This window comes from Rosa rugosa, chromosome 2 (assembly GCF_958449725.1).
Source record: "Rosa rugosa chromosome 2, drRosRugo1.1, whole genome shotgun sequence".
NCBI lineage: Eukaryota > Viridiplantae > Streptophyta > Magnoliopsida > Rosales > Rosaceae > Rosa > Rosa rugosa.
The window spans coordinates 58,216,824-58,288,231 of NC_084821.1; the positions used below are offsets into that span (position 1 = coordinate 58,216,824).

Here is a 71,408-nt window from a genome sequence, read left to right on the forward strand (position 1 = left end):
TCGTATTTATCGAAACAAATTATTTGTTTTAAAATATATGAACTTGATCGACAACGGTTCATGGGTAAGTCAAAACAATGTTTTGATATAAAATGATTTTCGAGAAGTATAATTTATAGAACTATAGTTGGTATTAGTGGTCATTCCTGCGTGAATGACTACGTATATATATATTTACGTGAAATATATATATGGATGGCGTGACATTGTGATGTGCGTATGAACTGTGAATTATTCAGAATGTGGTTTTGTGCGTTTACTCTTTGTGGAAAATTCGTTATATCAGGGGCTTGTTGATTTGTCGTGTTGAAAGAGTAATTGAGTTGGGGTAACATTTTGAGTCATGTGGGATTCTTTGTAAATGTTTTCTGATCTTCGGATCTGGAGTCACAGTGGTGACCGTTTTCTGATCTTCGGATCTGGAGTCACAATGGTGACCGTTTTCTGATCTTCGGATCTGGAGTCACAGTGGTGACTGTTTTCTGATCTTCGGATCTGGTGTTTATTGGGAGTTGATGGGTGATCATCTACTCTAGTCGAAGTTGATGGGTGATCATTAACTTTAGTGTGAGTTGTTTGACTTCTTCATTGATTTTCCTTTTATTTTTAATTGTTGAATTTTAAGTAATCTCCTGAACTAAGTTATATGTAGGGATTACTGCCTTTTGAATTGTTTGTTTTAATTGAATCTCCTGAACTAAGTTATATGCAGGGATTACTGCCTTTTGTATTGTTTGTTTTAATGTAATCTCCTGAACTAAGTTATATGCAGGAGTTGCTATGATTTGAATTGTGTGCTTTTAGTGATCTCCTGAACTAATTGTCTAAGCAGGGAATTACTGGTTTTATTTACTTTAATGATGTGAGTGCAGTTGTGGTTGAGACTCGTAGAGAGTCAAGAAATGTTTTATCACGTCATTGTGGTGATAAATGCTTTATGTTGAGAGGAAAGAAGTGTGATTTCGTGGTTGTGTTTTGTGGAGTTAAATGTTGTTGCTTTAATTTATCTCACGAGTTGAGAAATTATAAGCTTGCGTGACGTGAGTCACTTTAATTGAGTTTACTCATACGAGCTTAAAAAGCTTACCGGGTTTGTTTTGTTCAACCCGGTGCACTATTCTATGGTGTAGGGTTTATTGTGCAGGTTAGAATATCGATTAATCGTCGTCGAAACTGAGGGGTACGTTCGGTAGCGTGGACGTCAAAGGGTAATCTTAGTTTTAAGTCTTCCGCTGTGTAGTGAGTTGTGGTGGGTGTGTTTACTTATTGAATTTTCATTCAGTTTAATTTGTAAACTATTTGTAATGTAATATGTGACTCTAAAGAACGAGTCGGTATTGACATTGTGAGCTCAGTTTGTTTAGTTGCTTAATTTAAATGAAAAATTTTCTAAGTGTTTTTCTTGTGCTTGTTAAGTTATCGCGTTTCGGATTTGAATTTATTTATTCAAAATTCGGGGCGTGACAGGTTATGTGGGCTATTTGGAAAAACCGGAATGCACAATTGTGGGAAGGTAGTAGACAGCATCCACGTGAAGCTTCTATGGTAGCTATGTGTTGGTTTAATGAATTTGCTAAAGCAAATACCTCTGAACTGACTCCAAGGGTGCAACGAAGGGGATGGGAGGCTCCAGAGAATGGTTGGTTGAAGTGTAATAGCGATGGTTCTTATATTGCTGCTGCTAATAGAGGCGGCGTGGGAGCAGTGATTTGTGACCATGATGGTACATTCAAGGCAGCTACAATGAAGCAACTTGATCAAGTGGTTTCCCCTTTTCATGCTGAACTTCTAGCACTATATGAAGGTGTGAAGTTGGCCCAAACTTTGCAACTTGATAAGGTATAATTCGAAACTGATTGTCTACTACTTGTGCATGCCTTGGAGCAAGAAGATACAGATTGTTCAAATTTGGGCTTTATACTTGAAGAAGTGAAGGAGTTAATGCGAGGCATGTGCATTACATGGTCAGATATGTTCCTAGAGATGCTAATATGGTGGCACATAGAATAGCTAGTCATTCTTTGTGTAATAGTGACAGCCAAACATGGCTTATAATTGCTCCCGAGTTTATACGGGATGACATTTTAAACGAGTGTACTCGTTAAGTTTCAGTGAAAGTATTTTGATTCAAAAAAAAAATTATGAATTATTAAATGACATATATAACCTCTTATAAAATGACTATTAAGGACAATAATTATACCAAAAAAATATTATATTTAATTTCTCTAGACTTTCCAATTCAATAATATTATATTGCATTCTTTACTATTTTCCTTATCTATTTTCATTTTCTAATTTCACTACATACTCATTAAAGCATTTATATATTTAATAAGAATTAAAACTATAATCAAGATCATGTGACATAAAAATTCCTATCATCATATATGTTGAATGCATATTGGTGAGGGATAACAAAAGAAATCATTTTATGACCTAAATCCCAGTCTATTCATTATATTTACAAAAAAAAAAAAAAAAAAGAGCTAGCAGTAAAAAAAAAATCTAAAAAACTATTAAATAATTAATCATGAGGTACAGAAAATAGAGAAAATAATTAAACATAAGAAAAATTACTCTTCATTTTTTTTTTGCACATCTACAAGAGAAAAAAAAAAGTAAAAAAAACTTTTTTATTAGAAATTAAGTTTTAAAGCCCAATACCTTGTGTTTGAGTTTCTTAAATAAGAGATTTATGTAATCTGGTTAAGGAATGAATATGTAATTAATAGTTTGTTTGCAAATTATATGAGTGAGGTTATTTCAGGAACTTGAGTGATGTTTAGTGAGTAAATTTATACTAGAAAATTTGATAGGAGGTGTAAAAAGCAATGAGGTCAAGTAAGTAAATTTGGAGGTTCCAATAGAAAATTACTCTTTATTTATAGCTGAAAACATACAAGTGTTTATTTAATGTTGTGCATTTTTTTTTTTTGAAGGAGTTTGAAACCCAACCTACCTGGGAGGCTCAGCCCCATGCACGAAATTATATATTATCTACAATACTAGGGTGGTGCTATTCACACACCATTTTTCTCTATTCACACACCCCCTCTATTTTTCTGTTACTTTAATTTTTTTTTTTTACAAATTACCCTAACTACCCTCCCTTGCAATTAATTTTTTTCTTTTTCTATTTGGCAATTCAATCATCCTCAAATCCCAAACCCTTATTTTCCCTCAGCCACAGAGGACTTCAAAACTCTTTTCGATTCTTTTTTTTTTTCATCAAAAACTTCTCTAGCATAGTCATTCTATCTCTCTAATGTGATGCTTTGAAGTTCAATCAAAGCAGAATAAGCAACTTTAGACCCATCACTGGAGAAAATTTTTACACTTTATTTGCAATGGAGACATGGAAGAAAAATATGAGGTCAGTGATCATTCGAGCCCCTTTGAATCCATCATTCCTGGTAAGATTCTAAGTGAAATTATTTGGTGTATTTGAATCCATTAAGCAACTATAGAACTTTGCAACAGCCTTATGATTATAGACATGGTTTGTTCTACTATATTATGCTAGAATATGAAAGATTTTACCATAGAACAATTATAATATGAAGGGGGTTTCAGAGATAAGGAGTGGTTGTTTGTGGGGGTGGGGGTGGGTTTCAGCAAGGGTTGGTGTTTTTTATTGAGGGTTGATTGGTTTTGATGCTTCTAGTTACTCTTGTTTATTAGCTTTTATTTTTATGAAGCAATGTTGTGGACTGGTACATTGGTTTTTGTTATTTTCTGCCAAATTATTTGGGTAATTCATGCTCCAGTATACATTATTGAAGTATTTGTGTTGACAATTTTATCATTGCTTATAGTTGAAAGGAATTAAATGTGTTGAAATAAGGATAGTTTGCTCTTTACTACTGTAAGATCATGTGCAACTTTTTACCAGTGTTCTAAAACTCGGCCGCCTAGGTGGTGGCTCTCCGACTCGAGGAATGGGAAATCGGCAGGGTTGGACGGGCTAGAGTTGGGTGGCCGCCTGGGCGGCATAGGCGGGCGATTAGGCGCCTGGGCGGCCGAGTAGTTAGGCGCTAGGCGGGCTGTTTAGGCCGTTTATGAAGAACAACAAAAGTCTGAAACTCACTCGCAGATCCAAATTCCCACTGTAAACTAGATTCATCGTCGCAAAACCTGAGAAATTCAACTTTACAGATCAAACCCATGCCATTATGATCATAAAACTGAGGGAGCGATGGACAAAACTATGGCTTTTCAGGCTTGACAAAAAGTGTGAAAGGGGAAGAGAGAGAGGATTGGAGCTTTCCTTGAATAAATTACTCGGTGTTGGTGCACGATGATCGATTGGAGAAGACAAGAGAATAAGAGAGAAGTGGATAGGGAACTAGATTAAGCTGTCAAGTTTAATTGATGATGCTGTAGCTCGCGTGGGTTCTGCAGATGCTGTAGCTCCCGTGGGTTCTCCAGATTTTCTTTTTCTTAACCTGAGTCGTACTTCGTGTTGAGTATTTGAGTTTGTGTTCAACTTGAATAGGAAACCCATCAAGTCATGTGTTTGACCGGCATTGGAAATAGGAATAAAATACATCCTTATAAAATTCTTATTGTTCTTATCTTAAATTATAGTTAAATCTTTATATATCTTCCAAAAGAAAGAGACCCATCTTAAATTAAGTCTATATATATAGTTATATATTCTTTTTATATTTTATTATGCTATAAAAATAAATTAAAGATTTAAAAAACTAAAACCGCCTAGGCGTCTGGGCGCTAGTCCCCTGACCACCGCCCGACTAGCGCCTAGAGATTTTTCAAACCTTGCTTTTTACTCTATGCTTTTGCAGCCCCAACTATGGTTTATGCATTTCATTTTTATATGTGTACCAACTTTTTACCATCTATACATTTCAGTTCAAAAAAAAAAAACCAACCAGTTATTGTATTGGCATTCTCTTCACAATATTGAATTAGGTCCGGTACTTTTTTACCTAACAATCAGAGTGTGGAGAGCAAAACCATATTTATTGCTTAAAATTAGTGTTACTTGGAAGATCTTCGTACCATAATATCATTTTTTTTTTTTTTGAACCAAATCAATCATTTCATTCAACTCAAGCCAAAATGGCACGGATACATACCTTCCCTTGCCATCTCTAGACAAGTTTAGGACGTGGTATGCTAGCACCACCCATTAGACAACCAGTGCTCACTTATTCAAAAGCGAGCCTAACAACTATGAAAACTAAACATAGTAATTAGGCAAAGTTTAGAAAGAAAAACAAAATTAGATTCCTCCTTTCCCATAACAGTTAGGGCTGGGAGGCCTGGAAAACTCCATTGCTGCATGCTGCAGGAAAAAACACTGCTATGGATCAAACCACCAGGATCCTAGATACGAAACCCTAGAGAATTAGGATCCCTCATTTCGGTCCACAAATGGGTCATAATCCAAGAAACATTTCCAAATATTTGGGACACCCAATACTCCCAATCTGATTTGGGCCATCCACCTGACCTGGGCCACAGAAGTGATTTGGGCCTCCAATTAGTGGGTCTCCCAATTGATCTGGGCACCCCCTCTTCTGCACCAAACCCCGTCATGGCTACTGCCTCCGCCGCCGCTTGTACACTGTCATCAATTATGCAGGCACCCCGGCACATACAACCAGCTGGACCTTCACCTTCCTGCAATGAGCATGGGAAGTGCATCCAGGCCTGGAGCAAAGCTATCCAGCGGCCATACTGCCTGCCTCCACTCCTGCAGACCGGACCACCACAGCGCGTGCAGATCGGATCCAACCCACATCAGTAGATGTTGTTCTTCGTGATCGCGCCATTCCCACCAAGGTAGCCACCCCAATGCCAGTCCGCCTTCTCTGCCAAATTGGAAATCTTCTCCAAACAGCCATCTCAGCAACTCGGAGCCGACCCCACCTCGTCGCCTTGCTCTGAGTACAAAGGAATTGTCCCTGCCATGGCTGGAACAACCCACCAGATCTGGACATCCCCTGCAACTCTAGCCCTGCATCCTTTAGCCTCGCTCGACTCGGTCGGATCCGACCCGAAGTAACCCGCCCTGCAAACAGGCGCTGGACGGCCTCAACGCCCCAACACTGGAGGCCAGATCTCCTTCGAGAATCCCCATGAGAAGGTTCATGGTCGAGAGATCCATTCTGATAAAAAGGTTTCTTTGGAGGGGTGTTCGCCGAAGACAATTAACCAGTGTTGCAGGGTTGAAGAGAAGCCACAAAGTGTGGAGAGGAAGGTTCCACTTAGGGGCGAGGCCGGAGTTGGCCGCCATTGGAAAACCCCGAAACCGGGGCGATTAGGGTTTAGGGCTGCCATTGTCCGTACCATAATATCTTAGTAGCAAAAAAATTGATTTATTGTATAATGATGTTTGATTCATGATTGACTTGCTAAATATAAAAAAGAAAAAAAAACATAATTGCAAGGGAGGGTAGTTAGGGTAATTTGTAAAAAAAAATTGAATTAAAGTAATAGAAAAATAGAGGAGGTGTGTGAATAGAGAAAATATGTGTGTGAATAGCACCACCCTAATACTATTATTAAGAAGAGGTTTTGTTAGCCAAAACTGAAATTTTTTACTTTTATACACTCATAATATTAAATAATTTTATATATCTATCTAATTGTTAGGGATAAAAAGTCAAAATTTCAATAAATAATTTAAAAAATATATATTATTTTTCAGAAATTAGCTATCCACTTCTAGATTGGTAACCACCCACTTCTGCACACCGATCGGATGTGAGCAGATTCTAATACACACACACGCATGAAAAGAGACTGAGGGTATTGTAGCTTATGAACAGTAATTCTCTTATGAATAGTGAGCTTCCCATTTTGCCCCTTACCACGAGTTGGATGCCTCTGACGCTGAGTTGCTATGCGTATTGGCTTGACTCTGTTTGTTTACTCCAGATAAGGACACATTCTCTCTTCTAAACCCCTATGCTTTCTCTATGGCGCTATCTATGGTTGTTCTTTGATTGCCACCGTTTCCATCTGCTTGTTTAGAGCGATAGCGAAAGGTTTTGATCGCCCCTTTTATCCACGCCAACAATTCACTGCTCTAATCCCTCAATTTTTTGCTTTATCTTCTTCGCTACGATCTTTGGTAGATTGTACTTTTCTGCTTCTGCGGATTTCAACTGGGAGTTTTGGATTGTTTCTCCGATTTGTCTTGAACAAAGGGGTTAAATTATTTTGTTCGACGAATTGGTTTAGGATAAAGGCGTCTAGATATTGATCGATCCAAAGGCTCTCATGCATGTTATTGGAACCTCCTCTCAGGTTGGTCTCCTCTCACAATTCATTTGGGGTTAACTGAATTTATGGGTCTTTAAGGGTCATTTATTATTCAAAACTGAACATTATCTTCAAATTTTGCAGGTATGACAAATCAGCAACTTATTGATCATGGACACCAAATGATGGATGAGACTGATCAAGCCATTGATAGAGCACAAAGGTCGTTGGTTCATCTTCAATATCTGATTTCATCACTAGACAAACATCTGTTCCTGCTCCCAAGCGTTGTCATAATTTTAAGTCATTTTTAAGTTGAACTTTTCTTTGTCTTTCTCTTTATAATAGGTTATTCATCAAACTATCAACGGAGGACTATGACTCTGACAATGCTTTTAGGGTTCTCTGTAGTATATGCAAGTTTAAAGTTGACTTTTAGTGAAGATACTACTAAGGTAAAGACATACTAATTTCTCTATCTACATCTCTCTTTTTTTCCCCCCTAAGTCCTTTCGAATTTTGATTTTTTGTTAGCTGATTTCGATATTTTTTGTTATTAGTACGTATATGCAGCTTTCTCAACTGTTTTTTTAGATTTCTTCAGGAGTTTCTTCTTATATGTACTTTTCTATGTTCAAACCCTTTAGGCAGTGCTGATTTGATTTGACAAAAATTCAATTTTATTATAGGATTTTTGTGTAAAGATTATAAATACTATAATAAAATGTCAAACAAATATACAAAACATTGAATTACAAACATTTATATAAATACTGTGAAAAAAATCCAAAAATGTACTTATGCACACCTTCTTTCGCGGTTTGGCAGTTTTGAAAGTTCCTTACAAAATCTGCATACTCTATCTTTCATATTTATGCTTCTCTACTTTGTTGTTTGGTTAGTTTGATTTAATAGAGGGGGGTTTTTGTCCTTTTTCACTAATTCTAGAAATTTTTTTCCCCCATAAAAACTCTTATAACTTATTCCCTAGTACGGTCTGAAATGCAGTAATCAACAAGGCAGAGTTGCTTTCTATATCTACTTCCAACCAACCTTGGTGAATACGCGCGGCGGAAGACCAGCTCTACACACCTTAGCTTCCAATGGGTGTAGAGTTTATCCAAAGGATTGAGTAGAGTTTCTTTTTTACAAGAAGCGATAATTTCATTAATGTTGCAATATTACGAAATAACCCGTCATACTTGGCCGGACAAAAGTGAATTCTACGTATAGAATATTGTAGTTGCATACACTTAACACCTAAGGCTCACATATATAAACCACAGTACAAGTGACACCACACCCTATGCGGCTCTGGCCGCCCTCCCGCTATTGGTGTTTCTCACTGATCTACCATGGACGCCATCAATGATCTATTCGACGCTTGACCGCAATCTTTAGGACCCTTGTTGTTCTTTTGATATTTTTGACTTCCTTTTCTTCGAGGTTCGCTGTGTGGAAGGTATGGCTTAACCGTCAGGCTTGGCTAACCTTCGATGGCGGTGTTGCTTCTATGCATGGCTGATGTTGATGGCGAGATCTAGCAACAGATCAGTTGTCCAGCTTCTGTCGGTGGCAGCGATGTTGCCTGGCTGGTCCCGACCCCGATGTTTACAATGGTCAGGGTTGTAGTGGACGTCGATGATGGTATTGGCCAAGCACTGAGTTTGGGTGCCCTGATCTTGGGTGTCCATATCAGTGTGGTTGGTGTTTTGTTTGGGTTGGTTTTGAGCCCAATTAAGGGGCTTGAAGTGGTGCATTTCACAGACCTTTGGAAGATTTGGGTTTGGACCCAGGTTTTACTATCTGAATTTTTGCTACGTCGGATTTTGGTGGTGTCTCCGCCACTGGGAGAGTAGTCTCCTGTCATATTCAAGGGCAATTGGGTCGTTAGGCCTTAGTTCAAATGTGGTGGGTTATCCAAGTGCAGGCTCAAGACAGTGGACCGGTGGCTTGGGCTTGTTTTTGGCTTATTGCAGTTCATAACCTTATGGATCTTACATTCATGGGAGGCTCTTTGCAATTTACTAATAGTATTTTCGTACACCAATTGAGGTCTCTAGGCAAACTTACTTGTTTAGTTGTTTCGAGTCATGTATCATTCACTAGGTTACGATCTTCTCTTGTTTGTCCCTTGTTTAGAATAGGTGAGCTCATTTTGTTTGCAATGAGGATTACTTGTCAATTTGTTTGGCGGCTTATGCCTTAACATATTCTGGAACAAGACAATAATTGATGTACGTACTTTCTGGTCATAGATAAGTAATGAAATTATCTATTCTTTCAAAAAAAAAAAATCACCTAAGGCTCACCTAAATATTATAGAGAATACAGATCATCAAATAAAAATTAATCTCCGTACTCAGGTTTAAACTCTTTAGTCACCAAAATGATAATCCAAAGGGCGAGTACGAAGAGGTATGCTCATCTTCCTTATTTATTGAAAACAAAAATGAAAATGCCCACAGAGGAGTAAGGAGCGGGGTTAACATCCTTACTCCTCCAAAAAACACAACTCTTTTTTCTTTTTTATTTGTCAAAGCTTACTACTCAAGTCCACTAGACCACATTCTTAAAAAAAAAAAAAAAAAAAAAAAAAATCCATTAGGCCAAAATATTTTTTTTTTTTGACTTTGTCAAGGGGAACCCAAAGGCTTCCTAGGCTCAAGATAAACCCCTTCGGGGCATGTGAAATGCTCCAACTGTGCATTGCAGCACAGTGCCTGGCCACTTTGACAGCTTCGGGGTTCGAACCTAGGTTGGGGAGCACACCCAACTAGGCAAGAACCACTAGGCCACTTGCAGTGGTTCCATTAGGCCAAAATATAAACAAAGTACATCAAATATTACACATTACAAGATAGCGAAAGGAAAATTATAACATAGCTAAGTTTAACACTAATTTACTTATTTTCTTTCTTTCAATCAAATTTTCCTTTGGAAATAAGCCATTTTCAATGCAACTGACACCGCTACCTTATCGTAGATGCTATCAAAGAATTGAAAGTAGGCATACCTCCACGACTTCTTTATGAGTAATGTGCCACAAACACCCCAAAAGCCTATGATAAAGCCAAGCACTGCGCTGACGTAAAAACCAAACTTTTTATCATCTTCATGTCTTTTCCCCCGAGGAAAAGTGGGTTGTGGAGGTGTGTCATCTCCTGAGCACCTATTTAAAAGGGGAACCCCACAAAGTGATGGGTTGCCCCCATAAATATTGGTTGAATCATCAAGTGCTTGAAGTTGGTTGCCCAAAGGAATTCTTCCGCTCAATTCGTTGTAAGACAAATTCAAGTGAGACAAATAGGTTAAAGATGAAATACTTTGAGGAATTCGTCCCGAAAGGTGGTTGACTGAGAGATCAAGGAATTCGAGCGACCGCAAGTTTCCAATTTTCGAGGGAATATTTCCACTTAGATGATTCATCGACAAGTTCAAGATAACCAATGCGAAGAGACTGCATATTTTTTCAGGGATTTCACCTTCCAAACTATTTGAGGAAAGATCTATGCTTTTTACCCACCTCAGAGTCTTGTTATATTGGAATTCTCTTCCTTTGGTCACCATTATTTGTTGTTCATACGCATGATATAAGGCATAAGCATTGAACTTGACATCTGTTAGAGCAGTCATATTATTCAAACACTTTGGTATAGTACCTGAGAGGTGGTTATGACCAAGATCTAGGAGGTGAAGGTAGCCAAGATTGCACAATTGCTGGGGAATATGTCCACTTAGATAATTGGATGGCAGTCGTAAGATGAACACCTTGGATACATTTGTTCCTATCCATGAAGGTAGGTTTCCAGTAAATCTATTACCACCAAGATCAATACTCCTCAGGTTGGTGCAATTTCCCAAGGCCATCGGGATTTCACCATCGAATTTGTTGTTCTTCATCGACAACATGTAAAGTGAACTTGGGATACCCATTGAACTGGGAATATTTCCTGAGAGATGATTGTCTCCAACATCTACAGTGTATATGTCACCCCACATACTCCATGCTTGAGGAAATTCTCCAGAAATGTTGTTGCTTCTTAGAGAAAAGATTAACAACTTCTGCATATTGCAAACAGAGGATGGAATCGTGCCATTCAAATAATTTTCATAGAGATGCAGTTGTTGCAATTTTGGAAAATGTTGGTCAAAAGTTAACGGAATTGGCCCGGAAAATGAATTGCTAACAAGATTTAGGTAGGAAGCCTCCTTACACAACCAAAGCGGGAGTGAGCCGTGGAATTGATTATGTCTCAAATCTAGAGTCACTAAATTTGGAACTATCAGTTGGACTGGAAGCTTTCCACGAATTTGGTTGTAACCTAAATCCAAATATTGGAGTTGGGAAGATATTTTCACGAACCATTCCTCTGGTATGGAATCCGAGATGCCTGTATTGCTTAGAGTGACATATACTAGTTCAGTTTGAGATAGAAGCCATAGTGAAAAGGCAGGACCTACTTGACAGTTCGTGATGGCAATGGTGTCAAGCTTGAAAGGAGGAACCCACTCATAAGCCACATTGAAAATGATGAAAGGTAGAAGGTTGGGGGTACTGATATTGCCCAGCGCAATGTATTTTAACTTCGCAAGATCTATGAAATGGGCTTCAGTTAAAAAGCCTACCAATGAGTTGCCCGACAGGTCTAGATGAACTAGCTCAGAGAGTCGTCCCAAACTTTCCGGGATGGATCCATTCAAATGATTGTCGAAGAGGTTAAGGTACTGCAAATGGGGGAGCATCCCTAAGGAGGCAGGCAATTCGCCTACCAGCTTATTACTAGACAAGTCTAGTGACTCCAACTTATTATTTGCACAACCTGATAAACCATCCAAAAACTCTGGAATACCCTGATCAAATGCGTTTCCCGCAAGAATTAAGGTCTTTAGGTTGCAGAGATTTCCAAAGAATTTGGGAATTCGACCGTGAAGGCCATTAAGAGATAAATCAAGTTCTTCCAATGATTTCAGGTTAACGAAATCATTGGGAAAGGGACCGCTGAAAGAATTCTTGGCCAAGTGAAGTTCTCTGAGGCTAGTTAGATTAAAGACCCACTTTGGAAATGGAGACTTAAAATCATTGAATGACATATCAAGGATCAAAAGTGATGTGAGGTTCATGGTGTGAAGTGAAAGTGGAAGGCTTTCAATGTTGCATCTAGACAAGTGTAACTCTAGCATGGAAGGAAGCATGTTAACAACATGTAGCCAACTGGCTCCTGCATTGCTAAGGTCCACTAATTCATTCAAACTGAGGTATTTTAGAGAGGAGAGATGAGAAAGCCAATTCAAATTTATGGAAGAAATTTTCAATAAATAGTTACCGCTAAGGTCAAGATAGTTCAAGTATGATAGGTTACCAAGATGAGGTGGAATCTGTCCCTCAAAAGATGAAGATGAGACATTGAGATACTTCAGACTTTTAAGCTGACCAAAGAACTTAGGAATTTGAAGCCCTTGAAAGTCATTCGAGCTCAAGTCTAAGTAACTCATATATTTCAAGCTAAGCAAAGAAGGATTTATCTTACCCCCCAAAAAGGACTCATAATAAGCCTCCAACTCCCGGTCTTCAGCATCAATAGATGGAGCTGGACTTGTATTGCAGAGGTCCATCTTTTCAACATGACCGGTGCGGTTGTTGCATGAAATCCCTTTCCATTGACAACAATTTTGACCCTCCCAAGAGGAAAGCCTACCCGAAGCATCGATAAGATCTGCCTTAAAGATGAGAAGCGCGCTTCTCTCTTTGTCGATGCATTTCACAACTGGAAGGCCATCTCCCAAGCAGAGTTTACTAGTGTTTAGGCATGAAGAGGCTAAAAACAAAAGGAGGAAACAGAGAGCAACATTGAGATGATAGACAGGGTTGGGAGAGTTTGCAGAACTATCCATAATTTAGGTTTGCTTTGTTGTGGATGGCTATTATTGAACACATCTGATGCAATTTATAGAAGGCTACGAGCAAGTAAAATTCAATATTAAAATATAATTCAATTTGTTTTCCACATTAGTCCTCTGCCCATTTCACAAGTTTGCACGTCTTTTCAAGTTCATAACAAAATTGGTTAATTAATAGGAATACATTAGACTAAACCGATGTTTTGACTTCATGGTGGATTTTGGCATTTTGCAAACCCTACTTACCCTAGACAGGACTAAAATAATATGTGTGAGGAATTGAGGTTGTATAAGTAATAGTGTAGTACCACCAAATTCTAATGAAGATGGTAATTATATATTAGGAAAAAAAATATCATTTTGGTCATTCAATTTTGATCTGTTTGACACTTTGGTCATTGACTTTTAAAAAATATCACTTTGATCACTCGACTTTAACACCGTTTGACATTTTAGTCACTGCTGTTCTTCACAAACCGTTAAAATTGAGGACGTTTTGGTCAAATCATTAAAAGATAAATCTGAAAAAATTAAAATTAATTTGAGCCTTCTTGAATTTATTTTCTTGCAAATTGCAATCGCATAAATGAAGGTTTTCGATCAGTTGGCCTCCACAACCAAACACAGTAGTCTCTCCCTCTAGTCTTATTAATCCATTACATGCAAGTTGAAAGCTCAAACCTTGTAAAAGATCATTATTCTCTCACAGAGAGACTCATAATTAGATCATTAACCAAACTTAGACTAGACATTCTCAACTTCATCGCAGACTAGGACCAAGTCCTCAAGATTAAGAAAGAGCTATCAAGGCCATCAACGCCTTGGCTTCTCTGTGCAAAGATAAGGAGCAGCTCTTCATCTGGGCTGATTAGGGATTGAGTCATTTTGTGCAGGGAAATTAAAGATTGAATCTTTTTGATTAGGAGGATTTAGTTGTGTAATTCTTCATAATTTTTTGCTAAATTGAATTTGGAAGCTTCTCTAGTACTCATGGAAATGGTAATTGTCATTCTTTATTTTTCTGGGTTTTGTTGTTCACTTCTACAGTGAGATAGATGTTTTTAATTTGCTAGCTGCAACGATATGATATTTTGATAAAGCTCTCCTTATATGTTTTATGAACTCCTCTGGTGTGCAATTTTGTGAACACAATTATGGGTTATAATTGCATATGCGATCAATAATGCACTAATGCAAGGTCTGGGAGATGTAGTGTCTTTTTTTCTTTTTTTTCTTGGTTTCTATGAGATGTAGGTTAATTATGTATGGAAATAATAATTTTTTTAATATTTATTTATGTTTATAAAAATATTTTTATGATATGATGAAAATATCTTGAAAATGTATAATATTTAAAAAAAATTAACGGTGGAGTTAACAGTAATACCAAAGATTTAGCTGATGTCGAACTTAAGTGACTAAATTGATATTTTTCAAAGTTAAATGACTGAAGTGTCAAATAAAGAAAAGTTGAGTGACCAAAGTTGTTATTTTTCCTATATATTATCACCTAAATAGATAAAAACTGATTGAGCTTCATTATATGCAACAGGCCAACAATATAGTTTGATCTCATGATGTTTCATTGTTGTGGATCAGATGAAAGTGATGAAACTGTGCGGTTGTATAATTGTAGTTGTGCGGTTGTGCCTGATCAAAGTGGTCTAAGTCAAGTATGACTTGGTCTATGTATGGAATCTATTGCGAAATTTCTTTGATGTTGAAATATCCATTTACATCTCAAATCACCGTCCTAGTATGAAGTATATATTCCTAGTCAAACCAAAATCATCGTTAAATGTAGCTAACATCCCGTTTAATAAGAATCAAATCCTAGCCAAAGATGAGAATCTAATTTCCTATATACGAAAATAAGGCTTTCTCGGCTGGTAATGTGTAAGTAGGAACACGCCGAATGATAACTCTCAACACTATCTGAACCTGGCACTAAGTGAGGAACTCCAACAGATTTTCTATATTTTGATTTTTCTCTATTTTAGGGAAAAATGAGTCTCTTTTGCTCCTACAGATTCCTTATAACTTTTCCCATTTTAGGGATAGTGAGGAAATAAAAAATCAAATTCCCTGAATTTACAGCAATCTCTAAAATTTTAAGGAAGAATTATGGAGCTTTTAGAGATTGCTGTAAAATAGGGAATCTGTTGGAGTTGGAGAAGAAAAAGAGGCTAAAGCTTTGACTTTTGCTTTTCTATAATACAGAAATTATAGGGAAGCTGTTGGAGTTGCTCTTAGGATGTTACTTGACAAGAAGCCCGAGTATATAAGAACAATATATAAACTGTTTAAGTTAGCCACTGACTTGATGACTAGATTTTGACTCCAATATATACCTCAGTTTCGACGCAACAAACCCATTTACTGGTAATGAAGAACCTGTCTAGCTACTTCTCTCATCAACTGTCACCTAGATTTTTTTTTTTTTTTGGGTAAAGGAATTGCATTATATTAAGCAATTGGAATGTTTACATCAGATATATATCAGTACATTGAATAGCCAAGAAGACCCATCCTCTACCCAAGCTTGAAATGCAAGAAACAAAAACGCATGCCTAGCTAACAAATGCTTTGCCTGATTACATTTCGTGAGATATATGTACAAATAACTGAACTAAAGAAATGGAAAAGGATCTTGTTGGAGTAGCTCGAAAGTTAGCAAGGAAAGCCCAGACTTGGGAGAATTATATACGAGGACATGTATACTTATGCTGGAAGATCTTCTCCTTCCTAGCATGCCAGATGTGTCTACAAACCATCACAATAAGATTAAGAGCATCCAAAGAAAGTACAGAAATAGCATGCCTACAAATCCAAAAAAGAGCTTTCTCTGCAACCACCAACAACACTTTTGAAGGGAGTAATGCGCCAAACAGCTTTGGCCTTGGAGCAATACCACAAAGCATGTAATGTAGTCTCAGCTGCCATGTTGCAGCGTGCGCATATATGAGAATGTAGCAAGTGTCTTCGATGGAGATTAAAAGAAGAGGAAAGAACATCATGTAAAGCTCTCCATAGAAACACCCTTGCAGCAGATGGAACCTTCAAACGCTAAAAGATTTTCCAAACTGGATCATCTTGATTGTGTGAACTTCCTTCAGCTCCGGAGGCACGTGTGTTCGAATTCCTTGCACCACATGAAACTCCACCTAGATTGATCACTATAGTTGTGTGTATAAAAACACTCCACTGGGAAGCAGCTCGCTCCCGATATCGATCACCTGAATTCAAGACTTTGATTAATTAAGAAATGAGCTTTTCATTAAAATGAGACATTCAGTATATCTTAACCAAATCATGCAAAGTAAATGTAATTTCTTGTTGGAATTGAAGTATATATATGAAAAGTAATATAGAAATTTCTGACAAAAATAAGGTCAAGTCAATTAGCACTGCAATTCCTTCATTAATTTATTTCATAGACTAGCATTTTGTACGTAACTACAATGCACTTTACTTTCCAAATAAAATATTAGCATAATAATTGCCAAAATACCCCTAAATTTGGCAATAATTATCGATTTACACCCCTAACTTGCAATTGCGAAAATTAACACTGTAAACTTAGTGAAAATTGCCGATTTGCACCTCTTCCGTCAAATTCAACGTTTTTCATCCAAATATGAGAGGTAATATGGTCATTTTTATATTTATTTTCTTTGAATAATAGAAATAAATGAAAAAAGTTTAGAGGGAGAGTCATGCCCCTCCGTCTACTTTTTTTTTTTTTTTTTTTTAATACAATTCCATCTACTTATTCACTCGTTCATTCATAACTTTTCTTTTTGCAAAATTATGCCTATATTTTCTTATTTCAATAAGAAAAATTAAGTGGAGAAAGAGAAATTTAACACTGAACCGAATCGATGATTTTTTTTTTTTTTTTTGCACTTATAATAGACAATTTTTATCAATCAATTCGGTTTATAAAGATTGTCTATTTGGGATAAACTTTTTACGCTAAGAAAGCATCAATTTTCTTTTCAACAGAATGAAAATATATAATAGTAGTTTGGGACTTTGGGTGGTGCACAATGAAAGTCTCTTGGCATCAAGTATTTGATCTTCAGAGGTAGTCCAAATCTAATCTAAGCAGCGGTGACTTAGAAGGGCCTCAACTGAAAGACTTGGAAGTCTTCTTTGCTGTTACAGGAGTTTGTGGTTGCAAAATGTTGACTTGGAAGTCATGGAATTATGTCTTGGTGCTCAAATTCCACGCTTGCCAACATCTTAAACGCTCACATAGTCACATTTATATTTCGGGCCATCAATCTTCAAGAAGTAATAATTATATTTGCTAGGATAGTAATAGAAAAATAAACGAGAAAGAACTTTGTCATTTGAGGAAAACTGCAGAAGCAACTTTGTACAATATATTAGAATGAAACGTAACATATAACATAACATCCAGAATGTATATGACTAAACAAATATACCGAAGCTGACATTTTTAAATCCTTGGATACTAACGAGCCACTGTGAAGGAAGTTGCCAATGCTACTTTATCTTTCATTTTATCAAAGAATTGAAAATAAGCATACACAAGCAATTAATGTGCCGCAAACATTCCATAAGCTTATGATAAAGCCAAGTAAGATACCAACATACACACCAAGCTTTCCATTGTCATCTTCATTTTTGTCCCCTTCTCCATTAAATCGAAAATAGATATTACCTCTATGATTTCTTCAAAACTAATGTTGTATGGACACATCTATAGCTGAGTGACGCTGACATAGAAACCAAGCCGTTTTGTTCACTTGTTGTCGTCTTCATCATTATCGTTGTGGGTGGTGTTCATTACATGGGCATTTAGTTACATTGACGAACCTGAAGACCATGCTTTGGACGACGACGTCGGAGAAGGTGCCGCTGCTCGGGTAGTTGTCTCAGTGCTCGCAGGGCTCAATCGTAATTTTCTTTTGGTTCCGATTTTGAGGAGTATAAGTAGGGCTTCTGTTCATGAATTCTTGACAACCAATGTGCCACAAACACCCCAAAAGCCTATGATAAAGCCGAGTACGATGCTACCATAGAAACCAAGCTTTTCATTGTCATCTTCATCTTTGTTGTCTTTCCCATCCAGAGCAGCAGGTGTGCTATCTCCCAAGCACTTGGTTGCAAGAGGAACCCCACACAATAATGGATTGGCTTCGTATATTGATGAATCATCAAGTGTAGTAAGTTGTGTGTTCGAGGGAATTCTTCCGGCCAAGTTGTTATAGGACAAATTCAAGTGAGACAAGGAGATTAAAGAAGACAAACTTTGAGGAATCGGTCCCGAGAGTTGATTATGTGAGAGATCAAGAGTTTCCAACCATCGCAAATTTCCAATCTTCGAGGGAATCTGTCCGCTTAAATGATTTCTTGACAAGTTCAAGGTACCCAATTCAACGAGGCTACTTACTTCTTCAGGGATTTTGCCTTCTAAATTGTTTGACGAAAGATCAATGATGTTGACGAAAAATAGAGTCGTGTTGTATATCAGTTCTGTTCCTTTTGACATCGATGTGATTTGCTCAACGTAACTATCATAGTGACTCACATTGGAAAAACTTTCAACCAAGGAATACATTCCATTAAAACACTTGGGAATAGTCCCTGAAAAGTTGTTGTCACCAAGGTCTAAGACATGAAGAATGGGAAGAAGGCACAACCCATGGGGTATATGCCCACTGAAATAGTTGGATCGTAGCCGTAGGATTAACAATTCATCAGAAATTTTTGAAGGTAGGTTTCCAGTGAATCGGTTGCTTCCAAGATCGATACTCTTCAATCCTGGGCAATTCTCATATCAAAGAAGGGAGTTTACCCCCAAAGTTGTTGCTCAGCTTCAGTATAGCAAGAGAGCTTGGAACACCCATTGAGCTGGGAATATCACCAGAGAGATTATTGTATCCGACATCTACTACCAGTATATTGCTCCACAGACTCCATGCTTGAGGGAATTCTCCAGACAACTGATTTCTCCTCAATGTAAGAATTGCCTAGTTTGTCATGTTGCACAGAGTGGCTGGAACAGTACCATTCAATTTATTCTCAGAGAGATACAATTCTCTCAAGTTAGGCATCAACTGGTCCAAACTCGAGGGAATTGGCCCCAAAAGTAAATTGCCTTCGAGATTGAGCATGGAGACATTAGGGGGAAAAAATGTAAATGGACCTTCAAATTGGTTATGACTTATTGTTAGAAGTTATACTATAATTTGCATGTTAGTATTGCTGTATAACAGTCGTATCATAATTTAGGACTGAAACAGTATATCTATCCTAATGTCTGCAAATTTACATGAACAAGATCAACTATGACAAATATAGGACTGATATGTTATTCTGATCCTAAGTCAGGATGCGTAAATCACTGCAATCCTATAACACAATAAGCACATATATATGGCAGTATACGATATGAATTGAAATAAAAGACAAAGGGTGTGTAGAGATACTAACTAGTTCCACTGCCTCCTTCCATTGTTCTTCTCCTAGATCCACCCTTGATCTCATATTGTTAATGGGACAATTTGATTGAGGTTTGGTGTTCTAGCAGGGATCAATGCAGGCGTTGTTTATCCTTTATATCAGACAAAACAGTTATGCAGTTCCATCCATTAAGGAACTGCTGCATAACTTCCTTATCCTGCTTGTCGATCAGATTGGATTGATATTGATAACCACACCATTTGAAATTCAAATTCAAACAGATTTCAATATATATAAAACTATTTTCGATTACTAGTTTATAGATACAACGTATTAGTATTTATTTGAACTCTAAACTTCTCAAAAATATCAGCTTAACTAGACAATGCTGATGTCTAGTTCTAATGAGGCTTTACACTCATGACTCAAATCTATATGCTTTAGATTTGGACATTTCAGTAGCAATGGAAGCTTTGCAGCGATTTGGTTGTATGATAAATCCAAATATTCGATTTGGGGAAACTTCAAGAATCATTCCTTTGATATGGGACCCGAGATGTTAGTACTTGAAAGGGTAGCGAACTAGCGATGGGCAATTCAGTTTGAGATTGAAGCCATACAAGAAAGGACGGATCTATGCTACATTTCCTAATGTCAATTGTGTTAAGAATGAAGGGAGCAACCCAAGTCGCATTGAAAATGATGGACATAGGCTGATTTGTGCTGACTGCAAACGACTCTACCCTAGTGAGATAGATGAAATGGGATTCCAATAGACTACCTGCCCAGGAATTCTCTGACAGATCTAGCTGAACTAGCTGAGAGAGTTGTCCCAGACTTTCAGGAACGGACCCATTCATATGATTATGCCTGAGGTTTAGAGTTTTTAAGGATGACAAGCTTCCTATAGAATCTGGAATTGTGCCCCAAAAAGAGTTTGAATTAAGGTTTAGGGGGGTGTATTGTATATGGAATTAGTGGAATTTTTAAACAAATCTATGGAATTTAAAAGTCTGGATGTATTTAATATAGACTTTTAGAAGTCCATGAAAGTCTTGAGGTATTCAATTAAGATTTTTAAAGACTTCATGAATTCCACCAAAATCTAGGGGTATTCAATTAGGACTTTTAAAAATGAATAAAAATACAGAGGTATTCAAAATATCATTCATACTTATGGAATTAGAAAATCATGGATAATCATGGACTTTGTAGTATTAACTATACATATCAAACTCCAATAATTTTCCAGCCTCCAGACCAAAGATTTGAAAAAGTCTATCAAAGCTCCCTTTTCAAAAAAAAAAAAATCTTATTAAAATATATATATATATATATATATATATATATATATATATATATATATATATATCAAAGTTTTTCTCTCTTCGCGCGAAGAGATTGGTCCTTCATCATCTCTCTTTCTTGATTTTTTGTCTTTTCTCTAATCTTTTATGATATCAACTTTTTTTTATACCCAACATGTTCATTGTAGTTGTTGAATGTGATTTTCTTTGTTTTTTAATTGTGATACTTTGAACTCTATTAACAATAAAAATGATTTATGAAACCCTAGCTAAAACCCAAATATTGTGGTCTACCCCTAAAACCTTGAACAGTGTTGCTATGACATACTAAATTTTATCTTATTAATTATTCTCATCGATTTGAATTTATATTATGGTTCAAAGAAATGTTGAACAATTGAATTTCAATTGATTGATTATAGATCAAGACATTGACCAATATTGTTATGATATATGTTAATCGGCGAAAACAAAATTGATGAGAATAATTAATCATAAACACCAAGTGATCTATATTGTATCTTTATGTTGTTGGGAGATTAGGAATGAGAACAAACTAGTTAGACAGAGTAACAATCATTGTTTTGAGTCAATTTCTATTAGAAGATACTTGAACATTGAAGAAGTAATGAGTTATTATCTTGTTTTGTGTTTGGGCTGCATTAGTTTTGTTTTTTGTTTTTATATTTTGTACATGCTATAAAATCTGTAGAAATCATTCATAATAAAATATATAGATTTTCATGAATCAATAAAAGTCTGTTGCTAAAATCAATGGTTTTAGCAAATCAATAACAATCTATCAATTTTTGAAAGAGTCTGTGGACTTTTCAAAAAATCTGTCATTTAAAAAAAGTCTGCACAAATCCAAATACAATACACCCCCTTTAGAGTTTCCAAGGATGACAAGTTTCCTATAGACTCTGGAATTGTGCCCCAAACAGTGTTGGACTCAAGGTTAAGATACTGCAAATCTTACAGCATCCCCAGTGAAGCAGGAAATTTGCAGTTTAGCCTATTCAAAGACAAATCTACTGACACTAGTTTATCATTTGTACATCCTACACAACCATCCAACAGCTCCTGAAGCCCCCCAACAAAATTGTTATTCGGAAGATTTCTAGTGAGTCTCGGAACTTGACCTTCGAAGCCATTAATAGATAAATCAAGCTCTTCCAGATCTTTGAGGCTTCCCAATTCCCTATCTATGGAACCACCGAAAAAATTTCAGCTTAGATCAAGTTTTCTGAGGTTGGTAAGATTAAACAACCAGCTGGGAATCGACGATACGATCAGATTTTGTGACATATCAAGGATCAGAAGGGATGTGATGTTTATCTTTGGCAATGAGAGTGGAAAATGTTCAATCTCGCAGGAAGACACATGTAGCTCTAACAGTGATGGAAGCATGTTAGCAGCAACTAGCCAACTGTCTCCAGATCTGCTAAGGTCCACACATTGGAGATTGAGGTATTTTAAGAACGAGAGTTGAGAAAACCAATTCAAGTTTTTGGAAGTTTTTATTGACCAGAAATTCCCACAGAGGTCCAGATAGATCAAGTTTGATAGGTTAGCAAGATTAGAGGTAATTTCAAAAGAAGAAAAGGATATATCAAGAAACTGCAAACTTTTAAGCTGGCCAAAGAACTTAGGAATGCGAATCCCATCAAAGTATTGAAGAAAGATCAAGTGTTTTCAAGGATGACAAGTTACAAATTGACTCGGGAATCACTCCCTCAGATGATGAAAAGGCAGAGAGATTGAGATACCTCAAACTTTTAAGCTGGCCTATGAAAAGAGGAAGTTTGAAATCATTGCAACTTAGGTCTAGGTAATCTAAATGTTTCAAGCTGAGAAATGAAGGATTTATCTCACCCCTCAAAAGAGACCTTCTGCAAGCCACCTCATCCCACAGTTCCCACTCCTCATAGGAAATGGAACAGTATGCGTTACTGAGGTCCATTTTCACAACATGACCAGTGAGGTTGTTGCATGAAATTCCTTTCCATTGACAGCACTCGTAACCAATCCAAGAAGAAAGCCTACCGGAAGGATCTGCAAGATCGTGTCTGAAGCTGAGAAGCGCTTGTCTCTCTTCCTCCATGCATACTGATCTCACACTGCGGGGAACTCCATCACTCGAACAGAAACAGAAATCAATAGTTCGTAGATAAAAAGTGGCCAAAAACCAAAAGTGCAAACAGTGAGCAAAAAAGAAGCTTTCCATTATTCTACCAAGTTTTCTCAAGTTTATGCAGATGCATGCACAATAACTTGGTTTATAAGAGGCTATAGGAGCGAGTCAAATCAATACAGATCAGTTAATGCCGTCCAGCCAAGCCCAGAGCCCCCACAGAGGAAGCTGATGCATCTTCTTGACTTTTGGTAGCCAAAAGCAATAATATAAGGTGGTAGGATCGAATCAAAATCAATATATGCTGTCCATATTCCAAGTTTTCAGCGTATTTAACAGGTCTACTCAGGGAGGTGGGATTGATGTATGCAATTTCTACATTGACTTCACATTTCTACTCAACCGTGAGTTCCTCTTGAACTCGGGTAGGCAAGATTAAGACATCACCAAATTAAAAAATGGGGAGGTTATTTTTATTTTATTTTATTTTGTTGTTGGAACTGAAGGATTTATTGGAAAATTGTCAAAAATGAGGTCAAGCATGGTGATTCGATATTTAAGCACATCACAAATTACATGATAGATCAAATAATCGAAAATAGGTACCTCTACGATGTGTTAGCAACTAATGTTCTACAAACACTCCGGAAGCGCAGGATAAAGCAGAGTGTGATGCTGATGTAGAAATCAAGCTATTTGTTGTCATCTTCATCTAGATCAGCTGAGCATAGACCTCTAGTAAAATTGACGAAGCTGAAGCCAAAAATTGGAGGGGACTTGGAGAGTTGAAACCTTGAAGGAGATTTGGGGCTTTCGCAGGATTTGGAGTGGTTGCCATTGGGATTAAAGAGAAAGAAGAAGATTGGGCTTCTCTCCAGTTTATAAATTAAAAAATTAGGTGAAAAAAAGCCCAACTCATAAATTGGAGCAGTAAGGAAAATGTCCAGTTTTTTTTTTTTTTTTTGGTGAATAAACTTCAACTAATAAAAAACCAAGGAAAAGCCCAAGAGAAATGTCCAAAAAAGACCATTCCCAACCAGCATCAGCAAAAAAAAAACAAAAAAACAGTCTTTTGTCTGATCTCTTTCAACAGAGGAAAAATTTTCCAATTACATTTTAAAATTGGATTGTTGATGCAGCTGATTATCTCCAAATAATCACTCTCCATGATTACCTTTGGAATTTGCAGATCAATAGCGAAGTTCCAACACAAAGTTAGGATCCCCTATGTGGGAAATGGGGAGTTTTTTTGTGAAATAAAATTGTGGGAGAAAAATGGAAATCGGGCATATATGGACATTCTATTATAATGATAGAAGACAACCATTTCCAATTTCAGGTGGACATATTCCCTTGCAGTTGTGCAATCTCAACTCTCTTTAGATTCTAGACCTTGGAAACAATAACTTTTCAGGAATCTGGGGTAAAAAATTTTGAGAACAGTTTTAATTACGGAATAGACTGATAGAGAGGCAGCCCAATTTATTTGAGAAAAACTCCTTGAGGTGAAATTCCCTTAAGGGATCCAAGTGAGGTGCAATCCCCTTGAGGTGAAATTGCATGTATTGTACACACTCGTATGCTGAACAACGAACAAAAGCCCGAATCTATAAATACTAGCCACCAGAATGACAAGAAACGGCCCAGATCGACCACCATCAATGCAGCAAACATACATTTGTTATTTTCCCTTCTTTTTCCAACCATGACCGTCTTCGAAACGAGCCACCTTCAATGCAATTGTCAATGCTACTTTATCTTTTATGTGATCGAAAAATTGAAAGTATGCATAACTCCATGAGTGCTTTACAAGTAATGTGCCACAAACTCCCCAAAAACTGAGAATAAAGCCGAGTGTGACGCTAACATAGTAACCAAGCTTTCCAATGTCATCTTTATCTTTAGGGGCTGTGACCACTTACCCATTTTTAGCTTAAAAATTGCCCACTTACTCCACTAAGAGTTTTTAAACCCCATTTACCCAATCTAAAATTCATTGACAATTTTGCCCCCATTAAACAAATTAAAACTCATCATCTCTCTCCTCTCAGAATCACTCTCCTCCCGGACTCTCTCTCTCGGCTCTGACGGCACCGGAAAAGCTACGTTAGATTCCTCCAGCCACAGGTCGCGGCCCTCCATGCCATGCCTATCGTCGCCTCCGACTCCGCTGACTCCCTGCCCGTCCTGAAAAGCAGCTTCTGCGGCACCGGTGATGTGGAGGTGTTGTCCAGGCTGAGCCAGAGCCAGTTGCTGCAGGTGGTGGTGAATCGCCGGTGGTGCAGATGAGGATGTCGGATCTCGGTGGAGCAGATGAGGATGTCGGATCTCGGTGAATCGCCGGTTTCCTCCGATCTGGAGACGTCGAGAGATGGTGGCTGTGACGGTGCAGAGCGCTGGCGTGGGGCACCTGCAGGCATGGATGAGGCTGCGTCCCGGTCGGAGATGGGCTGCAGGTGAGCGACTGGAGAAGAGGGCCTGGAGAAGACGAAGGCGGTCAGAATCGTGCTGGAGCAGCATGGGTGTCCACAGGGGAAGTGTGGGTGGCCGGAGAAAAATTCTGATGGTTTTTTTTTTTTTTTTTCTGATTTCGATGGTTTTTTTTTTTTTGGGCCGTGACCACTTACCCAATTTCAGCTTAAGAATTGCTCACTTACTCCACTAAGAGTTTTTTAACCTCATTTATCCAATCTAACACTCATTGACAGTTTTGCCCTTAATCCAATTAATTAATTCCATGTCTCTCTCCACTCTCCCTCGATCTGCTATTTCTCTATCATCCCCAATCTCTCTCTCTCTCTCTCTGCCTCAGATCTCTGTTTCACCAGAAAGCTTCCATCACCTCCATCACCGTGCAGCCGCAAGGTCTCCCTTTGCCTTCGCTGCAGGCGACGATCCTCATTCCGTAGGCGGACCACTGGAGGTCATCGATCCGACCCGAGAGGACCTTCATCTCATTCTTGAGGACGAAATCGTTGTGGGTCCCCCAGATCCTGACGGTGCCTGAGACGTCGGCGGACGCGATCCACTCGCCGTTGGGGGAGAATCTGGCGACGGTGGCAGAGTAGGCGTGCTCCGCGCAGACGGTGACGTTGAGAGGGTTGTCGAGGTTCATGATGATCACGGATCTCGCGCTGGTGTCTTCGTCCGGTGAAGCGGCTCTATGGTTTTGGGCCAAACCAATCGCCGGTTACTTCATTCCCGGCCAATCCGATCTGGTGCCCAGAGCAATTTCTGGGTGGCCAGAGCAATTTTTTTTTTTTTTTTTTGGTATACTTTGAGTTCCAAAAATGGGGAAGAAAAAAAAAAGTGAACTTGTACAATTGAACATATAAATTGATCAATTGTGTCTGTAGTGTATTCATTTTGGTTTTGGGAGTTTATGCAATTCACTTGAGGGCAATAATATGATTATTGGAGGGTAATAATATGATTATTGGGAGACAGTAATATGATTATTGGAGGGCAATAATATGATTATTGGAGGGTAATAATATGATTATTGGGGGAGAGGAAAAAAAGGAGCCAACGTGAAAATCAAGGAGAGTGATTGGAGATTTCGATTGGAGGAAATCAAGGGACATTTTTAAGGGGAAAAAGATATTCTTGGAGGAGTTAATTATGTGTTGCCGTAAAAAAGTCCCAAAAATAAATAAAAAGAATAAAAAAAGAATTAATTGGGTAAATGGGAAATAATCTCTTAGAGTGTTTTGGGTAAATGGGGTTAAAAAGCTGTTAGTGGAGCAAGTGGGCAAATTTTAAGCTAAAATTGGGTAAATGAGCATTTCCCCTTATCTTTATGGTCTCTTCCATCATCACTTTGATTCATTATTTTATTTTAGAGTATTTTATTAATCTGCTGCTAAATAGTGAAGGGTCTAAGCACTAAATTAAGGATGGAAAAAGAGGTTCAAACGTAGAAGCTTGGCAATTGCATTGCAGAAATAGCTTATTTTGTCTGAACAAGAATTCGGGCCTCAAAGGCATGTCATTTCCTATTGGAGACTAAAGAAAATGGTTCCTCCAGTAATCTCGATCAAGTACAATAAAAATCTGGAAATTCCAAGATATAAAGAATAGTCTATTTGAGTAATAGTTATAGAATTCTTGTTTGAAGCAAGTCCAATCGTTTCTCAGTTATCGTAATAAGTTTATCCTAATAGCTAGCTTGATGTATAAGCTTATATAAGGGCCGGATTTTGATGAGTAAAAATCAATCAAGTAGATAAGTATTTGAGTACAAAAGTATCTTGATAGTTTGTCTTCATTTGTTGTCTTGTTAGGAGCTTTGTGCAAGCCTATGGTTTGTACATCTCCATTGTTATGTTTTCATGTTTTATGTCTTCTATCCTTATATTAGAAGCTTCATAACCCTATATATATTGATATTATAATCTTAAATACTTTGCACAGAGAAATTTGGAATGGGAATCCCGGCCCGTGAAAATTATTGGAGCTTGGGTCTAGGTAATGTAAACGTTTCAATGCAAGTAAAAAAGGATTTATCATAGTCAGAAAGAAGGAGAAGGTTGAGAATTTTCTGATATATTTCTTCTCCAAGAATGGAGTATATATATACATAAGATACATAAAGTCCTATTACAAAAATATTCCTAATAGTGGATTAGCCCCTAACTTGTTCGGCCAGCCACCAACTTGTCCGCCACCATTGTCGGCCATCATTGTTGGCCTCCAGCACTACTTACGTCAACACTCCCCCTCAAGTTGGTGCATACAGATCACGGATGCCCAACTTGTCAAGTGAGTCATAAAAAGCTTTAGTCGAGAGAGCCTTTGTAATAATATCTGCCAACTGTTCTTCAGTAGGAACGAAGGGAAACAAAATGATCTGTCCATCCAGCTTCTCTTTAATGAAGTGTCGATCTACCTCCACATGTTTCGTGTGATCGTGCTGAACAAGATTGTGAGCAATTTCAATTGCAGCTTTGTTATCACAATAAAGCGGCATAGCCTTTTTCTGTCTGAACCCCAAATCATTCAACAAATTTCTCAACCACAACATCTCACAAAGTCCTCGGGCCATTCCTCTATACTCTGCTTCAGCACTAGAGCGAGCCACCACCTTTTGTTTCTTGCTCTTCCAAGTAACCAAGTTACCACCCACAAATGTGAAGTAGCCCGAAGTAGACCTGCGATCTGTAATACTACCTGCCCAGTCTGCATCTGTGTATCCGGAAACATCTAAGTGACTGTATTTTGAAAAGATTAATCCCTTCCCTGGAGCAGACTTTAAATATTGCAAGATACGAAATACAGCATCCATATGGGCTTTACTAGGATTATGCATAAACTGACTCACCACACTAACTGCATAAGCTAAATCTGGTCTCGTGTGGGATAAATAAATCAACCGTCCAACTAACCTCTGGTATCTCCCTTTATTTGTGGGTACTTGATCTAAATACTCTGCTAACTGATGGTTCTGCTCGATAGGAGTAGCAACTGGTTTACAATCAAGCATACCTGTTTCTGCCAGCAAGTCTAGGACATACTTTCTCTGACTCAACACAATACAATCCTTGCCACGAGCAACTTCAATTCCCAAGAAATATTTCAAATTACCCAAATCTTTCATCTCAAATTCAGAGGACAACTGACCTTGTAACCTTTGAATTTCCTCAATGTCATCACCTGTCACAACCATGTCATCAACATAAATAATCAAGGCAGTCACTTTACCATACCGATGTTTAAGGAACAAGGTATGATCTGAATTGCTCTGTCGGTACCCAATTTTCTTCATGAACTTGGTGAACCTGCCAAACCAAGCTCTGGGAGACTGCTTCAAGCCATAAAGCGACTTCTTCAATTTGCACACCACCTGCTCTCCAGTGGAAGTACCATATCCAGGAGGCAAATCCATATAAACCTCTTCATGCAGATCACCATGCAAGAATGCATTCTTAACATCAAACTGTTGCAAAGGCCAATCAAGATTAACAGCTAACGAGAGAAGTACCCGAATTGTGTTAATTTTGGCCACTGGTGCAAACGTCTCATCATAATCCACTCCATACTTCTGAGTATAACCTTTAGCCACTAATCTTGCCTTGTACCGATCCACTGAACCATCCGAATTATGTTTCACTGTATACACCCACCGACAACCAACTGTCTTCTTCCCTGGTGGTAATGACACCAACTCCCACGTACAATTCTTCTCAAGAGCATCCATCTCGACTGTCATTGCTTTCATCCACTTCTCATCCTTCATGGCATCCTGCACTTTACTAGGAAGAGACACAGAAGATAATTGATTCACAAATGCTGCATACGGTTTAGATAACCTATGGGTCGACACATATTTAGCAACAGGGTATTTAGCCTTAGCACTTAGAGTAGGTTCATAGTGTTTCGGAGGCTGACCACGGGTTGAACGACTGGGCAAGATTTTGGTAGGAACACTACCTGACACAGAAGAACTATTAGACAAGGAGAGATTAGGACATACTTCGGGTGATGATTGAGCAGGTGAGACCGCTGAAGGAGAGGGAGAGACGGAAAAAAAAAAATAAAAAAAAATAAAAAAAAAAAAAATTAATTTCAGTAATTCCGGTTGGAGAGGAGGGAACAATACTGGAGGGAGTAGAAGTCAGAAAGACCAAACAGCAGTCCACCAGATGACAGAACCTGCTTTCTACTGTGTTGGAGGACAAGATCTCTCTGAGGGTAATGTTTCCTTGACTAAGGAAACTCGAGGTAAAATTGGTTTTGCTTTACATGTTTCTGACTTTACTGGTAGTGATACATGGATAATTGATTCTGGTGCGTCTGATCATATGACCTACGACAAATCTTTCTTTGTGTCTATGTCATCTCCTTCTATATCTCGTGTCTCTAATGCAAATGGTGCGTCTTTTCCGGCCTTAGGTATTGGGTCTATTCAGGTTACATCATCCATTGTTTTACATGATGTCCTTTATGTGCCCTCGTTGTCTCATCATCTTTTATCTGTATCTCAATTAAACTCGCAGAATAAGTGCTCAGTAACTTTTTATCCAATGTATGTTGTTTTTCAAAATCTGTGCAATCGGGTGATCATTGGTAAGGGAGACCTGAGAGGGAGACTGTTTCACTTGGATTGCATGTACGAAGGACAAACACAAGCACCAGAACAACCTTTGGCATTGACATTGAGTTCTGATCGGCTGAGTGAGGTATGGTTGTGGCACAGACGTTTAGGTCATCCATCCTTTAGAGTTATGAAGAAGTCCATGCCTTCGTTGTTTTTGGGAATAAGTGATTCTAGTTTGCATTTCGAAACTTGTGCTTTGGCTAAAAGTCATAGATCTAGCTATCCTTCGAGCTTTCATTCTAGTACTATGCCTTTTGAGTTAATTCATTCAGACGTGTGGGGTCCTTCTAAACATTCTACCCTTTCTGGAATGCGATATTTTGTGTTATTCATCGATGACTTTACCCGATTATCCTGGGTTGTTTTACTTAAATCCAAAGATTCTGTTTTCTCTGCCTTTAGAGCATTTCATAGTCTTGTTCGTACTCAATATGATGCTCATGTTAAGGTTTTTCGTTCCGATAATGGGGGTGAGTTTGTTAATCATTCTTTTCATGAATATTTCCAACACCACGGCATAATCCATCAAACTTCCTGTCCACAGACACCTGAGCAAAATGGGGTGTCTGAACGGAAAAATCGTCACCTTCTGGATATGGCTCGGTCTCTTTTACTCAGTGCTAACATGCCTAAATACCTTTGGGGAGAGGCCGTTTTGTGTGCTTCTCATCTTATCAATCGCCTTCCCTCTGCCCCTCTTCAAGGTCATGTCCCACTTGAGGTCTTGTCTAACTACGTTTCTATCCCATCATCCAATACCCTTCCTGCTCGTGTCTTTGGTTGTGTTGCCTATGTTCACCTGTATAAGAATCAAAGGTCAAAATTAGATGCTAGAGCCCTTAAGTGTGTGTTTGTTGGGTATGGCTCTCATCAGAAAGGTTACAAATGTTATCATCCACAATCCCAAAAGTTTTATGTCACCATGGATGTTTCTTTCAGTGAAGATGCTTGTTATTTCTTGCCTCCTGTGACTCCTCGTCAGGGGGAGAGGTCTTATTATTATGAAGATTTGTTCAATGGGCAAGATGAGAATCTGGAATCTGAGTTCTCAAAGTTAGAGTGTTTAGGAACGGAGCTGGAAAAGGAGGATAGAAGCTCTACCGACCCATCATCCAAGTTAGAAACGGAAAATAGGGAAAATAGGGATCTGGTTGGAGAAGAAGCTTTGGGCAATGTGTTACCGACTGGTCAACCGGATCAGTCTGACCAGTCGGCCGGAGAGATCGTTTCAGACCCTGTTTCCGATAATGTTCTGCAGTCTTCTGATGGTGTTTTAAAAAGTGGGTGGAAAGTGAGGAATGAGTTGGTGGTGTACGGGTAAGTGGGTGTGAAAAAGGATTAATTAAATGGTGGGATATGAAAGAGGGAAAAAAAAAGATTAATTAAGTGGCTGCAGCTTTTTTGCAAAAGGAAAAAAAAGTGCAGAAGATGGTTGCAGAAGACAGGGGTTGGAAGAACCAAAAAAACACAACGGAACAGAGAGTCCAAATTGGATCTCTGACTGATACCAAGTCAGAAAGAAGGAGAAGGTTGAGAATTTTATGATATATTTCTTCTCCAAGAATGGAGTATATATATACATAAGATACATAAAGTCCTATTACAAAAATATTCCTAATAGTGGATTAGCCCCTAACTTGTTCGGCCAGCCACCAACTTGTCCGCCACCATTGTCGGCCATCATTGTTGGCCTCCAGCACTACTTACGTCAACAATCATACCTCCCAAATAAGTACGTTCGTTAGACAACCTCCAAGTCTTGATCATGAATTTCATATATAGTTCCGGAAATCCCATTTTTTCACACTGGTCAGAACTTAGAAGTCCATCAGACCATCACCCAAACAGAGTTGCGTAGTCTGCTGAGATGAAAAGGCCAAAACAGGAAAGGGCAATAGTGTTGGTATAACGAAACTTGGGTCTCAAATCGTAAGACGATCGTCTTCCACTACAGATTACAGAAAGATATCATCATGAGTTCATACACACTATCATGCATGGTAAAATGCATGGTAAAGCAGAAGAAGATGCCGCAGAGGAATAAATTGAACTTATAAGGAAATGATGGTCTCAGAACTAAAAATAATAGTGGTTTGGGTGGTGTACAATATCAAAAGTCTTGGCATATAAAGTCTCTTTGATCTTGATAGGCGTTTTAGATTTTAGATTATGTCTCATCTAAATGACTAGGAAGTCTTAATTGCCATCTTAATTATATTATGGCAAGGGAATTTGTAGTAGCGAAATGTTGACTTGGTGCTCGAATTATATATATACATAATACATGCGATATACATGTCACATCTTATATATTTGGCTTATTATAGTCAGGCTCACGAAGCACTGAAGTAGTGATCAAGGTAGAAAATTAGAAATAACAACTACAAGAAAAGGAAACAGAGAGTGAAATAGCTTTGTCATTCAGGAAAACTGCAGAAGAAGCTTTGTACACGATATGGATAAAACATTAACAGAAGGTATATGACTAAACCAATAAAGACCTCCTTCGATGCCAACGAGCCACTGTCAATGCAATCCTTAATGCAACTTTATCTTTGATGTTATCAAAGAATTGAAAGTGCTTACCTCCATGATTTCTTGATAAGCAATGTGCCACAAACACCCCAAAAGCCTGTGATAAAGCCAAGTACATTAATGCTACCATAGAAAACAAGCTTTTCATTGTCATCTTCATCTTTGTTGTCTTTCCCATCCAGAGCAGCAGGTGTGCTATCTCCCGAGCACTTGGTTGCAAGAGGAACCCCACACAATAATGGATTGCCTTCGTATATTGATGAATCATCAAGTGTAGTAAGTTGTGTGCTCGAGGGAATTCTTCCGGCCAAGTTGTTGTAGGACAAATTCAAGTGAGACAAGAAAGTTAAAGAAGACAAACTTTGAGGAATCGGTCCCGAGAGATGATTATGTGAGAGATCAAGGGTTTCCAACCATCGCAAGTTTCCAATCTTCGAGGGAATCTGTCCGCTTAAATTATTCCTTGACAAGTTCAAGGTACCCAATCCAACGAGACTACTTACTTCTTCAGGAATTTCACCTTCTAAATTGTTTGACGAAAGATCAATGATATTCACGAAAAAAATAGTCTTGTTGTATGTCAGTTCTATTCCTTTTGACATCAATGTGATTTGCTCAAAGTAACTATCATAGTAACCAAGGAATACATTTCCTTCAAACACTTGGGAATAGTCCCTGAAAAGTTGTTGTCACCAAGGTCTAAGACATAAAGCATGGAAAGAAGGCACAACTCATGGCGTATATGCCCACTGAAAAAGTTGGATCGTAGCCGTAGGATTAACAATTCATCAGAAATTTTTGAAGGTCGGTTTCCAGTGAATCGATTGCTTCCAAGATCGATACTCTTCAATCCTGTGCAATTCTCAAATATCAAAGAAGGGAGTTTACCCCCAAAGTTGTTGTTGTTCAGCTTCAGTATAGCAAGAGAGCTTGGAACACCCATTGAGCTGGGAATATCACCAGAGAGATTATTGTATCCGACATCTACTACCAGTATATTGCTCCACAGACTCTATGCTTGAGGGAATTCTCCAGACAACTGATTTCTCCTCAATGTAAGAATTGCCAAGTTTGTCATGTTGCACATAGAGGCTGGAATAGTACCATTCACTTTATTCTCAGAGAGATACAATTCTCTCAAGTTGGGCATCATCTGGTCCAAATTCGAGGGAATTGTCCCCGAAAGTAAATTGCTTTCGAGATTGGGCATGGAGACATTAGGGGAAAAAAATGGAACTGGACCTTCAAATTGGTTATGACTCAAATCTATATGATTTAGATTTGGACATTTCAGTAGCAATGGAAGCCTTCCGCGGATTTGGTTATAAGATAAATCCAAGTATTCGATTTGGGAAGACAACTTCAAGAACCATTCCTCTGGTATGGAATCTGAGATGTTGGTATTTGAAAGGGTGACAGCCAATAGTTCAGTTTGGGACTGAAGCCAAGCAGGAAATGAAGGACCTATGCTACTATTCCTAATGTCCATTGTGTAGAGCTTGAAAGGAGCAACCCACTCATAAGACAAATTGAAAATGAGAGACATAGGTTGATCTGTGGTTACTGCAAAAGACTCTAAGCTGGTGAGATTTTTGAAATGGGATTCCAATAGACTACCTGCCCAGGAATTCTCAGATAGATCTAGCTGAACTAGCTGAGAAAGTTGTCCCAGACTTTCAGGAACGGACCCATTCATTTGATTATACTTGAGGTTTAGAGTTTTCAAGGATGACAAGTTTCCTATAGAATCTGGAATTGTGCCCCAAAAAGAGTTTGAATTAAGGTTTAGAGTTTCCAAGGATGACAAGTTTCCTATAGACTCTGGAATTTTTCCCCAAAAAGAGTTGGACTGAAGGTTCAGATACTGCAAATTATGCAGCATCCCCAAGGAAACAGGCAATTTGCTTTCCAACATATTAAAAGACAGATCTAGGAGCTCTAGTTTATCATTTGTACAGCCAGAACTACCAAGGAAACACTCTGGAATTGCACCCACAAATTTGCTGTGTGAAAGATTTAAGATCTTTAGCTTGGTGGAATTCCCCATGAGTTTGGGAATATGACCTTCAAAGCTACTACTAGATAAGTCGAGGTCTTCCAGATCTTTGAAGCTTGCCAATTCCCAATTAATGGAACCACCGAAAGAAGTCCGACTTAGATTCAGTTTTATGAGGCTGGTAAGGTTAAACAACCAGCTGGGAATTGAAGATAGGATCTGCTCACCATTATTTGACATATCAAGGATTAAAAGTGATGTGATCGATGTTTATCTTTGGCACTGAGAGTGGAATTTCGCAAATTTGGCATGAAGACAAACGTAACTCTAACAGTGAGGGAAGCTTGTTTACAACGTGGAACCAACTCATTCCAGTGTTGCTAAGGTCCACCGATTGGAGATTGAGGTATTTAAGGGAAGAGAGTTGAGAAAGCCAATTCAAGTTGAATACCTCATCAAAGAAATAATTTGCACTCACTCAGGTCTAGATAGCTTAAGTTTGACAGGTTACCAAGATGAGGCGGAATTTCTCTCAAAACAGTGTCGGAGAGATCCAAATGTTGCAAACTTTTAAGCTGACCAAAGAACTGAGGAATGGGAATCTCGTCAGGGTAATAATTATTAGAAAGGTCAAGTGTTTTCAAGAATGACAAATTCCCAATAGACTCTGGAATTTCTCTCAAAACAGTGTAGGAGAGATCCAAATGTTGCAAACTTTTAAGCTGACCAAAGAACTGAGGAATGGGAATCTCGTCAGAGTAATAATTATGAGAAAGGTCAAGTGTTTTCAAGAATGACAAATTCCCAATAGACTCTGGAATTACTCCCCCATATGATGAAAATGCAGAGAGATTGAGATACCTCAAACTCTTAAGTTGACCTATGAATTGGGGAAGCTCAAAATCGTTCCAACTTAGGTCTAGGTAATTTAAATGTTTCAGGCTAAGCAATGAAGGATTTATCTCACCCCTCAAGAGAGACCTTCTGTAAGCCACCTCATCCCACAGTTCCCACTCCTCATAGGAAATGGAATAGTATGCGTTACTGAGGTCCATTTTCACAACATGACCAGTGAGGTTGTTGCATGAAATCCCTTTCCATTGACAGCACTCGTAACCAATCCAAGACGAAAGCCTACCGGAAGGATCTGCAAGATCGTGTCTGAAGCTGAGAAGCGCTTGTCTCTCCTCCTCCATGCATGCTGATCTCAAGCTGCCAGGAACTCCATCACTCGAACAGAAACAGAAATCAATAGTTTGTAGATAAAAAGTGGCCAAAATCCAAAAAAGCAAACAGTGAGCAAAAAAGAAGCTATCCATTATTCTACCCAAGTTTTCTCAAGTTTTTGCAGATGTATACACAATAACGTAGTTTATAAGAGGCTATAGGAGAGAGTCAAATCAAACCAGATCAGTTAATGCCGTCCGGCCAAGTCCAGAGTCCCCACAGAGGAAGTTGGTACATTTTCTTGACTTTTGGTAGCCAAAAGCAATAATATAAGGTGGTAGGATCGAATCAAAATCAATATATATTGTCCGTATTCCAAGTCTTCGGCGTATTTAACAAGTCTACTCAGAGAGGTGGGATTGACGCATGCAATTTCAGAGGAAGTTGATGCATTTTCTTCAATTTTGGTAGCCGAAAGCAATAATATAAGGTGGTAGAATCGAATCAAAAATTCAAAATCAATATCAGTTGTCCATATTCCAAGTCTTCGGCGTATTTAACAAGTCTATTCAGAGAGGTGGGATTGACGTATGCAATTTCTAGATTGACTTCACATATCTACTGTGATTTCCACTAGAACTCAGGTAGGCAAGTTTAAGACATCACCAAATTAAAAGATGGGGAGGTTTTTTTGTTTTTTTTTTGTTTTGGTTGGAACTGAAAGATCAATTGGAAAATTGTCAAAAATGAGGTCAAGCATGGTGATTCGATATTTAAGCACATCACAAATTACATGATAGATCAAATAATCGAAAATAGGTACCTCTACGATGTGTTAGCAACTAATGTTCTACAAACACTCCGGCGTCAATTCCGGTTTGAAGAGATGTGGTGTGCCCATGAAGGTTTTTCGTCCAAAGTGGAGGAGGCTTGGAGCATTCCTTATGTTGGGGAACCTATGCTACAGCTGTGTCGTAAAGTGAAGGATTTGGGGACTCAACTCTTGGACTGGGACAGGACTGTTTTTCGTAGTAGAAGAGAAGAAGTGGAAATAGTAAGGGCTCAATTGGATGTTCTTCTTCAGAAACCTTTTGACCCAAGTGATCGGAATTCCCGTTTTTTTCACAAGAAAGCATCGCATAGACGACAAAAAAACAAGATCAAGGGCCTTTTCAATGCAACTGGGACATGGCAAGAATCCAAAGTTGGCATTGATGGAGTCGTTCTGGACTATTTTCAGAGTATATTTAGCTCCCAACCTTCGGACTTGGAAGCTCAGGATGTGGTTCTTCAGACTATTGAACCTCGGGTTTCAGCAAATATGAATGCCCGTTTACTGGCTCCATATGAGTTGGAGGAAGTTCGGATCGCGTTATTTCAGATGCACCCTTCGAAAGCGCCAGGTCCTGATGGTCTCTCACCTTTTTTCTTTCAGAAGTATTGGGATTTAGTTGGGCAAGAAGTTAGCAATGCAGTGATTTCGATGTTGACTCAAGCTGAAATTCCTCCTGACCTGAACTTTACTTTTGTGACTCTTATCCCAAAAGTTAAAGAGGTTACCAATATGTCCCATCTCCGACCGATTGCTTTGTGTAATGTCATCTATAAAATAGCTTCCAGGGTTATTGCTAACAGACTCAAGAGTTTCCTGTCTGATATTGTTTCTCCCCAACAGAGTGCTTTTGTTCCTAATCGTCTTATCTCTGATAATACTCTGGTAGCATCAGAGTTAGCTCATTACATGCATAAATTGCAACGAGGCCAAGAAGGCTTTTTAGCCCTGAAGCTGGATATCAGTAAAGCCTACGACAGGTTGGAGTGGGGTTTCTTGCAGCGTATCATGCTCAAAATGGGGTTTGCTGAACAATGGGTAACACTTGTTATGTCATGTCTCTCTACTGTACGTTATTCTTTTCTCATTAATGGCACACCTAGGGGCTATATCACACCGCAACGAGGATTGCGGCAAGGAGATCCATTGTCTCCCTATTTATTCTTACTTTGCGCAGAGGGTTTGTCTGCTCTTATCTCGCATGCGGCTTCTAATGGTCAATGGCAGGGTTTGCGTATCTGTGATGGTGCACCTACAATCAGTCATCTCTTGTTTGCTGATGATAGTATGCTCTATTCAAATGCTACACCTCATGATTGTTCATTGATCAGGCACGTGTTAAACATCTATGAATGAGCTTCGGGGCAACAAGTGAATTTACAGAAGAGCAACGTAGTTTTTAGTGGGAGTGTTTTACCGCACATGCGAGCTAGCATGGCCCAGATCTTGGGAGTTCAAGTGGTGGAAAAACATGAGAAATATATGGGGATTCCAACCCTTGTTGGTAGGTCTAAATATGATACTTTTGCTTATATTAATGATAACCTATCTAAAAAATTGACAGGATGGCGGTCCAAATTACTCAGTGCTGCGGGTAGAGAAATTTTAATCAAAGTAGTGGCCCAAGCTCTCCCACTGTATACAATGAACTGTTACCTTCTCCCTCTTAACCTCATTCAAGAACTCCATCAGCTCTGTGCCCAATTTTGGTGGGGGAGTACGGATGAGAAGAAAGCTATGCATTGGCGGGCTTGGGATGAACTTTGTAAACCCAAAGGTATGGGTGGTATGGGATTCCGACATCTCTTTGCCTTTAATTTGGCTATGTTAGCAAAGCAAGGATGGAGGCTAATCCAAAGTCCGGATTCCTTGATCGGTAAACTTTTCAAAGCTCTCTATTTTCCTCATGGCAATTTCTGGGAGGCTACTCTTGGTTCACAACCTTCCTACGCTTGGCGGAGCATCTTGCAAGGTCGTGACATCCTTAGAGCTGGTATCAAAAGACATATTGGGAATGGCTTCTCTACCAATATTTGGTTGGACCCATGGCTAATGGATGAAGACCTCAGGCCCTATGTTACGGATAGGGTCACACTTGTGGCAGATCTTTTCATCTCTCTAGGTGTGTGGAATTCTACTTTATTATCAGAATTATTTCCTGCTAATATTGTTCAGAAGATACTCTCTATTCCTCTGAGTCCCCGGCATCATGAGGACAGGTGGATTTGGGGAGGTGACAAGCGAGGTCAGTTCTCTGTTAAATCGGCTTATCATGTAGCTCGGATTCGGATTCTTAATGATAATTCATCCACACCTAACCCAAGTGCCTCCCTTTGGCGTCAGTTGTGGACCGCTCCAGTTCCAAGTAGTGTGAAGATTTGCGCATGGAAAGCAGCTTCTAATATTCTTCCTACTCGGAGTAGGCTAAGTGAACGTGGTATTGATCTTGATACCCAATGAGACTCCTATTCATGCGGTTCGTGATTGTCCCCATGCAACTAGCTTGATTCAGGGTGCTAATTTGCCTTTAATTTCGGCCCCTACAAGTGTTGCAGAATGGCTCATGTCAGTCCCTATGTCAAACTCTCAGATTTTTGCTTCTTCCTTGATGATTTTATGGGCCACTTGGAGAAATAGGAATGCCAAAGTTTGGGAAGGAGATTTTAAACAAGCTTCACAGATTGTTCCCATGACCTTGGGTTGGCTAGAGGAATATAAAGCAGCTCATAGTAGTAACAGATCGGGATTGGCAGCTCATAGCTCTTCTCCTCAGTGGAAAAAACCTCCTACTGGTTTTGTGAAATTGAATGTTGACGCAGCTTTTAATCAGGCTTCGGGTCGTTCGGGTTTGGGTGGGGTGTTCCGAGACCATGAAGGTTCTTTTCTTCATGGATTTCGACATTCCATAACAATCGCTCAATCTGCTCGACATGCGGAGCTTTTAGCTATGGTTTTGGGGGTACAGCTGGCCATAGATAATCATCTCACACCTTTGATTGTGGAGACAGATTGCTTGGATTTGGTGTCAGCTATATCTTCTTCTTCATTGGACTTGTCGGATCTTGGTTTTCTGCTAGCAGATCTACGGGCTCTGCTACATGATGCACTGGAAGCTCGTGTTGTTAAGGTTGGAAGACAGGCTAACGGGGTGGCACACATTTTGGCCCAAGAAGCAAAGTTTACTGATTTTCAGATAGATTTCTTTTCTTGTATTCCTTCATCTGTGGAGGATAGATTAATCTCTGATTGTAATGATGCTCAGTCAATGAATTAGTCTTTCATTCCCCTCAAAAAAAAAAAAAAATTGGAAAATTGTCAAGAAAGAGGTCAAAAGCATGGTGATTCGATATTTAAGCACATCACGCATTACACGACAGATCAAATGATCGAAAATAGGCATACCTCCACGATGTCTTAGCAACTAATGTTCTATGAACACTCCGGAAGCGCATGATAAAACCGGGTGTGATGCTGAAGTAGAAACCAAGCTATTTGTTGTCATCTTCATCTAAATCAGCTGAGCACAGGCCTTTAATAAAATTGACGAAGCTGAAGCCCATAAATTGGAGGGGACTTGGAGAGTTGAAACCTTGAAGGAGATTTGGGGCTTTTGCAGGATTTGAAGGAGAGGTTGCCATTGGGATTAAAGAGGAAGAAGAAGATTGGGCTTCTGTCTAGTTTATAAATTTATAAATTAGGTGAAAAAAAGCCCAACTTATAAATCCGAGCAGAGATAGTTATTTTTTTTCTTTGGTGAATAAACTTCAACCAATAAAAGAGTAAAAACCTCCAAATTTACTCACTTGACCTCTATACTTTTTACACCTCTTATCAAATTTTCAAATACTAAATTTATCACTAAACCTCACTAAACTTCCTCAAATAACTTCACTCATATAATTTGCAAACAAATTATTATCTTTAAAATAAAAAAAATTAGTCATTTCAATGATTTAATCACTCTATAAATCTTAACTAAATATACATTTCTTAGTCAAACTTGAGTTTCAAAAATAATGTCTAATCAATAAGAAAATGCCATGAACTATTATGTTTTTTTTCTATTTTAGTTGTGCAAAAAAAAAAAAAAATCATTCGTTTTTTAATGTTTATTTTTTTTCTGTATTTTTTGTACCACATGATTAATTATTTAAATTTTTTTATTATTTTTTTGTTGTTGCAAATATAATGGATTGACTTAGATTTAGGTCATAAATCATAAGAGGATTTATTTTGTTTTCCCTCACCAATATGCGTTCAACATATATATCATACATTTTTATGTCACATGATCTTAATCATATTTTTAATTCTTATTAAATATATATGAATGCTTTAATGAGTATGTAGTGAAATTGGAAAATGAAAATAGATAAGGAAAATAATAAGGAATACAATCTAATATTATTGAACTGGAAAGTCTACATAAAATAAATATAATATTTTTGGTATAATTATTGTCCTTAATAGTCATTTTATAGTAGGTTATATATGTCATTTATGAATAGAGTGTGGTCAAGTGAGCAGATTTGGAGGTCCCAATAGAAACTCTCCTAATAAAAACCCAAGGAAGAGGTCCAAAAAAACCAACAATATAGCAGCTAAAGAGAGGAAAAATCATCCTCCTATGTTACGATCCCCGGGATCGTAACCAGAAAATAACATCTTAAAAGAAGGAAACTAGAGAAAACTAAAGGAAATAAGTAAATGAAAAGCTTCAATATTCTTCAATGTCCCTGTTACAAGTCCTAGTGGCTATTTAAGCAAAAAAAAAAAACTAGAAGTAGTGGACTCCTAAAACATAAGGCCCAAATAGGCCCATACAAGAATGATGGCCCATATAAAAGTATAGAATCATAACATTTCCACCCGCTCAAAGAACAGGCTTGACCTCAAGCCTGAATTATCTTCCAAGTTGTCCCTGCTTCATCATGCAAGTCACCACCCAAGCCCATTACTTTTTTCAAACCCAAGAAATTAACAAGTTCAACAAACTGATCTGCGAGGTCATCCACATTAAGAAGAGAAAAATCTGAAGATATCACATCAGCTCCCAACTCATGTCTTGGTGCATTGATATGGTAATTGCAAAAGTTATGAAGCAGACATAACTTTTGAATTGCCCTGAATTCAGGTCCTGCTGGTTGATATTTTTCAAGAGGGAAGTTCCAAAAATTATCAGACTTCTCAAAAAAGATATTAAATGCAACGGCAAAAGCCAGAAACATCCCTACAAGCAAAAGATAGATCTACCACTTTTTCCAATCTACAGGAACATTTAACTTAGTCACCACTCTTTCCATATGGTGTTGTCCTTCCTGACTTATAACAGAAGAATAACTAGAAGGTACCTCTTGCTGATGAATAGATGAAATGACAGTCTTGACATCTGCTGGATCAATATGATGCTCATGTTGCAGACTTGTAAATGCTTTTCCCACACTAACATAAGGCAAGTACAACTGAAGGAAACTCTGATAATTTTGTTTGATTCCCGACTTCTGCATTATATGAATAGCATCCAAGGTAGACTTAACAACTCCCAAACACTTCTCAAGCATTTGCTTAGGATCAATAATATGTAGGCCACTTGAGATTAACCTAACAGAAATTGCAGCAGACCATTTGCAGTATTCATGCTTAGGCTGGACCAACAAATTTAATAGAAATTTTGAGGCAGCTGCTATACTGAGATTGGAGATAATTTCTCTCCCTTCAACACATGCATAATAGTCTTCATCACAGGATATAAAGGATGCAAAGAAATATTTTATTCTCAAAAGCAAAGCAAGCTCAGCCCTCAGAGTTTGTTCTTGCTGCTGCATTGAGTTATGAGAATGTGCTCCATCATGATAAGATAAAATGCTGATGTTCATACGACCAGATCTGAGGAAACATCTGCTTTGAAGTTGGCCCAGGAAATGTCCCTCATGATCTACGCATATGATTGCATCCAAAACGTAGAGTGACATCGTCTCCACAATTTCACTTTGTTGGTGCCGATTTCGGCATCAACTAGTCAACGGAAGATCCATTAAAATCCAAGTGTAAAGTGGTGGGGTTGTTTTCTTCAAGTGGGCCTATCTTTTCCTTCGATTAGTTTGACTACATGAGTAGCTTTGGTCGTCTACTTGTGACTGAAGGTATGCCCTGGTGGTCATGTGCCTAGTCTTGGTCGTCCACCTCTTGCGACTGAATGTATGGCCTCGGGCTTCTTTTGCTTGATGTTGGGCGTCCAGGCTTCCTTGTTAGGTGAAACTGAGGGTCTCGTCTCGGACTTCCTTCACCTGATGCTGGGTCTCCAAGCTCCTTGTTGGGTGAAGTTGATGGTCTCGTCTCGGACTTCCTTCACCTGATGTTGGGCCTCCAAGCTCCTTGTTGGGTGAAGCTGATAGTCTCGTCTCGAACTTCCTTCACCTGATGCTGGGCCTCCAAGCTCCTTGTTGGGTGAAGCTGAGGGTCTCGTCTCGGACTTCCTTCACCTGATGTTGGGCCTCCAATCTGTGGCTTGGGCGTACATCAACCTCCACCTGACGTTGGGCATCCAATCTGTGGCTTGGGCGTATATCAACCTCCACCTGACGTTGGGCATCCACCCTCTCGAGTTGGCGGAGCTCCATGGAAAAGACCTGCAAATGTGAAGAGATGGAAGGTTATCGGAGGACCAACCTAAGGCCGGCCAAACACACTCCGATGCCTAAGTTAGATAAGTGTGTTTGAACATTTATGGAGATTGGGGAAGAAAGAATGATGCTTAAGCATTTTGACATAGCTTGGAGTTGACATGTCAATAGAGAAAGAGAGAGAAGAGATTATAGCTTTGGGAGGGAAGAGAGAGTTGAATCCGTCCTCTCAGCCTTGTGAAGGCTGGGTATTTATAGGAGAAGAGAGTTGACGTGGAAAGGGAAAGGCGTGGCTCAATCCCATAAAATCGGGGTGTCAGCCTCCCACTCTCTGCCTACTGACACTCCGGGATGGGCTGACAGAGTTGGTACGTGACAGGTGTCACCACGATGTGGTCCGATATGGTTGGTGAAGGGTCAGAGACAGGTGTCGCACATCCGAGCTTCCCTTTTCCTTGAATTGCTCGTGGCCATGCCGAGGAGCCATGCCTTATGTCGGAACTTGACACGTGGCATGGTTGGTGAGATTTCTACTTGATTGGTGCTCCATGTTTCTTCATGATGATTGCATGTGCGTGGCCTTGGAGGTCGAGGCTTTAGCCTTGGAGCTCGTGGTCACGATCCTTAGAGGTCGAGAGTTTTAAGCTTGGAGGTCGAACTCTTGTTCTTGGGGGTTGAGGCTCTTGATTCCTTTGGATTATGTTTCCCTGATAGTGAGGTCATGATATGCTTCTGTCTTGCCATCCAAGATGGTGAATCAATCATATGGTGACCGTCCAAGACTTGAGAAGTGGCGATCCAAGGTTGAAGACTTGGAGTACCAAAGTGAGGCATCTCACTAGCCATGGTTATTTCCATCTTATGGTTATCTTTTCTTTCTCGATGAAAGGTTTAAGTGTGTTGAAAGGTCAGAGTCCTATGTGGACTCTTTGACATTTCAACGCGTACCACGTGGAATGGGTTGAAAAGTCAAAAGTATTTGTCGAACCAAATTATGACATCAACACACTTCCTTGAGTAGAATCTTTTATTACCAAATCCAAAATAGATTGAGCTTCTTTTCTTAAAATAAAGAAATTGGCATGAGCAACTTCTGCTTGTTCTCGACTGATTTTCTGGAGATCCAGATCTTCAGCTTCTTGCTCATCAAGCAACAAAAATTGCAGAACTGTTCATGGGATATCTAAATCAAGCATGTGTTGACAATACTGAAATAACTAAGAAGCAGTGCATATTGTCGTCTCCTTAAGGCTTCTGATGATTCTTGTCTAAGAATTGCCAATATGAGACTAAACCAGATTGAATGACAAGCTGCTTTTGGTAATTGTTTTTCCATGACAATATCAGAACATGCATAATTACCAGAACTAAAGCCACCAGAGAATAAAAATCTTTCATCTTGTAACTTTCCCATGCATGTCAGTGCAACCTCTTCAAGCAAGTTCACAACTCCTTGAGATGAAATGTGATTTCAGAGCGCAATCAATTCATCCTCCATTTTCTTAACTTCAACCACAAATATATCTCCATCATTGCTTCCCAGAGCAAGATATTTTCCATCCTTGCTGACAAAGATAACAGCCGCAGATCTTTTAAGTAGCTTTTTATGTCCCATTTTTTCCAACTTATCAGTAAGAGACAAAGTCATTTTCTCCCATTTGCTCTCAAGAGGCAAAAACAGAAAATTATCATTCAACCATGCATTTAGAGTAGCCACAATGCCAAATTCTGATATAACACACATAGAAAAATCTACGGGTGCTTTAAAACTTAGAGAAGTGTGAATCATGTGACTAACTCCTCTGTGTACTACTTCAACATATAGCTGCAATTTACTCATCCTTTGGAGCAAGTTAGAGCAGCGGACGACTATGCATTCATCATTTCTATTCACCAAGAAGCTATTAAATTTAATGCCACGAGAGATAAGCCCCTGATCATGGTGAAATTTCAAGCACCCATTTCTAATACTAGTCACTGAAATATTGATAAGCCATCTCATATTTTTCTCAACATATCCATAACTCCATAATTCAATCTAGGCAATTATCAGGGAAAAGGTAAATTCCAAGCTATTACCAGATTTAGTTAGGACATGCAGAATAGCTTCAAGACTGGATAGATGTTTCAAAACCTTAGTTTGCTTTGCAGATTCCACCAAAGAAAGTTGAGGAATAGCAAATTCTGCATTATGACCATTTTCCACAATTGCAGTCACAATATGCTTAAGATGCAAATTGATTGAGTCCCTGTCAGTACTCGTAACCAGCAACGAGTCTGTTACCCAGGCAGCGATCCTTCTTAAGTAGTCATGCACAAGGGTACATGTCACCTTTGAATAGTGGAATAACCCTTCTGTCTTTGATATTTGAATGAACACTTGAGGAGCTTTAACAATTGGCTTCTCATTATAACTCAAAACAAACAGAGGCTCATTATTACTAGAAAGAGAATTAGAATCAATTTTCAGGGCAATGGTTGCATGTGAAGCTTCCATCATTGCTTTTTCCAAAGATGACTCGAATGCCAACAATCTCGAAGTCACAAATGACATTGAAAATTTAGAACTAAAAAATGCATCTCTGAAACACTGCTTATCTGGCTCTTCACACTTTATAAAGAAATGCATGTTTAACCTGATGTCAACCACGTGGTGTGGTGTGCTGGTCGAGCGGCCTAGTCTGGAACCCCCAGGTCTAGTGTTCGATTCCCAGCTTCATCCTGTGGCCAGCAGATTTGAGGGACATTTGTTTGTTAACACGAGGGTTCGTGCATCTGCGGTGTAGTGATTAGTCTGGCAAAGCTGGGATACACTGCATGAGGGTGCGTGTGTGGTTCTATTGACATCTTCCCCCTAAAAAAAAAAAAAACATGATGTCCCAAAACGCATCTGCTGAAGTGTCAACAATCATAGTGGTTTTAAGTGCCTCCCAATTTCCAAATAAACCCATGTCTGCATTCCTTTGAATTTTCTCAAGCCAAGCAGTCAGAGGCAAACTCATATGCCAATAAATCGAATTTATCGGTCCACACTCAAAATTCAAAAAAGGATTATAGCCAACTATATTGAATGCACTATTATGATCCAAGACATCCTGTGAAAGACGATAACTTACAGATGTGAAAAGACGATTGCAATGGTCCTTCTTCTTCAATAGCAAAGTAGATGCTGCTCTCAACAGGTGACAATTATCAAATGAAGAAACAATTGCCTCAAATTGACTATTCAAGGTTTTCAATCCTCCACTGTCATCAAAATATTTTTCCAAGGGATGATGGTCACTGGCTTCCTTGTCTGTTTCAATTTCACATGTTTCTGTCCACCTTTTAGCCTGTTCGAGATGAACCCTAGTAAGTTGAGACCCAATCAGTTCTTGCAAGTCAATTGATGGAGGAAGAGATGAACCAGCTGAAGCTTGTGTGGGAGCGGAGTGGTCTGTGGGTTCCGTTACCGGAAATGAAGACGATGAAGTGTTTCCGGTAGTCGGTAGATTTCCGAACTGCACTGCCGGTGGTTCCGATGTATCGATCAGAGTTTTTCGACCCACACGTAGCTGACCAAGCTCCTCCATAATCTCAACTGCTGCCTTGGAGTTGTGACGTGGGAAGGCACCTCCACTTTTGGCCTTGATGGCCCAAAGACTGTGCTTGTGGTACCTCTTGGACCTCGACTACTTACCCGCACAATGGAGCATATATGGGTTTCGGGTCTTTTTGACAACTCTCGCTTTCGCCGCCATGGCGACTCTACGTCTGAAACACCGAAACGGCTTGTGATTCAGAGAAAGAGGTTTGGGATATGTAATTGGGAGTTGGGCCACAAAAGTGGGGACTGAGGGTGACTGGAAGGTTGGAATTGAAGGAGCAGAATGGTAAATAGGTGGTGTAGTCATGGTTTTGGTGAAGATGAATGGAGAATGAACAATGGTAACTGATGGGTCATAGGAATGGCGTTGTGAAATCGATGGGTATATCCAGGGATTTGGGTCAGAATGAGGTGAATGGTAAGTGTGGGTTGATGGAAATTGATGAGGGAGTAAGTGGCCATTGATGATGGTTTGGGAATGTGGTGGTGGTGGTGGGTAACTTGGTTGCGATGGAAATTGAGGTGGTGGTGGGTAGCCCGCCGGACTCACCGAAAATAGTCCCAGTTGCGGGCTCTGATACCAGTTGTTACAATCCCCGGGATCGTAACCGGAAAATAACATCTTAAAAGAAGGAAACTAGAGAAAACTAAAGGAAATAAGTAAATGAAAAGCTTCAATATTCTTCAATGTCCCTGTTACAAGTCCTAGTGGCTATTTAAGCAAAAAAAATATCTAGAAGTAGTGGACTCCTGAAACATAAGGCCTAAATAGGCCCATACAAGAATGATGGCCCATATAAAAGTATAGAATCATAACATCCTACTAGACCCGTAAATGAATCAGATTTGAACCGGATCGACTTAAATCCAAATCTATTTAATAATAAAAAATTTCAACCCGATCTGATCCGTTAACCCAGCGGATCGTTGATAGCTCAATTCAAATCTGTATCCGCCGGATTAACTGATACCCGACCCACTAATAATCCATTTATAATAACGAATATTTTTAAATTTTAATAATAGTATTAAGGGAAAAATTCACCAACGGTGTCTGGACACTTAAGGGACTTTCAGAATGATACCTGAACTTACAAAGTTATCAATGTGATACCTAGACTCATTTTTTCGTATCAATGTGATACCTACGGCCAATTTCCGTCACGGAGCCGTTACGGAAATTGGTCATAGGTACGACATTGATACGAAAAAATGAGTTCAGGTATCACATTGATAACTTTGTAAGTTCAGGTATCATTCTGAAAGTCCCTAAGTGTCCAGACACCGTTGGTGAATTTTTCCCAATTTTGCACGTGCAATGCACGTGAGTCACTTAATGAAGACAAAATGACCGATTTACCCTCAAATTCTTTCTTTCTTTTCTTTTCTTTTTTTCTTTATTCTTCTTTCTTTCTTTCTTTCTTTCTTTCTTCTTCTTCTTTTCTGGTTTCTTCTTCCCCTGATTTGAATCATCAAATCATCTTGCTCGTCCGATTCCCACCGCCGCTGCGTCTCAATCCACCTTCATGCACCACAGATGTTTCTGGTTCCCCCAACTTCAAATCCTATAGCAAATTGAAATTGTGCATTGAGGCTTCACCGCTCACTCCGAGTTCATCCCCGCCGCCGTCGCCAATGACTTGACCACAACAACCTCCACCACCGCACAACAACATCATCCTCCGCTGCTTCTCGATTAGGTTTGGGGATAAGGACTGCTTCTTCCTCCACCGCTAGCGAAATCGTGGAGGCTCAAGGCCACATTTTAAGGGCCACCGGCCGGAAGGACAGCCACAGCAAGGTTTGCACCACCAAAGGCCCCAGGGATCGCAGCATCAGGCTTGTCGCCCACACCGCCATTCAATTCTACGACATGCGGCTTGGATACGACCATCCTAGCAAGGTCGTCGATTGGCTAATCAAGAAAGCCAAGGCCACAATCAACGAGCTCGACTAGCTGCCACCGTGGAACCCAAACTAAATTTATGTTCATACAACATTTTCTCCGACGATGCCGATATCCTCCGCGCAGGACACGCAGAACGTGAGCCTCAATTTCTCGATGGTGGAGGCTCCGAGTCCTTTGTTTACTAATCGGCGAGGCACAATGGTGGGTAGCAGCGGAGTGGCGAAGCTGGTGAATAAGAACAGCTCGAATTTTCTGCAGGTGAGGATGGTGTGGAGGCTGAGGTTGTTAATCTTTGTCTGCCTAAAATTGCCTCTGATCGAAGTTGGGCTAGAGGCCGAAGTTGTCGGCTAAATCGATGAAGTTGCAGGTGAGGATGGTGTGGAGGTGGTGTTGCATGTCGGGAAGAAGGAGAGGATGGAGGGGTGTGATTGGAGCTGTGATTTGAGAGTGGAGGGCCGGCGGGGTCTGAGTTTCTGATCAATGGTGTATAAAAGGGGGTCGAAGGAGAGAACGAGAGTGGTGGTGGTCAAGTCATTGGTGGCGGCGGCGGGGATGAACTCAGAGTGAGCGGTGAAGCCTCAATCCAAAATTTCAATTTGCTATAGGATTTGAAGTTGGGGGACCCAGAAACATCTGTGGTGCATGAAGGTGGATTGAGACGCAGCGGCGGTGTTTGATCGGCGATCGGCGGTGGGAATCGGACGAGCAAGATGATTTGAATCTTGATTATTCAAATCAGGGGAAGAAGAAACCAGAAAAGAAGAAGAAGAAAGAAAGAAAGAAAGAAAGAAAGAAGAATAAAGAAAAAAAAAGAAAAAAAGAATTTGAGGGTAAATCGGTCATTTTGTCTTCATTAAGTGACTCACGTGCATTGCACGTGCAAAATTGGGAAAAATTCACCAACGGTGTCTGGACACTTAGGGGACTTTCAGAATGATACCTGAACTTACAAAGTTATCAATGTGATACCTGGACTCATTTTTTCGTATCAATGTGATACCTACGGCCAATTTCCGTAACGGCTCCGTGACGGAAATTGGCCGTAGGTATCACATTGATACGAAAAAATGAGTCCAGGTATCACATTGATAACTTTGTAAGTTCAGGTATCATTCTGAAAGTCCCCTAAGTGTCCAGACACCGTTGGTGAATTTTTCCCATTAAGGTATTAAATATATATCATGATACTTCATGAAATATTAATAAAATATGGTGTATAAGTTCCGTTGCAGTTGTGCAAGCTCAACTCTCTTTAGATTCTAGACCTTGGTCACAATAACTTTTCAGTTTTCAGGTATGTGGGGTGAAAAATTTTGAGAATAATTTTAATTACATAATAGACTGATAGAGAGGCAGAGGCAGGCAGCCCAATTTATTTGAGTAAAACTCCTAGAGGTGTAATTCCCTTAAGGGAGATCTAAGTGAGGTGCAATCTCCTCGAGACATATCTAAATGGGGTGAAATTCCCACAAAGCAGATCTAAGTGAGGTGTAATTCTCTCAATATAGATCCAAGTGAGGTGAAATTTTCTTAAGGCAAATCCTAGTAAAGTGAAATTCCCTCAAGGTGAATCTAAGTGATCGAGGTGCAATCCCTTCAAAGCGGATCTAGATAAAATGAAATCATGTTCTAGTCAAAGAAACAGGCCAAAACAGAGATAGCTCAATCTATTTGGGGGCTCTAAGAAGGTCAGATCCCTTCGAGGAGAAATCCTCTCGAGGTGAATCTGAATAAGGCAAAACCAGCAATCAGTGAAATTAGTCAACTACCTTTTAAGACAGATTCCTCAAAGTTTTGTTTTTAACATACTTGTCACACTTGAATTTGTCTCATAACAACCTCGCTGGTAGAATTTCTTTTGCATCCCAACTCCAAACACTAGTTGATTTATATATTTACTAGAAAAATTAATCCATCACTTTGTGGCTTTCCTCTCTTAACCCAGTGCCAGAGAGATGAAGTACTTTCCTCTCTTAACCCAGTGCCAGAGAGATGAAGTAAACAAGCTTTTCCAGATGAAGATGAAGATCGTAACGACAAGTTTAATTGGTTTGTAACTTTGTATTACGCTCGGCTTTATCACAGGCTTTTGGGGTGCTTGCGAAGAAATCATGGAAGTATGCCTATTTTCCAAGAATCCAAGTATTTGATGACATAAAAGATATGGTGGGAATTGAAAGTAGCCCATTTTCAAAGTAAATCTCGATGATAAAAGAAAGTGTCAGTGTACTTTTTTTTTTTTTTTTTAAAAAAAAAAAAACCCCACCCCATTCCCACCCTTGATGGGGCTCGAACTCCTGACCTCTTATATATGAGACCAAAGTCTTACCACCCCACCAAACACACACACCCAAGTGTCAGTGTACTTGAGCAGTCCTCGTATATATATGATCCCTGCGATGCTTTCCATTTATTTATTATTATTTATTTTTTATTTTTTATTTTTTTTGATAAAATGAGTGATAATAGAGGAGTAACTCCTCTATTTATTTTTTTTGATAGCTCAATCTACCTCTCCAAATCGCAGGCCTTTTGATTCTGGAAAAAGCTTTGGAAAGTTTTGATTCCAAATGCTGCAAAAATTCACTTATGGAGGGTGTGTCACAACATATTGCCTTCTCTTGAAAGGTTAGCATCAAAACAGGTTGAGGTGGAGTCCCAAATATGTTCGCTGTGTGGTCAGGACAATGAGTCTACTATACATATTTGTAGGGACTGTCCCTACACACAGGAAGTCCTCAAGCAGAATGGGGTGCTACGACAAGTATGCTACCACCCTCAGTCCGGTAATCTGGATATTCTTGATTGGTTAAGCTATTGTGCAAATGGGCTGTCTCTCAAGAACTTGGGGGAATTGTTTTGTAGTCTGTGGAGTATCTGGAGGGAAAGGAATGCTCGAGTTTGGGAGGATAAGAGTAGTATGGCCTGTGATGTGGTGATTCGTTCGACTTCTCGACTAGAGGAATTCAGATTTCACAACTCTAAAGTACAGTGTAGCAATGTTCGTGGTGGTCAAGTAGCAAAATGGGTGGCACCTCCAATTGGATTATGTAAGATTAGTCCTTCTTTCATGAGACAAGATCTGGAGGGTTTGGTTTTGTGGTACGGGATTCGAGTGGTACCATGCTTGCTGGTGGAGCAGGTAGTTTGAGGGGTTTAATTTCTGCTGAACATGCAGAGGTGCAGGCGTGCATGAAAGCAGTTCAGTTTGTAGCAGAGCATGGTTTTGTTCCAGCTATTTTGGAAACTGATGCTATGGAGGTCCAGCGGCAGCTTGGATTGGTCTCTACAATCAATACCTCTGTTCTTGGGCGTATCTATGATGATCTCAGGTTGCTTTTGGAGGACCTCGGCAATGTACGCATAGTTTATGCTAATAGAAAGGCAAATATGGTTGCCCACTTGTTGGCTGCACAGGGTAATACTTTAGTGGTCTACATGGTTAGGATTTTCCTATGACCTTGTAGTCTCTCTGCTAGGGTTTATCGCAGACGTCCGTCTACGACAATTTTTCTTTTCTCCCATGGCAGATCCTTCTTCCACCTTGGTTGCGGCCTTCGTTCTGTCTGACGAGGCACATATTGATCTTGGGGCGGCTGGTGCGGCGGCGCTACAGGATAATCACCACTATATGGTGGGAAGATTACTATCTCGTAATCCTAATTCTGCTGGTTTGGTTGGATCTATCACCACCATCTGGAGGATGAGGCAAGGGCTCTCGGTGCAGGCTGTGGGGGAGAGATTTGTATTCCAATTTGATCGCGAATCAGATCGGAATAAATATCTCCATGGCAGTCCCTGGTTTTATCGCAATGCCATGCTGGTCGTTGCACCTTATGACAGGGTGTCTCCCATTGATTCAGTTCCTCTTCATACCATGGAGATCTGGATGGCGGTTCGTGGGTTACCTCCAAAGCTACGAAACAAGTTTGCCTTGTCTATGATTGGATCTGCTACTGGGGAGGTCGTGAAATTTGATCAGGTGGCTTTGTGCCGCAATGATGCAGAGCAACGAATCCGACTGATGATCGATACAAGACGTCGTTTTCGTTTTTATCGTAAGTTTTCTTTCTCGCCTGTTATGGCGGTGGATTTGTCTTTTGTGTACGAAAGGGTTAAGGGGTTGTGTAAGAGTTGTGGTATGTTTGTCCATGATGTGGAGGGCTGCGATCTACTTTTTGTTAAGGAGCAGGAGGCTTTGCCGGATGGAGTTCCAGTTGGTGACATGGCTGACCTGTCAATTGCGACGGCAGCTGAAGTGTCCCGTCCTTCTCCAGCTGCTAGGGTTTCTGGAGTGGTTACATCTTCTAGCCAGCCCAGAATTTCGGGTGATCTAGGGTTTCTAACCCAAGATGTAGCAGCGAAGGCTCTAAAGCATAGGAACCAGGCGGCCTTTTTCTCTCATCTGACTGCTGGTTTTCAGGCTTCAGGGCTGATGAAGAGTGGGCCTCGATCAATTCCATATTTGGCAGCTACTGCAGGGGGGAGCTCACTGGTCATAAAGGACAAACAGAGCTTACTCTGCTGAAACCCTGGAAACGACTTCCTTCTACTCCGACACCGGAGTTATTAGTTCATGAGGATATTGCTCTGTCGCTTCCTCATGAACAAGGCCGGCTGTTGATCTCTCCAAAGAAGACTAAATTGGGTCGTCCCAAAGGCTCTAGGAATAAGCACAAAGCTGCGGCGAAGGAGGTGGAAGTGAGCAAGCCCCGATCCAAAGTGAAGGGTCGGAAAAGATTATTGAAATTGCTAGTGGATGAAGTGCAAGGTGAAACCAGTTCTCTGGACACACCTCTGGGATCTACAGATGGGTTGGGTTCGTCTGAGGGCTCAGCGGGGAAGCATAGGGTGGGTGAGGAAGATTTGTGTGTCCTCCCTAATCCACATGGGGGGGCTGTTGGTGCTTCGATGGTTGAGGATGTGACTACCTCTTCCAATGGTATTATTTCTGCTTGAGTGAGAAAGATCGACGAGAGAGAGATTGCTTCTTGGGTACTTTATTTTTTCTTGGGGTAGTTTTTTTCTCTTGTTTTTGCCCTTAATCCTGAAAGGTGGGTGTGCGTAGTGGTATGCTTGTTGTGAGTGTGCTTTTGATGTGTACTCTGTGTGATGGCTTTTTCTGACTGCCTTTACAGGCAAGTCATCATTGTACTGCTTGCTGAATTGCATAATGGATGACCTTTTCAACTCAAAAAAAAAAGGGTAATACTTTAGTACAGGATAGCTTTTATTTTTCTACACCTAGCTTTCTTATGGCTGCAGTAGCAGCTGAACTCTCTCCCTTGTAATCTTTCTTTTTTCAATAAAGGGTTGACCTCCTTCCATCAAAAAAAAAAAAGAGGAGTAACCTCTCAGACACCTCAATTTATTAATTAAAAAAATGTAAATGACAACAGTGAGAGACCTAACCAAAACCTCCGGAAGAAACAAACAAAAATGAACAATTTAAAGAAATCTAAATTGTGGAAAACCCATAACATCACTCTCATAATAAGACAAAATAAAATGAGGAGGCACATCCCACCATACTAACTCCGATAAAGATGTTCCATGATTCTATTACCTTATTCCCTTCTCTATATATGTGTGAAGATTTGAAATTCATTTGTGAGATCTTGTATAAGCAATTTAACCAACATACTCAAAGTTGTCAAAACACAAATGAAGGAGAGCGAATATAATCAAGTACTGTAAATGAATCTACCTCTAGCCATCTCTATATATCTAATCAGTTTTTTTTTTTTTTTTTTTTGGGGGGGTGGGGGTTGGGTTGGGTTGTTAATTTCATTTCTATGTACCTTCTAATTATGAGAATATAACATTCAAAAGAAGGAAGCGAAGACAATGTTATGTTTTTCTTCCTGCTGAATATCATACTTGTAAATTGCATGTATAGCTACAGATAATCAACTAACATATATATGCACACACTAGTATACTGAACAACAAACAAAAGCCCGAGTCTGTAAATACTAGCCGACCCATGATGATAACAAATGGCCCAGATCGACCACCATCAATGCAGCAACATACATCTGTTATTTTCTCTTCCTTTTCCAATCATGACCGTCTTCGAAAACGAGCCACCTTCAATGCAATTGCCAATGCCACTTTATCTTTTATGTGATCAAAAAATTGAAAGTAGGCATACCTCCATGAGTGCTTCACAAGCAATGTGCCACAAACTCCCCAAAAACCAAGGATGAAGCCAAGTGTGACGCTAACATAGTAACCAAGCTTTCCAATATCATCTTTATCTTTATGGTCTCTTCCATCATCACCTTGATTCATCGGTGATGGTGTGTTATCTCCCACGCACTTGGTTAAAAGAGGAAAGCCACACAAATATGGATTGCCCATGTAAATGGATGCCTCATTAACTGCTTGTAGCTGATTGCTTGTAGGAATCCTTCCGGACAAGTTGTTATAAGACAAGTTCAAGTGAGACAAGAAGGTTAAAGAAGACAAACTTTGAGGAATCACTCCTGAAAGGTTGTTGTTGGAAAGATCAAGAGTTTCCACCTTTATCAGATTTCCAATGTTTGAGGGAATGTTTCCATTAAAATGATTTCTCGACAAGTTCAAGGTACCTAACTCAATGAGGCTGGTTATTTCTTCAGGAATTTCACCTTCTAACTTGTTGGATGAGAGATCAATGCTACACACCAAACCGAGAGTTGTATCGTACACAAGTTCTCTTCCTTTCAACGTCAAAGTGGTTTGCTGAGGATAAGTAACATTATCATAGGGCTTACCAGAGGAACTGGTACCATGAACCAAAGAAGTCAAATGGAACAAACACTTTGGAATAGTCCCTGAAAAGTTGTTGTCACCAAGGTCTATGATATGAAGGGATGGCAGATAGCACAATATGTGGGGAATATGCCCGCTCAAAGAGTTTGATCGCAAACGTAGCATTTGTAACTTGGATGATGCATTTGATCTTGTGATTCTTGTCCACAATGGTATACTTCCTGTAAACCTGTTGTCCCCAAGATCAATACTCCTCAAAGCAGTGCAATTGTGGAACATAGACGAAGGAATTTTGCCTCCAAAATTGTTGTTGTTCATCTTTAACATGACAAGTGAACTTGGCACACCCATTGAACTGGGGATATTACCAGACAGATTGTTTTGTGCTACATCTACAACAAGTATATTGCGCCAAGCGCTCCATGCTTGAGGGAATTCTCCATGCAAGTGATTGGTATTTAGGGAAAGGAGTGACAAATCTTTTATGTTGCAAAGAGACGGTGGAATTGTACCGTTAAAATGATTGTCAGAAAGATACAATTCTTTCAAGTTGGGAAACATTTTATCAAAATTGAAAGGAATATTTGACCCGGAAAATTTATTGCATTGAAGATCAAGGAAGGAGGCAGGAGTAGACCAATGTGGCAGTGGGCCTTCAAACAGATTATGACTTAAATCTATATAACCCAACTTTGGAAAATTTATTTGGAATGTAAAATTTCCATGGATTTGGTTATAAGATAAATCCAAATGTTTGATGTGGGAAGATACCTTCAACAACCATTTCTCTGGTATGGACTCCGAGATTTTGGTACCGGCAACAGTGATATAGACTAGTTTAGTCTGAGATTGAAGCCATACTGGGAAGGCAGGACCTACCGTGCAGTTTAAAAATTAAAATATGGTTTGGTTCAGGTTTTTTAACATTAAAAATTGAAAGCCAGTTCAAAACCTAACCAAACCATTTATGAATTGGATTGGTTTGGTTTCTATTTTGCTTAAACCGCGGAATCCAAACCGGCTAGTATGTTTGAAATAATTATATATATATATTCATTTGTCCAATACGTTGTTCTAAATAAGTTTTAAATATCCAATTATAACTTTATTCTCAAATCATATACTACCATATTGAATCTAATGCCCAAAGGCCTAGAAGCCTAATATATAATCGCTATGATTACTTTGATCCTCTCATGTGATAATATCTCAATCTCTCATCCTCTAACCTTTAATACTACCGTATTAAGCTAGTATTGATAGCTAAGCCATCAAATAAGTGAATCACTTTGAATCTATTCTAGATTTTAATTTTTGGATTTGATTATTGTATTTTAAATTTAGATTATGCTTATTTAATAGAATTTTTATTATTCAAATTGAATTTTACAATAATTTTTTTCATAAATAGTATGTTAATATTATATAGGTTAAAACCGTCTAACCGATCGAACCAAACCATCTTTAATTGGATTGGACCGGATCGGATTAAGCTTATTTTTTCTAATAACCAGTTGTCCAAAATGCTTAAACCGCTCACTTTGGCATAGAGACGGTTTAGAGTCAAAACCGATCCAACCTAATCTGTGTGCAGCTCCAGTTGTACATACATTTTTGTTATATTAATGGACTAACAACTCTTGTTCAAAAAAAAAAAAAAAGACTTACTGAGTTTATAGAAGTTCAGATATATTAGAAAAATTATGAAATTTAAACCAATTCATTAAATCACGGAATTGAACTTGATCAATTTAAAATGGTTATTGAATACCCTCTTTTAAGTAGGTTTTATACTTTTATTTGATCCATTTAGACTGACAAAACTATTATGGTGTGCTTTGCAAATTCATTTACATATATACAGGCTTGGTAGATTTTCGATCAAGGGTTCTGGCATGTTGACCGTACCAAAATAAAATCAAGAGCAAGTAGAAGTAGTAACCAATATTTTGACGTGATGGTTGGTAGCTAGGCCTGAAATAAGTTTGAATAGCAGGCTAGCAGCTATCTGATTTATTTATTTATTTATTTTTATTTTTATTTTTTGGAGAAAGCAGTTGTCTGATTATACCAAGGTTTTCCTCCAAGGAATCAGGAATGGTTCAAGCATAACCGTAAAATTAATGGACTGACTACTTAAGATTAAATACTGAAATCAATTGATATTCAAAGTTCTTTTACAAGTTTCGAAATGCACCGAACGTGGAAATACACTTTCAACAAGGTATTATTCAGCATCAAAGTTGCTTGAATTAATCATCTGGCTGTCATCTTCACCACCACCACAAACAGCACCAACGGGCAATCACATAGAGAGCACCTGAACCAAAAGAGAAACGACGTACCCCATCAAGAAGGCAACAAATTCCCCAAACCACCTTCAGTGCATTTTATTCTTTAATTTCCTTTTCCAGGCAAGACTTCTTTTGCCAACGAGCCACTCTCAATGCAATTGCCAATGCTGCCTTTTTTTTTATGTTATGAAAGAATTGAAAATACGCATGCCTCCATGATTTCTTCATAAACAATGTACCACAAACACTCTAAAAGCTAGCCTATGATGAAGCCGAGTACAGCGCCAACGTAGATATCAAACTTCCCGTTCTCATCGATATCATCATCATTATGATCATCATCGTCAGGGTTAGTTGGTGCGAGTGCACCCGCCCCCGAGCAGACAGTTGAAACAGGAACCCCGCGCAAGGATGGATTTTCAACATAAATGGATGAATCAGTGAGTGTTTGAAGTTGGTTGCCTGAAGGAATTCTTCTGGACAAGTTGTTGTAAGACAAGTTCAAGTGAGACAGAGAGGTTAATGAAGAGAAACTTTGAGGAACCTGCCCGAAGAGGTGATTGGGTGAGAGATCAAGAGTTTCCAGCCATTGCTAGTTTCCAATCTTTGAAGGAATGTTTCCACTAAATTGATTTCTTGACAAGTTCAACGTGCCCAATGCAATGAGGCTGCTTACTTCGTTAGGGATTTCACCTTCTAAAATGTTCGATGAGAAATCAATGTTATTTACCAATTTTAGAGTCGTGTAATATACGAGTTCTTGTCCCTTCAGTGTCAAGCTGGTCCTCTCAAGATAATTTAACAAAAAAATACCTACGAGCGCCATTATCGTAGGCCAAAGCAATCAGATTATATATACAAACACTTGGGAATGGTCCCTGAAAAGTTGTTGTTGCCAAGGTCTATGATATGAAGAGATGGAAGAGAGCACAATTGATGGGGAATATGTCCGCTTAAAAAGTTTGATCGCAATCGGAGCATATGTAAGTATGTAACTTGGATGAGACATTTGATTTTCTCTGTAGAGGTATGCCTTCTGTAAATCTATTGCCTCCAAGATCAATACTCAACAACTCGGTGCAGTTTTGGAATATAGAAGAAGGAATCTGATCCCAAAACTTCTGTTGCTCAGCTTCAATACTTTTAATGAGCTGGGAACACCCATTGAACTGGGGATATTGCAAGCCAAATTGTTGTCTAATGTAAAATATCGTGGACTTAACATTATCTACACTTGAGTAAATAACAAGTTGCACTAGATAGTAGATACCTAATGAGATTGGTATGTCACTCATATGGTTAGGAATCCATTTTGATAAGCTTTAATGATCATTTAGCAAGATATGATAAATACAGAACTCTACAGATAAACTACAAGTGTGTTTGGACTCTTTTATGGGTAAGGCTCAAGCCATGCTTGTATAAATACGTGTAGAATGGTCCCTGCTCTCTCTGCGATCAAAAGCTTTAAGACCTGCCCCATAGAAGGTGCTTGAAATCAGAGAACAGCAGAAGATCATTTGGAGTTGCTTAGCTGCTAGCTCATTCTGTTGAATAGCTGACTTGCTGACATATATTCCTATTGCTCAAAGAAGATGGCCGTAGTTCATGAATCTGGTAAGTTCTAAAGCCTTCAGTACTAGTTCACTAAATTGTATTGATTATGTGAACGTTGCTGTGTTTATGATCTTGTGAAAATGATTTTGGGTGCTCATCAGGTTTATCATCTAAGACATCTACAACCAATATATGTGACCACAAACTCCATGCTTGAGGGAATTCTCCAGACAAGGGATTGCTTCTTAAAATAAGGACAAACAAACTTGACATATTGCATATAAGAGCAACTCCACCGGTTGCTTCTTGACTGGTCACCAACTAGGAAAAGCTGATGTGGCCGGTGACCATGGAGGGGAAAATCAGGTTTCCACCGGAGGTATTCTGCCCAGCCAAAAGTCAGCCTTTCTTGACCGAAGCCAAGAATTTAGTCAAGGCCCTGACTAATTCCTTGCCCAGCCAAGGCGTCTGCCAGCTCGGCCCAGCCCGGAAACGTGGGTGACGTCACTGGATGAGTGGAGAAGGAGACGCGTTGATCGACGGAAGTGGAGGACAAGCGCTGATCGACAGAAGTGTAGGACGATTTGCTCCGCCTGGGGTTGCTTCGATCTCGGCCTGGGGGCAGCGTTTGGGCGGGCTGACGCCACAGAGCGGCCGGACGAGGTGAGGTGACCTCGGGGGAGCCAGGTCCGTGGACGGAGGACGCCGGAGGAGGGAGAAAAAGGCGGGTCGGGTCGGACGAAACCCGCCAGGTCTGGGGGCGTGTGAGAGAGAGAGAGAACCGGAGGGGGGAAATGAAAAAAAGAAAAATTTTCGTCCTTTGAAACAAAATAGAATTTTTTTTTTTGCTTTATAGAAAATTTCCAGATTTCAAAAATTCATAATAAATTCATATGAACTCTGAATATTGTGTTCCATATATGCACAAGATCGTATCTACGAGCTCTACAACTTTCATGAAGTAAGTTTTCCCAAATTCCGAACGTATAAAAAGTCAATTTTCACGACCCCCTAAATAACGTTTGTTTCGAAAATAAAAATCGATTAGAAACTGAATTTCTCGTACAACAACTAAATAACGTTGTATTGTACTTATTCCTAGTTTTTCATTTATGTAAGAAAAAATCGATGAACAGTGAAAAATGAACAGTCTTGACTGGTCAAGAAAAACAACGGGTGGAAACCCATGTCCAGTGGCAGTGAACAGTTACTTGACTGGTCGACGCCTTGACTTTTCGACCTTGACATTTCTTGCTACGGGTGGACTTGCTCTAAAGGGTGGTATACTACCATTCAGGTGATTGTCAGATAGATATGTAAACTTATTTGGAAAGTTTATGATTTATGTAATAAAAATTTATGTATTTTTTTTGTTTTGGATCAAATAGAACTTCATTAAAAATAATGAACTGCATACATGGAATGATGGAACAAACCTTGCAACAGCCAGCTAGTAGTTGTTACAAAGGATTGACCACATTAGACTTCACACTGGAAATCTATACTGACACACTGATGAAGCCAACTAGGCCCCGACTCCTGACAAAGAAAAGGTTGACTAACTTTCAATGCCTCCTTTGCCAAACGTTGAGCAACCTTGTTGCCTTCTCGTTTTACAAAGTGGCTACTACAACTGGAAAAACACTGAAATAAAAACTTAACTTCGTCAATTAAATGACCCTCAAAACTATAGTCCTCTGAACTCTCTTGCAAAGCATTGATGACTGAGAGAGCATTTCCTTCAACTTCAATCCTGGTGAAGCCAACATGAAGCGCAAATTTGAGGCCGTGCAACAATGCCAAAGCTTCTATGGATCTTGGGGCGATGTTACCAATTTGTGGGACTGCCATTGCACCTTTCAACACACCTTGAGTGTCTCTGAAAACCACCCCCAGACCGCAAACTCCATTTTTTGTATCATGAGCCCCATCAAAGTTCATTTTAAGGTGCCCCGGCTGCGGAGGTTTCCAACAAACTTGGGCGTGGACTGCAGCTGGAGTCGACCTATGTTTCGACCCTCCCAAACTTACGAACTCATTCTGCCACTCCATAGCTGACCGTGCAACCTCTACAGGCTCCAAATTCTTTTCCTCGAACCTGGTCAAATTCCTGTTTCTCCAAATCCACCAGGCTGTGAAACAAAAGGTTTCCAGTTCGGTTCCAGAAGCTGTGGAACACAGCACAAAGTCCAGAAAAGTGGGCTCCTGCCACACTTTGCAAACTCTATGGAGAAAAGTCTTTTTCTACGTTTTGGGACAGTCCCAAAGTACATGCATCACCGACTCACTATGTCATCCACATTGCCAAAATCTAGAATCTTCCAGAACCTTCTTTTGTTTTAGGTTGGCTGTACATGTGTTTATACCCATGCAGTTAGCATATCGGCCTAACGATCATATCGTGGCCGTTTGATGAATGAAGAAATTAAGATAATCATTGGTAATTTGTAATTACTATTAATGATAATTATCTTGATTTAGAGGATAAATGCTTCATTAAGAGATTTTATCTCTTTAATATTGCATTTAGAGTATTTGTAACGATTAAGGAGAGCAGCTCACATATGCATTTATTGGCTAATTTGGATGAGAGAGGGAGTTAAATAAGCTAGCTGTTTGGTTGTTTATTGATAAATGATTCATAACATTTGTACATGCAGTGCGACTTTGAACAAAGAATGGAATGAAGGCAAGTACGTGTGGCATATAGTTGATTCACTTCCTTATTCTTCTTATGCTAGTTTAATTAAAGAAGCCGTAGGTTCATTGGATTACTGCAAACAGTTTGAGTTCAAGAGAAAGACTTTATCTCAGTTTGACCGTCAAGCAAGTTAACTTTCTCTATATAAAAGAAGCATTGATAGAAGACACTGACACACACAACTCCAGTCAAAACTCCATCATGGGTTTCCTTTTATTTTTCTTAGCTCCAGATTAATTCCATTGTCTTTTCAATTCTTTAGTTGTTGGCTCTACTAGTTCAAGTCATTTCCCTTCGTTTTTCTTGTAATCTAGTATTGATATTTCAATTGTTTCCCTTGTTACTTTTTTATAATAGTTGATAATTTTATTCTTCAAGCCATTTATTGTTTTCTTTTTCCTCTCTTTACTTTATCGCTATTTACTTTCCTGCGATTTACTTTATTGCTCTTTATTTTTCTGCACTTAATTTAGAGTTTACTTCCTTGCTCTTTTACTATCGTGTTTGTTTCTTGCACTAGGAGTAGTTTTAACATAATTGTTCGGTTACCAATCACTATTTGCGACTCGTCCATTGAACAACCCAAAAGTCATTGATCCAAAGGCATCGAACCCTCAGCCGAGATTGTTCCTTCCTCGGCTTTCAGTCTCTCGACGAAGTCAGAATACGCGCACGTCATCTACTACATCTACAATTGCACACTTGGCCTTTTGGCTGTGTGCTGGCACGCTCCGCAATCTACTCACCAAGAAGGACGTTTGTTCCTTGATCTCTCGGCTATCTAGGCCGAGGTGATTTTCAGAGCCAACATCTTTTGGCACACCCAGTGGGACGTTAAATATTTCTAGGCGTTGTTGATGGTATGCAATTCAATCAATTACGAACGAATTTTCATGAACCAAATTTTGTCTTCAACATAAAGCCATTCCACGATGCATATGAAAACGATGAGCCAAATTATGACCACAATGATCTTGAACTTGGGGGGCTCACGGACCACCATTTGGTAAAGCATGAGGTTCCTACACTTGAAGAAACCATGTATACTGATATGGTAATTGGAGACAAAGCCGATGTGATGATAGCAATATCGGCTAAATTAGAATTGAAAGTCCAAATTAATCACTACTTCGCTATGGGGGGGGGGGGGGGGGGGGGGGGGGGCTTGGGAATTTCGCCTACATAAAGGCTGGAGAGTTCAACGGTCATACCAATAAATACCCATGTTCAACACTTCGCAGCTGTAATCACTATGAAATTCATGCCGTGAACATAGGAAGTGTAGGATTTAAGATTAAACATTGGTGGTCACCTCCTAGTTGGCCATGATAATGATGTTCTATAATTCTCTTCTTTGGTATATTTAGATTTCAAAATAATAAAAGATGAACGAAAGGTAGCCGTATGTTGAACAGAAGAAGGTGTCCACGGTTAAGGATGGAAGTTTAATTTAGAGTGAGGAATGGTCGTGCAAGACAGGTGCAAAGAATATATAAGGTTGTAGTTGGGACTTATCCATGTTGACTTTTGTATTCTTATGTTTGATATTTCCTAACGGCCAAAGTCGTTAAGGCCGAAAAGGAATCAAACAACAGGTACTGCATGCAAATTCAACGGTGAAGCAAGAGGTCAAGGTTTTGAGGCATGGAAGAGCAATCCTGGTTACTGAAGCATAGTATATCCTAATTGCTCTAAGAAAAGTTCATGGCATAATTCAATTCCATAGTCATTTGTTCTTACATGTTCGGGCACTAGAGATGAGGTCCGCATAAATATTGAATGAGAATTTGATTTCACTTGGTGCAAATGGATTCTGGAAGCTTGCATGCATATTACCATATTAGTTTTGACTTCAGGCTTTTAATTATTTCATGATATTTGGTGGTGGTGATCTCTGGTAATACAGAGATTATTTGTTGATTCATGGCAATTAAGAAGTCCATGTACTGGTGTCAACGTCAAATGAGCTAACAAAAGGCATGGAGATGGATCACTAATTAGAATTTGGAAGGTTTCATTATATGGTTTAATGGTTCTATGGTTGCTTGCAATTACCTTTTGTTTGAGCCATAATTAATTAGCTTGACCAAGAGTTTCGAATCCAACAGATTCTCCACCATGATTCACCACTTATCACAAGTGGGTCAAGTAGAATTACAAGTTCAAGCGCTTACATTTCCTTAACCATTCGGCGATACTCGCCGATGCTCAAGAAAATGGGGGGGCTATGTTTATACCCATGCAGTTAGCATATCGGCCTAACGATCATATCGTGGCCGTTTGATGAATGAAGAAATTAAGATAATCATTGGTAATTTGTAATTACTATTAATGATAATTATCTTGATTTAGAGGATAAATGCTTCATTAAGAGATTTTATCTCTTTAATATTGCATTTAGAGAATTTGTAACGATTAAGGAGAGCAGCTCACATATGCATTTATTGGCTAATTTGGATGAGAGAGGGAGTTAAATAAGCTAGCTGTTTGGTTGTTTATTGATAAATGATTCATAACATTTGTACATGCAGTGCGACTTTGAACAAAGAATGGAATGAAGGCAAGTACGTGCGGCATATAGTTGATTCACTTCCTTATTCTTCTTATGCTAGTTTAATTAAAGAAGCCGTAGGTTCATTGGATTACTACAAACAGTTTGAGTTCAAGAGAAAGACTTTATCTCAGTTTGATCGTCAAGCAAGTTAACTTTCTCTATATAAAAGAAGCATTGATAGAAGACACTGACACACACAACTCCAGCCAAAACTCCATCATGGGTTTCTTTTTATTTTTCTTAGCTCCAGATTAGTTTCATTGTCTTTTCAATTCTTAGTTGTTAGCTCTGCTAGTTCAAGTCATTTCCCTTTGTTTTCCTTGTAACCTAGTATTGATATTTCAATTGTTTCCTTTGCTACTTTTTTGTAATAGTTGATAGTTTTATTCTTCAAGCCGTTTACTTTTTCGCTATTTACGTTATCGTTCATTTAGTTTCTTGCAATTTATTTTCTTGTTCTTTATTTTTCTGCACTTAATTTAGAGTTTACTTCCTTACTCTTTTACTATTGTGTTTATGCTCTTTACCTTTCTGCACTTAGTCTAGAGTTTACTTCTTCGCTCTTCTGTTATCGTACTCTACGTTTATGCACTAGGAGTAGTTTAACGTAATTGTTCGGGTACCAATCATCATTCGCCTCATCCATTGAACAACCCGAAAGTCCTTGTTTCCAAAGGCATCGAACCCTTAGCCGAGATTGTTCCTTCCTCGGCTTTCAGTCGCTTGACGAAGTCAGAACACGCGCACTACATCTACAATTGCACACTTGGCCTTCTGGCCGTGTGCTGGCACGCCCCACAATATATTCATCGAGAAGGACGTTTGTTCCTTGATCTCTCGGCTATCTAGGCCGATGTGATTTTCAGAGGCAACAACATGGTAAAAGAAACCTTTCATTGCCCTCCACATAAACATCTTAATTTTGTGTGGTGCATTAACTCCCCATATTTTCTCCTAAACCTTCTTACATTCATTGGCACTGGAACCCGCAATGTCACCCCGTTGCCGAGTCATCATATCCCTAGCCACCCAGTACCCGGACTTCACACTATACGACCCATTCTTAGAAAAGTGTCAAACAAGTTTATCCGGTACATTTCTAAGACCAAGAGGCATGCCCAGAATCATCTCGGCCTCGTGGGATAGAAACATAGATTGGATCAATGGAACGTTCCATGCTCCAGATGCAGTGAACAAAGATTCGACCTTATGTTGCACCGTCAAAGGAATTGGGCTCACAACTTTAAAGCTTACCGGACACGGCAACCACCTATCAGCCAACACACTAACTCTTTTCCCATCTCCAATCCTCCATCTCGTCCCCATGTCGATCACTTGTTTTCCCCACATCAACCCTCTCCAAATAGCATAAGGAGTACGCCCTAAGCTGCCATTAAGAAAACACGTACCTGGGAAATATTTGGCCTGGAGTAAAGCACTAACTAATGAATGTTGTCCCCAAAAAATCCTCCACACCGTTTATGTATTTGTATTATGTAATTAATGCACATTTTATGCTGGAAAAGTTGAAGGGAAAATAAATTATTTAGAGGATGAAAGAATTCACTTTTCCCCATATTTTCCCTTCTTAAAAGAAAGTTGTACCTTTCTTTGTGCACACCAAGCATATGAAATGAAGAAATTTCATTTCCCATGCCCTCAATTTCGTGAACCAAACGAGGCCTAAGAGTGCAAGAAGCATGTTGACATCATGTAGCCAACATAACTCATGCGCTGCTAAGGTTCACACCTCCAAGATTGAGGTTAGGGAAGAGAGATGAGAAAGCCAATCCAAGTTTTTGGAATAATAAGGATCGACACCCGAATAATGATCACAACTAAGGTCAAGATAGTTCAAAATTGAGAGGTTACCAAGAGCTGGGGGAATCTCTCCTACAAATGAACTATATGAGAGATTGAGATACCTCAAACTTTGAAGCTTCCTGAAAAGTTAGGAATTCGAAGTCCTTGAAAATCGTTGTTTCCGCTTAGGCAAGGTAATATAAGTTCTTAAAGCTAAGCAAAGAAGGATTAATCTTACCCCCCAAAGAAGTGATCTCCCCGTCCAATTAAGAAGCGTTGATCATAATTCAAATTCCGGAGGTCCATCTTTGGTCAAACTAAAGATACTTCATTAAGAAGCCCAAAGGGAAAAACCCAAAGGACAGAGGCCAGAGCCCCGAAATACAAGATTAACTAGAACAGGAAAATTACATCTCTAACCTAACTCCACATGAATCAGGACACGGAGGTCCATCTTTGCAACGTGACTTGTATGGCTGTTGCATGAAATCCCTTTCCATTGACAGCAATCCTGACCCACCAAAGAAGAAAGTCTGCCGGAACTATCAGTAACATCTCCTTTGAATGTGAGAAGTGCTTGTCTCTCTTCCTCGATGCATGATGATGGTCTTAGACCACTCGGAAGTTCACCTCCCAAACACAGTTTAGTAGTTTGCAGAGATGAAGATGCCAGAAAAAGAAAGAGCAAGTAGTGACCAGTGAGCAACATTGTTGATGAGGAAGCGATAGCTGGTAGGCTTGAATAGGTTTGCACTATGCACAGAAGCTATCCATGATTATACAGACTTTTCTTCGAACTTGTGGAAATGCATACGAGTCTAAAACGGGATGAAATCTGCTGTCCCCAAAAATACTGTGCCAAACCAGTCCCCACGCATTCATTGGTCCACAAAGAATAAAATATGGAACAAAAGATTAAGAAAATATTTTCTTAATCTTTATGGACCAATGAATGCATGGGGACAGGTTTGACACAGGGTATTAGGGACAGCAGATTTCTTCCCGTCTAAAACCGAGTAACATTAAATTTTAAAAAGTCTGAAATGACTAGGGGCCAGGTATTCCAGAGCCATCAACGACCCCGTTTACAAGTTTCCAAGTCCACTTAAAGTCTTTTAGGTACTTTCTCAGACATTGTTTGTCAAAGCAACAAGGACTTCAATGTTTCGACCAAACTACTACTGTTCGTAAATTTATTTCTGTATGATATTTGGAAACAATTGTATGTTTACTTACAAGAGCACTGAAAGTTTAATAAATTTTCATCGATTCACATTCTTTGTTCCAATTGTATTAATAAACGCAAATGAGCTCATAAACCAGAATAGAATTTTCTTTTCATCCTCCAGGATTCAAAGAAAAATTCTAAAGAAAAAAAGGAAAAGTGAACAAGCTTTTTGTCATTGATTTTAGATTTTGGCATAAAAATACCAAAGAGAATAATTAAACGACAGAAACCAAAGAAATTCACCAACTTTAGAAAGAAACTCTACTTCTTGTCGTCGGCTCATATATCATTAGCGACATGTCGTCCACTGTACAAAACTCGTAGATCACCAAAGAGCGAAGCCACATGGTCCTACAAAAGAAGGACAGGTGGACTACAAAAAGGTCTCTCCCTCTCTCTCTGCCTTGTGCCGCTCGGATAGAACCTGTCTCTCTCACACTTTTTTTAAATCATTTTCCACAAGTTTTGTTTACATGAATATAAAAATTAATCGGACGGATTACTGCTACTCGGAATCACTTTCCACGCTCTCCATCCCTTTCAGTCCCCTTCGCTTCTGCTGCATATCCAAAATGAACATAATGTTTAGGAACGAATTTTCACTATATATATTCCTAATTTTTCATTTGTAATGCTATCTATCATCGATAAAAATTGAATTTCTCCGTAGTTTAACGTTACATCAGCTCCGATAAAATATCAAGCATAACGGCTGAATCTCGGAGCCAACCTAGGTCCCAACTTTCCAGTTTCCACCCTCAAATTAAAAATAATTTATAATAGTGGGATATTTTTCTAGTATAAATTGACATTTTGCTAGGTAGACCGAAATTATATTATTAAAATAAAATAATGTAAAAAAAATTCAATGGGTATTTTCACCTCTGCCGTTTTTATCATTGCACTCAAAGGACCCTCGTGACTATTTTCTTCATTTTGAATTTTGGGACCCTCGAAATCATTATGCTCTACTTTATTAAAAGCAGATCAGAATTTTGTAACAAAAAGAAAAAAAAAAGGAAAACCGGAATTTAGATATTTGTTCTTCTTCTTTCACTTGTCAAAGTATAAGCCATTTTCTGCAAACCCTAGAAGAGAAATTCATTTGAAAATACACAAACAAATAAATAATGATCTCAAAATTAGTGGGATCCAGTTGTTTTGCAAAAACTAATTTCCCCCATATCTTATTAAGGAGGGTTTTAGGTGGGGAGGAGCTTTTGAGGTGAAACAGCTAATAAATGTGCAAGTTTTATTTTTTTTGGTCTGTGGCTAATGAGCAAGTTGGGAAGTCACATCCTATTCATTTGGGTATTAGAGCTAAGATATTATCCAAAACAAAGAAAGGACAAAGAGGCAAGAGAAGAGCAGGGGGCACAGCATTTACCTTCTTCACACATTTCTTCTCCCTGACCTCATAGCGATTCCTTGTCAAGTCAGATAGCCACATCCCTGGGAAACAATACTGCCAAAACAAAAAACACACAAAAATTAAAAATTTATGTTTCAATTTCTAAGCTACCCAAAAACCAAAATCAAATTGATGAACCAGGATTGAGTGATGGATATTTCTACCTGAAGAGTTCTGTCAATGTTCTTGGCCCTTTTCTTGGGTCTCTGAGGCAGCTTCGTGCCTTTCATTGCAAGGAAATCATCTTCTTTCTCCTTCCTAGACAAAGCCACGTAAATTCTCGGCCACTCGACCACTTCATAGTTCACTTTTTCAGCTGCTGGTGCGGCAGAGTGGTTAGCAGCTCCAGCTAATTGTTCCGATTGTAATGAGGTGGAATCGACATGGTTCGCACGGTGATCAGATGACCCATTTGCCTTGTCATCTTTGGCTGACCTTCCCGAGCAAGATGGCATCTTTCTCTCACTTTTCTCCGGAGGAGGAGACCTTTTCCCAGCTATAGATCTAGAAGCAGCACGGCCGTTCCCAACGGCAGTGCTTCTCGAGGGCGACCCATTAACCACAGCGGATCGATCTTCCAAATTCCTGGTCATGGCCAAAGAGAAGAGACTAAATCAATGGCTGGTGGGTATTTGGTATTGGATGAAAAAGGTGGAGACTTAGGAGTTAGTATAGTAGATGGAGTTGTTCTGCACTTTGAAGACTCTAGGTAGATAAATCAAAAGGGGGAAAGAGAAGCAGAAAAAGACAGAATTTAATACCCACTTAAAAGAAGAAAAACCCTATTAACCATACACCATGTATATGATGTATTCTTCCAATTTAGCTCTAATTTAGTAATACTCACAACCTCCAAGAAAAATCCATGTCCTAAGAAATCCAATTAATTAAAAACAAAAAACAAAAAAATAGGGGAAGACAGAGTTTCCAAGAGATGAGAAGGATTGGGTGCCCTTTCAAGGTCAGGACAAAAGGGTACAATGAGGGACTTATGAACAATATTCTAAAACCTAACCCAACTGCAAAAGTTGAAGACACAAAGCAAAACCCACAGGAAAGCAAAAACCAAACCCTGTTGGGGTCTTGGAAGCCCCCACTACCACTAATAATAAGAGAGATGGGTTTGTGAAATTGTAGGTCAAACTAAAGGGTAAAAAGGTCAACCAAAAAAGAGTACTCTTTGCAGCTTAGATTGAACAGAACAGAACAGACCAGTTTAACAAGAAAATGGGTTTATAACTAGATCTCGCCCACACCAGAACAAACCCTCTAAACCTGCAAACCCAAAATTGGTAAAATCTCCATAATAAGATGAGCGCACAAAGACTAGCGTGATTGGAGGACAAAGACTTTAACTTTTTTCCAAACCAGAAAACCATACAAGATCCAACCAATATATCTTGAGCAGTAAAAAGGAAAGTATACAAGGCAATAATATTCTTCATCCAATGAGGAAAAGAAACATAAAAGAGAAGTTAGGTGGTACCTGTTTGGAAGCAACCCTGAGGCTTCCTTTCTGAGTCTACCATTCGAAAACGACGACGTTGAGCTGGAAGAAGGGACCGGGGGAGGAGGAGGCGGCGGAGGCATGGACTTGTCTGCCACGGCGGCAGCGTGGGCGGCTCTCCTTTGGACCTTGGCTTGTCTTGCTTGGGCTGATGAGGAGGACTCATCAGCCAAGACCCGGATCTCGGTTCTCGAGACCCGGGACCTCTTTTTGTGGCCCCACTGGAGCAGCACGTCGCCGCCAGAGCCGGCGCGGATGGGGCTGGGGGTGCGGCCGGGGCTGTGGGTGGGGCGGTTTTCGGGGCTGGGAGAAGTGGGTAGGCCTCCGAATTGGGAGAGGGTCGGGTCTTGGGCTGTGGGTTGGGATCGGAATCTGAAGGGTTTGGATTCCAACGAAGAAACTGTGCTGCTTGTTGTGGTGGTTGTGTTCTCTGTCATCATGTCTTCTTTTGGTAGTGCTCTTATGCTGGGTTTCTTGCCAGTGCTGAGAGGAACACAATCTGGGCTTACTCTCTGGTACCTGCGAACACAATTCAACAACAACCGGATTAACAAAATCGAATGCAGATTAAGAAAATGAACTCGGAGAGTCAAGTCAAATGTCAGAAAAATTGGATTCTCTAAGGAGAAAAGATACAATTGGAGATCCTGAATGAATCTTTGAATATGAAGAACAGAACATCAAAATTGGTCAGAAAGAGCTCAGAAACTGAGATTGGATTGAATGTTGGACCATTTTGAACTTTCAAATCCATTTCTGCTGCTAACAACATACAGCTGAATCTGGCGAATTCAAACCCCATTTTCATCAAAATAGCCAGCTCTGTTTCCATGGCAGCTG

General features: G+C 39.3%; 5 protein-coding genes, 1 long non-coding RNA gene and 1 pseudogene across 8 annotated transcripts in view; 2 read left to right on the plus strand and 5 right to left on the minus strand.

Moving 5' to 3' along the window:
- Positions 1-6,930: 6,930 nt before the first annotated feature.
- LOC133729924 (uncharacterized) lies at positions 6,931-7,769 on the plus strand. Its single transcript, XR_009856545.1, has 3 exons — positions 6,931-7,281; positions 7,381-7,459; positions 7,585-7,769. It is a non-coding gene; the product is annotated as an uncharacterized LOC133729924 (long non-coding RNA).
- Positions 7,770-10,142: 2,373 nt separating this feature from the next.
- On the minus strand, positions 10,143-13,143 carry LOC133732509 (receptor-like protein EIX2). Its single transcript, XM_062160069.1, has one exon. It carries the CDS (start codon positions 13,129-13,131, stop codon positions 10,162-10,164), a length of 2,970 nt encoding a protein of 989 aa, XP_062016053.1. The 5' UTR covers positions 13,132-13,143; the 3' UTR covers positions 10,143-10,161.
- Positions 13,144-18,112: 4,969 nt separating this feature from the next.
- On the minus strand, positions 18,113-23,106 carry LOC133731136 (receptor-like protein EIX1). The gene is made up of 4 exons (XM_062158584.1): positions 22,593-23,106; positions 21,859-22,084; positions 19,065-19,165; positions 18,113-18,930 (listed from the first exon to the last, which is right to left on the minus strand). The coding sequence occupies exons 1-4, from the start codon at positions 23,104-23,106 to the stop codon at positions 18,113-18,115; spliced, it is 1,659 nt and encodes a 552-aa protein (XP_062014568.1).
- A 9,585-nt stretch (positions 23,107-32,691) lies between these two features.
- On the minus strand, positions 32,692-36,160 carry LOC133731137 (receptor-like protein EIX2; annotated as a pseudogene).
- A 533-nt stretch (positions 36,161-36,693) lies between these two features.
- On the plus strand, positions 36,694-39,099 carry LOC133731138 (uncharacterized). The gene is made up of 3 exons (XM_062158585.1): positions 36,694-37,677; positions 37,867-37,924; positions 38,204-39,099. Exons 1-3 carry the CDS (start codon positions 36,694-36,696, stop codon positions 39,097-39,099), a joined length of 1,938 nt encoding a protein of 645 aa, XP_062014569.1.
- Positions 39,100-54,820: 15,721 nt separating this feature from the next.
- On the minus strand, positions 54,821-56,074 carry LOC133731139 (receptor-like protein EIX2). Its single transcript, XM_062158586.1, has one exon. The coding sequence runs from the start codon at positions 56,072-56,074 to the stop codon at positions 54,821-54,823; it is 1,254 nt and encodes a 417-aa protein (XP_062014570.1).
- Positions 56,075-67,796: 11,722 nt separating this feature from the next.
- The window catches only part of LOC133728789 (serine/threonine-protein kinase CST20), a 4,258-nt gene continuing 646 nt past the window's right edge, over positions 67,797-71,408 (minus strand). For 2 of the 3 annotated variants that reach the window (XM_062156227.1, XM_062156229.1), the window contains exons 2-5: positions 70,548-71,087; positions 69,226-69,646; positions 69,038-69,115; positions 67,797-68,209 (exon numbers count right to left, since the gene is read on the minus strand). In XM_062156227.1, the coding sequence (XP_062012211.1) occupies positions 68,156-68,209; positions 69,038-69,115; positions 69,226-69,646; positions 70,548-71,087 (1,093 nt within the window). In that variant the 3' untranslated portion in view covers positions 67,797-68,155. The remainder of the gene's footprint in view (positions 68,210-69,037; positions 69,116-69,225; positions 69,647-70,547; positions 71,088-71,408) is intronic. The other variant, XM_062156228.1, reaches the window with a different exon arrangement.

Bases quoted from the DNA above. Each gene is read 5' to 3' on its own strand.
- LOC133731138 (XM_062158585.1), top strand. From the start codon at position 36,694: ATGTGGTGTGCCCATGAAGGTTTTTCGTCCAAAGTGGAGGAGGCTTGG. The intron at 37,678-37,866 runs GTAACACTTGTT...GGTCAATGGCAG, and splicing joins TGGGGTTTGCTGAACAATGG to GGTTTGCGTATCTGTGATGG. The intron at 37,925-38,203 runs GTATGCTCTATT...AAAAATTGACAG, and splicing joins TCTCTTGTTTGCTGATGATA to GATGGCGGTCCAAATTACTC.
- LOC133731139 (XM_062158586.1), bottom strand. From the start codon at position 56,074: ATGTTTCCCAACTTGAAAGAATTGTATCTTTCTGACAATCATTTTAAC.
- LOC133732509 (XM_062160069.1), bottom strand. From the start codon at position 13,131: ATGGATAGTTCTGCAAACTCTCCCAACCCTGTCTATCATCTCAATGTT.
- LOC133731136 (XM_062158584.1), bottom strand. From the start codon at position 23,106: ATGGAAAGCTTCTTTTTTGCTCACTGTTTGCACTTTTGGTTTTTGGCC. The intron at 22,085-22,592 runs GTAACTTGTCAT...GTGGTTCCATAG, and splicing joins AGTGATTCCCGAGTCAATTT to ATAGGGAATTGGGAAGCCTC. The intron at 18,931-19,064 runs GTAGTAGATGTC...AGAATTGCCCAG, and splicing joins GTCTGTGGAGCAATATACTG to GATTGAAGAGTATCGATCTT.